At 37.3% G+C, this 72,089-nt stretch overlaps 1 protein-coding gene and 1 non-coding gene across 2 annotated transcripts; both read right to left on the minus strand.

The window, feature by feature from the left end:
- Nucleotides 1-611: 611 nt before the first annotated feature.
- Nucleotides 612-41,482, minus strand: Hr83 (nuclear hormone receptor 83). The gene is made up of 6 exons (XM_081767313.1): nt 41,282-41,482; nt 37,296-37,436; nt 34,861-34,956; nt 5,837-6,229; nt 3,172-3,540; nt 612-870 (listed from the first exon to the last, which is right to left on the minus strand). The coding sequence occupies exons 1-6, from the start codon at nt 41,283-41,285 to the stop codon at nt 638-640; spliced, it is 1,236 nt and encodes a 411-aa protein (XP_081623439.1). The 5' UTR covers nt 41,286-41,482; the 3' UTR covers nt 612-637.
- Nucleotides 22,644-22,715, minus strand: TRNAQ-CUG (transfer RNA glutamine (anticodon CUG)). Its single transcript has one exon. It is a non-coding gene; the product is annotated as a tRNA-Gln (tRNA).
- Nucleotides 41,483-72,089: the final 30,607 nt, after the last annotated feature.

Here is a 72,089-nt window from a genome sequence, read left to right on the forward strand (position 1 = left end):
ATGAAATAAAATCTTTGAGTTTGAAGTCCCAAGATTATGCCTGTGACGTTAATTGGTTAATGGAGATGAATGATTAAAGCAAGTGAATGATAGAATAATCGGTAGAATAAGAATGTGGAAGGATACATGAGTACCTCCCCCCGAGAAAATCCAGGGACACGATGTTGTGCACCTCAGAGTTACTTGGTCGGCGATCGAACCGGGGACTCTTGCATCAGAAATAAGCGCTCTGCCACTGAGCCACCGTGCCCCCCACAGTAAGTCAAGATGGATGATTAGTTACACTAGGTCACTTAAGGTGCTCCACTTTCAAGGGCGCCGATTTCCCCGTAATTTAGGGGGGGGGGCTCATTCAGATGTAGAAGGTATATATATATGAGGATTTTAAGACAAATTGCATTCAAATTATGCCAAATATTGTATATTCATAAATACAATAGGGTTCCCACACAAACTTTGGGGGGCCCGAGCTCCCCAGGATTGGCGCCCCTGTCCACTCTCAAAACTTAAGCAACCTGATTCATGATTACAGTAAATAATGAAAAGAAAAGTGTAGAGTCTTAATTTTATGCTAAATTTACTTTCAAACAAGACATAATTTACTATACTGTACACGTGAATTTCTACAATGTGAATACTAAATAGTTGCAATGACATGTTCCATCAGAATATCTCCAATGATAGGACGGAAAAGTAGTTCTTGCAGAGACTGTGGAGATGGAGTACAAAGAATTGGCAATGTCAACAGCAGGCGTCCGAATCGTGTCGGCTGTTGAGGCGATGATTGAGCCACATAATGAGCCAATGTCACCTGGATTCGATCTTGTAACTGTTCCAAGCGCTTTCCTTCCTCTGGAGTCACTAACCTGGCTGGAAAAAAAAGAAGAAATGTTAGCTTTACATGGGCATAGATATGGACAGGCAAAAACCACAGAATTTCTTCTCTAAAGTCTATTAGAGATGATATTTTCCACCATATAAGGAGTTTATTTTCAAAAGGGAACATTTGTAGTGGACAAACACCTTGTGCGTGGGTTTTCTCGGGACTTTCCAGTTTCCTCTCACTTTCTTCATTCCATCATTTCATTCATATCTCATCATCATCATCTCTTTTAGCCTGCACGGTGTAACTGAAAAATTTCATTTCATTTTCAAAAGAAGATAAATATTTCCATAATTACAAATTCTACAGCTGAAGTAAAAACAAAAAAAGTATTTAACTGAAAGTGCTTCTGAGTTGAGTGCAGTTGATTTTGAGTTTAACGTCCCTTTCAGCAGCTAGGCTATATGAGACGGGACCTACTGATGAACATTTAATACGAACCACACAAGCTCCCACCGAGAATCAAACCTTGCTCTCAAACGCCAAAGGCACGTACACTAACCACTTAACCACGAATGAGCTCGAAACTGTTTCTGAAAATGTGCAGTTTTGGAGAAAAAGAAGTCCCTTAACTAAAATACAATCGGTTTGTTATGCTCCATTTTGAATGAAAAAATGAAATGAAATCTTTAAGTTGTACGTACGTCCCACGGTTATGCCGGCTAGGCTAAAGGAGAAAGTAATGATGAGAAATGAATGAAATGGTTGATGGAAGAAAATGGGAGAAAACGAGACAACCCCGAGAGAAAACACACACGATGTTTATCTACCACAAAGCTCACTTAGCGCGAACTGTGTTCGAATCAAGGACCCTATGCACCATAGGAGAACGCTCTAACACTGAGCCACCGCGGCCAATTGAATGAAAAAGTACTGAAGGGAATGAATGAGGTGGTATGGAATGAAAAGACTAACTTTTACATTGTAATATCTACAAAAAACGTTCCAATTTACATATATACTCTGTTGCATAGTTCGACACACTTCAACCCACTCTCCAAACCATCCAAAAGTAAATTTCGAAAAATAAATAAATAAATGAAATGGAAATGGAAATGTTCTCTTTTGAAGATAAACTCCTCATATAGTATCAAATATTCTATCAAACTAAATACGAATGGTGCACGGTGCTGAGTTGTATGGAATTTAATATTAACATGCAACATTTGATACAATGTACTATTCTCATCCAACATTACTTCAAAGAAAACAAGTGAAAACCAATGTGTGTTAGCACTTAATACCACATGATTAGTTTCTACCAATGTTTCCAACCTACTGATCTTTAGTAGATCTCCTAAATTTTCAATTTGTCTACTATTTTACTAATGGATTATTTTTTTAAAGTAATCCGGCGTGATAATACTGAAGTAATCCGGCGTTCCCTTCTTCTCATGCCTCAGACCTACATGCCTGATAGTGAATTCCCTTCTTCACACGCCTCCTACCTATCTATGTAGTAGTAACTTCCCCTTCTTTACATATTTCCGATCAATCTACATGATAGTGAATTCCCTTCTTCACATGCTACAGATCTACCTACATGATAGCAACTTCCCCTTCTTCACATATTTCCGATCTACCTACGCCATAGTCAATTCTCTTCTTCTCATGTTTCAGATCTACATACGTGGTAGTGACTTCCCTTTTTCACATGATTATGTGGTAGTAAATTCCCTTCATATACTTCTTACCTATCTACGTGATAGTGAATTCCCTTCTCATGCTTCAGACCTACATACGTGGTAGTAAATTTCTTCTTCGCATACTTCCTACCTATCTGCACGGTAGTGAATTCCCTTCTTCACACGCTTCCGACCTATCTACGTGATAGTGACCTCTTCTTATTCGCATACTTCCGATCTACTTACGTGGTAATGAATTCCCCTTCTTCATATACTTCCGATCTAGTTATATGGTAGTGAATTCCCTTGTTTTCACGCTCAAAACCTACGTACATAGTAGTGAGCTCCCCCTCTTCACATACTTTCGATGTTATTACTGTTGGTTCTTAAATAATATATTTTAGAGTACAGAAAAATGCCTTTGTACCTTATTATCTCAAGCCGTTGGAAATAGTAAATGCAGTCGTGCATTTTACATACACTCTGATAATCAGAATGGAAAAGGAATCACTCATGTGTGCGAACGCACATATAAACGTCGGAAGTTTGTAGCAAGGGGATTCGACTATTTTCAGATACTCAGATGGGTAACCCAGGGATAGATGTGAACATAGGCTGAACGGTGTAACAGTGTAATTTTAAACTAAATTCTCCCATGCTTACCACGTCTACAAAGAATCAATGTTTCCATCATCGAAAACTCTACAGCGTCTATTTGGAGTCGTTGGCATAACTCGATAACTCGACGAAGATTCTCCTCAGTGCTTCGCTCACAAACATCTTCATATGTTCTGTGACTGGCTGGAAATCCTACTTCTTTTAACTGTTCGATCTTCGGAGTCCTTGCTCTTTTCAAGATGGCAGACACATCGATTGGCCAATGGGAGGCTCGTAGGAGAAACAGCTCACTCCAGCAGTCCTTCAATATGGCGTCTTGATCCAATTTGGACATGGATGCAATGTTCTCATTCAGCCGTGCCTGGCGGATGCTAACTAACAATATTTGTGCTGCTATCTCATGGTGAAAGTCACCTAAAATATGATAAATAAACACAATTTAAGTTCATTTTTATTACACAAAATGTACGAGAGCTGAATAAAACGTATTGGCAAGAATGTTACAATTCTAACCTGTCTTTAGGCATAGAAGAACATTTGTTACATTCCTTCAATGCAATTGACTCCCATCTCTATCACGTACTGCCACATGTGTAGAAGGAGTTGTATACCATCGGCGCTAATTTTTGGATCAAAAGATGCAATATATTTTAGAAAAAATTTTCTTGTACGCCTTATATCTGGAGAACCATATACAGTGTAGCCAAACCCAAACTATTTATATCACTTAACTCAGTATGATGTGCTTTTGTAAAATATACGAAAACTCGATTTAGAGGCAGTTCAAAAATGTTGTGGCTCCTGATCCAAAAATGCATCAAAAGATCCAAAATACTTCAATCAAAAATTTTCTTGCACGCCTTATATCCGGAGAACAACATTCAATGTAGCCAAACCCAAACTATCACTTAACTCAGTATGATGTGCTTATTCCGTAGAAAATACGAAAACTAGATTTAGGGGTCGTTCGAAAATTTTGTGGCCCCTGATCCAAAACTAATTATTGGGCAAGATCGAAATCTTTTGATCCATTTTCTTGTCAATGTCCCAACCAGTTTCTCTTCGTCTTTTCAATAATATCTAAAATTATTCTTTCATTTCTCAGTATTTCTATCACCCTCTCATTCGTTTTAGGCTCGACCCAGGTAACACCCTCTCTCCATTCTTCTCCACTCCTACATTTCGAAAACTTGCAGTTGTTTTTCATCATTTTTGCATAATGTTGATGATTCTGACCCATACAGTACACCACTTCCACACGAAGTATTTTATAAGTCTTTTCATTATATTCTTTATTCAAGGTCCCTCACAATAGTGGTTTCTTCCTTCTAAAGGCTTCTTTCGCCATTCCTATCCTTATTTTTATTTCACGTTCACATTTCATGTCATTACTAATAACACTACCCAGGTATCGAAAATTAGTCACCTGTTCTATTTTCTTCCCTCCTACTTCTACGGGCAAAGTTAGGGGTTTAATGTCCCGTCAGCATGTCAAAGAATGGTGTCGAAAGTTTGCGGCTGGTAGAGAAATCGTCAACGACGATGAGCGCAGTAGGCGGCCCAAAATGGCGTTAAAAGATTTGAACATAGCTTGCGTGGAGGAGATGATTCAGCAGGAGGATAACGCTACGACATCCAATGTCAAAATTGAAATGTCGTTCGGAAGCGTTATTCACATTGTGCACGATATTCTACAGTACCGGAACGTGACAAAGCTGCTGATCGCAAGGACACGCTTTTTTACCAACGATGCGATAAGTGCCTCAATCGGTATGGAGACTATGTCAAAAATTGTCTAAAGTATGTACTATCTGTTGGCTCTATTTATACGTCTCACGTATAAATACGTTTCACGTATAAATACGTCTCACGTATAAATACGTTTCACGTATAAATACGTTAAATACCTTTCACGTATAAATACGTCTCACGTATAAATACGTTTCACTGCAGACTTTGTAACCTTACTTTCTGATCAACCCTTTTTTTTAAATTTGTTATGAGTCTTCGATCTTTTCATTCCAAGCCAAACCAACTTAGAACTTCCAACAACAGTTCCCAATTCACACAGTCCAAAGCCCTTTCTAGATCAAATAATACAAATACACCTCTTTCTTTCTTTCAATAAATCTTTCACTGATTACCTTTAATACTCCAATCGCATCTGTTCCCAATAATATGAAGTTGAGGGAAATTTTCCCTCATCGCTCCACGATTTCGTATCATTGTGTTTTAGTATGCAATTTCCTAAGAGAAAGTACGTCGTTGAGTCAGGAACGAAATATTTTAGCACCATAAAAGTTCGCTTTTGTCGATTTTTTTAAAAAAGGCATGTATGAGAATTTATCCTTATCATGGGCACCGAGGAAAATTTTCTTGTGGAGGAGGGGAGGAAACTCCCTGGTTCCTATATTACGTTTGGTATTTTTTACTTGTATTAAAAAAAAATCTTAAGAAATTTAAACATTTTCGTGAACCAGAGGGGATCCGGACCCAGGTCCTTCGGGCGCCCATGATCTTTATCTATGCTATTTCGTTCAACTCCATGTGTTTTATTGAGCATTGTGTGTCTTAAATGTGGACCTTTCTTTCTCCACTTACACGTTAATACAATATTGTAGTAGACTTTATAGAGTTGATTTTACCTAACATGAATTTATATTTATTGCATTCATTAAGGTCCTCGCAAATTAATCAACTTTGTACTTACTACCACTTGCAAATCCTCTTGTAGAAAACGGCAAACACAAAGTAAAAGGTAGGGAAGGCAATAGCGCAGGGGCGAAACCATTCGGTGTCGATGGACAGACGTTAGGAAGTACTTTACTGAAAGGACTAGTTTCTGCGTGATGTAAATGTGGGTGAATTGTTCCATAAGCACGCTGCCATGTCGCTGACAACATCATTGGTGAATGGCCACTCATAATGGCACTGTTGGATGCATTCGAGAAGGTTCCAGCAGAGATTGACAATCCAGATGACGACTGTGATTGTTGACTATTTGACTTAGAATGAGTCGATGATGAGGCAGATGATGAATTGATGGTTTCCCAATTTTTGGATTTGCTGCTGTTCTTTCTGGGACCCCTCTCTTCTTGAACAGCTGTAATAAACAAACAAAGACATGATAATAATAAAATATATTTTATATATTCAATCATTTTAAAGCAGAATATAGTTAACTAATCTTTTCTGTTTACCTAGTCGCTTTCCTCACCAATTTCAAATGTTATTATTTGTAATCAGGATATTGTCATAGTAAAAGGATTCCCACAATAGACACCTGATTTATTATTATTATTATTATTATTATTATTATTATTATTATTATTATTATTATTATTATTATTATTATTATTATTATTATTATTATTATTAAATTAGAATTTGGTTCACTAATTTGGAACAGCATTTCTAAAATTTTTGAAAAAGAAGATATAATCTGTGCAAAAAATGTTACTCGACTGTCATGTTTTAAGGTGAAAATGAGCTACTATTTGCATACTCGTAGCTATGAATATTGGAATGATGGGGTTTGGAGAGTCTTATGAACAGAAGAAAAATAATTCGACAGAGTAGGTTCTATGCATGTAAAAAATACTAGATAATGTTTATATCAGTGAATACTGTTTACGAAATATAGTTTTAAAGTACCCAATCATAGCATAAGCAATAGTACGATTTTAGTTCCTCTGAATTGGAAATGTCAAATTTTAAAAAGACTGACAGATTATTTAAGCACATAAATTTCGAGTTATTGTATTAAGCAAGTGAATGTTTTATGAGGTCTGGCTGATAGTTTTTAAGCAATTACGTTTAGAAACATTAAGCTAAAATGTAATTTTAACGCTGCTGTTGTTAATTTTTCGTTGTTTTAGATAGATAGGGAACTCGACAATTTTTACAGGAATCGCACTGAGGGGAAAAAAATCGTATGTGGCATGCGTAAAATCGTATGTTACATTTTTAAATCCTGTAGTTTTTGGACTTAACGTACAGCAAACGTATAACTGAAAACGCATGTTTTATAATACTTTCTGTATAAGTTCTATCTGTACGTACTTTCCGCATGAAACAATACAGGCAGTCAGGATGTCACATACAAATGGACGTATATAACACATAGCTGACGAAGGTAATGTAACACCTAAGCATAATGTAAGCATAATGTAACATCTAAGGACAGTGCCTATGTAGCATACGGATAACGTATGCTTCGTACTGATTTTTGTAGTAAGCAAGAGGATTCCGTATATTTGTACAATATACCGCTGTCCGGATAATGGATTTTTCTCAGTGTATTTCTGCGTAACTGGCTTGTATTTGCATTGTGTTTTATAGTATTAGTAGTTCTCTTTTTACTGTTTTGTTATTTATTATTATTATTACTATTATTACCATTAGTATTATTGTTCATCTCAATGTAGTAGTTTGATACTCCGTGCTGTAATTTTGCCAGAAAGCTGTTCGCCGAACTGAAATAAAGATTATTATTATTATTATTATTATTATTATTATTATTATTATTATTATTATTATTATTATTATTATTATTATTATTATTATTATTTCCCTTGAGTACAATCTGATATGTCATAAGTCTATTTTCACCCCTTCCTATTCATTATTTAAGATCACAATTCAAGATGGCTGCTTTCTAAATGGTGGCCATGACGATTATACTAATCAGCGACTAAGCTTTTATCTTGTATTAATCAGTATTAACTCTCTTACTTTCCCATGAACTATTATCAAACGAAAAGGTTTTTTTTTTTTTTTTTTGTCTCTTGATATACGGCATAGTTATTGTTGTCTACGTTTCATCACCAGTTGACAGGAGATCAGGTCACTTATGTCGAACATGAACTTCTTTTCAGGGAAACGCAATTCGACTTAAGCGACCTGGTCTCTTCTTCTTGACTCCCTAGTCAGCATATAACAAGACACAAAATTGAACAATTAGATTGGGAATGGCTGCTCCACTGTCTATACAACCTTAATTTAGCGCCGAATTACTTGCACCTTTTTCCGGTTTTAAAGTCTGCATTGCAAGGTGAACGTTTCGAAACAGATAAAGAAGTAAAATGGAATGTGAAGAGGGAGACTTGATTTTTTTGCGAAGGGCTTTCACAAATTGGTGCAACGCTCAGACAAATGCCTGAATCTCAATAGGGATTATGTGGAGAGGTAAGGAAAGACCCACCTACACATGTATGTATGGTTTACGAATGCATCTTAAAATATAAATATTTTACAGATTAAATACTGTATATTGAACGAGCCACCCATATATATACAGTAGGAAGTCGAAAATCCGTACTAATTGGGACCACAGGTAGTTCGGATTTTCGAAAATGACCAAGAAAATGCTATTTAGGCTTAAATATACTGTACGGTATGCTCTTTTGTTGATACAGTGGTTGTACACAGGGGCGTCATTTAGGGGGGGCAGGAGGGGGCAATTGCCCCCCCCCAAGAGTTTGAAGAATAAATATACTTTAATAGATTGCCTACTAATATACTAGTACAAAACATGAAAGTCTTATGTCGGTGGTGCTCTTGCCCCCCCCCCCAAGCAAAGTCTGAAATGACGCCCCTGGTTGTACAGTACATACACTAATTACAATACCGTACGTAAGGCTACTTACATTTAATGTTTCTGAAGAACCTGCTCGTACACTAAATTACACTGTTTTTGTAACTTACATTTAAAACTTAATTTGTATAGGCCTAACTGAAAATAAAAAATAAAAATATGGCAAACAATTACATATGAATGAGCTTTTGTAAAGACACTGACTTCACGCAACGCCGACGGACAACCCTATTGTTTCTCACTACCGCTAAAACAAAATGTAAAAAAAAAAAAAAAAAAAAGGCTTCTAGGGACCGCGTTCGGATTATCGATGTCCTACTGTATTTATATATTAGATGAGACAAGATGTTTCACGAGCCGTGCCTAATTAGAATAATCGCGAACGGTGGCGAGGAAAACAATGTTCCTTTAATGATATGATTTTAGTTTGACCGATGAAAGTTCAGTTTCCCTGTTGAAATACATAGTAATTAGCTCTTGCTGTACTAGTAGGTAATATTGCATGCTCATTGTGATCAAAATATACAATGAACAGAAAAAGATAAAAAAGTGTTCTCTATTTTCAACCCGTGCAACACTGTAGTGTGAAAAGGGCATTCTCATAATAAATAAAACATTTGACAATCTGAGTCAGCATAATTTTGAGAACCTGCAGGTGATAAGGGAAAAAAAGGGGGAAGTTTTTCTGGTGTTAATTTGTGCACATTTGCTCCCTCTTTTTGTGTTGCAGGAGGACATTATCAAGTCAAGTGGCGCTACATAACAAAGACTCAACGAAGCGTAACACATCCACCCTTACATTTAGTTCCCTCTATCAACGTCCGTGTAGAAAGAACAATTGATGATTGTTCACGTGACCTGTGTTTGTGGAAAATGTCATAAGCAACAGTTAATTAATTGAGCTTTTGTAATTCTTAACTGTATACAACACATAAGGGAGGTAAGAATTGGTGTTAAACAAGTGTCACAGTACTTATAAAGCATGCTTAAATGTTTAAAGAGATTTTTCCGACATCCTCCCATTTTCTGTTTCCCTTGCGGGGGGAGCAGATACTGAAAAAGCTGTCAAATTTTATTTATTTCTATTCTTCTGAAATGTATTGTGGCAAAATGAAAGGAACTAAGAAAACCAAGATCGACAGGTTAACGTTGAAGACTAAAAATTGAAGAAATCGTAAACAGAGCTGAGTTGGTTTTCTAAAGCCACAAGTTGAGTTGAAGTGAATAAAATATCTTGAAATGATTTCCTTGTAGTGAGGATTCCATCCCATCTTGCCTAATCCCATCTCGCCTAACGATTTATTAGCCGCTGATATCTCCAAGATAAGAATGCCCACCATTTTAGGCAAGATGGGAGTTCCCATCTTGCCTACTCCCATCTTGCCTAAGATGTAAGAAGGGAATTTCTGCACTAAAGAAGGAATTTCTGTAGAGGGAATTTCTCCATTAAAGAAGGAATCATTTTAACCAGATGTTTCAATCAATATTCGCCGTTCAAATAATTATGTCTGCAGTACAGATACATGGAACAATTATTACATTTTCTGAAACCATCACAAATCTCGGGATAACAATTGATTCATATTTTGAGTGGAAACCCCGTTCAACGTTGTGCGTCAGAAAGCGTTCTGGTCTTTTCATTCACTCACCAGACTAAAGAAAATTCTAACCATTGACACAAAATCACTCCTTGTAAAATCTCTATTTCCTCACCTCGAATATTATGATGTAGCTCTATCAGACTTAAATGAAGAACTGTTTATAACGTATCCAAAACGCCTGTATACGGTTTGCTTATAATCTTAAACGATCAAACAGCTGGGACTAATGAAACTTTCCGATAGACGTTATCTGCATCGACTCACACTTCTCTAAGATTTTGCGCTTTTAACAACCCTCTTACTTATTTCAACGATTGCAACCATTAAATGCTCATCACGATCACGATACAAGATCAGGTGTAAATAAACTATTTTCACTTCTCCTACACTCCTCTAAATATTCCTAGAAATCATTCTTTGCATCCACTGTCCGTGCATGGAATTTTCTTCCACCCAACATACGACAATCTCAGTCAATCAATCTTTTCAAGAAGTAGGTTGAGTAGACCATCCATGGGTCTCTCTAGGCCAGAGTTTATCAACCTAGGGATTGCAAGAAGCTTTCATGGAGGTCGCGAAGATAATTGGAAGAGATAAATATAATTAGAATCTAATACAGAAAAGTATTTTTAAATATTATTTTGAATTTTGTTTTGATAGGCATATTTTTTTTATACATACTGTTAAGAACAACAAAAAATGGTGTCTTCCCACTTGAGTACGTTCCCATTTCCGTACATGTCAAAATCCTTCCCAGTTGCGTACAAGTGCCAGATGCAATGAAATGTCATGATTTAAAAGCGAGATAAGAATTCCCACTTCCGTACAGGTTCAAATAGCTGGTACTATTTCTGTGAATTTTTGTTTGTTTTTGAGCAGAGCTGGATGTGGAATCTAAAGGTTTCGTTTCGAGTAGCAGCCACAACGAATAAGAGCCCCTGAATAGTTTCATTGTGCACGCCAGCACGACCTTCTTTATTGGCAGACATTTAAGAGCTACAACAAACTTTCTTCCCAATTTTTTGTAGTTCATGCAGATATTGAAAGTTCAATAGAGGAAACTAATGTGATTCCAGTGGTTTTTGGGCTTCTCCCGAACAAGAGAAAGTATATATATGAAAGGTTAAAGTCCTGAATTGGAATCTTGAAGTTGTAATGGTAGACTTCAAGGAAGCAGTAATAAATTCTTTTAGCACAATTTTCCCTTCAGCTTCCATAAGAGGGGGAAATTTTCACTTTAACCAGAGTCTTTGGTTTAAGATACAGGATTTGTTCTTGGTTACAGACCACAAAAACAATGACTTCAGGTTCGAATGTTTGCGTCATTAGCTTTTCTTCCGTTAGAAATGGTCGACAGTGGTTGACTGTCTATTCAAGAAGACATCTCCTAAGCTTGAGCAGTTCTATGGTTATTTCATTGACCAGTGGCTAGAAAATTCTACAGTCCTAATTAGCATGTGGTACTGTCATAAAAAAACGCCATAGAACAAATAATCCCGCAGAGGATTGGGATAATAGATTAACTACTCTGCTAAATAAGCAAAATCCTCATGTCATCGAATTAGTCCATTTTCTCAAGTTAGAAGCCAGGAGAAGTGACCATGCTTACGACGTAAAGTATCTCAGCTTGCAAGGTAAGAAAAGGATATATGCAGCTTGAAAAAAAAAAAAAAGGGTTTTTTTGGGTAGTTTCGATGTTTCAAAAGATGTTAGATGATATTTGGTTGCACTTTCATATATTCATAAGTTGTCATAAACTGTAAATCGTATAGCTATATATACTGATAAGCATTACTTATAGATGGTGATAACGGTAAACGGCCTACTGCAAAATAGTGTGCAATTGCCACTGCTCCAGGCTTACTGATCTGACGAAAATGCTGATTTTTTTAAAATTCTTCTAACCCTTTATTTTTCTCTTCTTCCCTAAATATATCTGAAAATACTTTGTATTATATGTTTATTTGTAATAATCTATGTGTGAATGTGACATATATATATATATATATATATATATATATGTGTGTGTGTGTGTGTGTGTGATTGTGAATGTAATTTTTGTTGTGATTTCAATGTTCGTCATTTCAATTATTATTTTATAAATACTTCGTATTGTCATATTAATTCTGATGATTGCATGGTCAAGTGGTAGACAAGGCATGATTAGCCTTAGTTTCACCATGTAAAATAAGACTAAATAAATTAATAAAATATTGGGAATCTCTGTCAACTAGAATATAAATATATAATAAACACTACACAACAAGAAAGCACAAGGGGGGAAGGCGATTTAGTGAATTTAGTTCACTTTTAGCTTGTTTTGGGAATACTGGAAGATGATTGGCTGACAGGAGCCAATCAGAAACAGGATAAAAATATATACTTTTAATGAATTGTGCTGCTGATATATATAAAAGTAGCAGCAGATACACTTTATGAGATTGTTGTAATTAAACATGGCTGTGACTTACTTGGAGAGTATACGCGGTGGGAAGTTAATATGTTATGAAGAGTACATATATCGTATTAATAGAGTCTGTGATAATAAAACCTATTGGAAGTGCAGTGAAGGTTGTAAGGCTACTATTGTTCTACAGAATTTATTTTCGTTTTATTCTGTATAATCCGTCGCCAAACTGCACTCATATTACCAAAATTCTGAGTTCGTTTATGAAGGCTTGTAATTATTTCTAGATTACAAGAAACCGTTACATACTAGCAAATCATTTTATATATAATCAGAAACAAGCATTTGTGTATTAGATATTTGAAATTATTGTGCAGGGGTGACTTTTTTAAAATGTGAATCTACCTTTTTTAAACACGCTTTTGTTTTCTTTCCAGGTTTTTGGTACAAGTGAAAACTTGCAAATATTATGTAAGAATGAGAACGTGTTGATGGATGGCACTTTTAAGTCTGCACCGCGTGTTTTCACCCAATTATACACTTTTCACGGCAAGTACTTAGGGCAGATGTTTCAACCCTTGTTTTGTCTTCTTCAAAATAAAAACCAGGAAACATACCTGCGTTTGCTAACTTTGATAAAAGCAAAGGCATCAGAAAATGGTATGAATTTAGAACTGAAATGTGTCACGACAGACTTTGAAACGGCTGCGATAAATGCACTTACGTTGTCTTTTCCCAACGTTAGCGTGAGAGGGTGTTTCTTTCATTTCACTCAGTGTGTATGGAGGAAGGTGCAAGATCTGGGATTAGTTTGTAACTATAAAGAAAATGAAGAGGTTAGGAAATGGGTTCGGCGTGCAGCAGCGCTTCCCCTCGTCCCATTAGATAATGTTAGTGATGCATTCCTATACATTCAGGAAAATGCACCCGACGTTCGTAATAAAGAAGCCTTTCACGACTATCTGGTGGACACGTGGTTGGACGAATGTGGAGCATTATTTCCACTGTAAGTATTCAAGGCTTGTTTTTCATTTGATCTAATTATGATATGTACATCAGGTTCGTTAAAGCAAGCTACTGATCATATTGATCATACAGAGATACAATAAAGAACTGCTTAAATTATAAGAATATTATTTGATAGTACCATATATTAATATTCATAGTTAAGTTTGTATATGACAAGAAAAATTCTATCAGTCGTGACAAAGTAGACAGAGCATCTAATAGTATAAACTAGTATTGTGCACCTAAAATCCTTTATTAACTGTAATTAATCTTATGCTGTGATTTGAGTTTTTTTCTGTTTATATCAAATGTGTTGTTTACGTAGGTGGTAGTATATAGCTAGTATAATTTTACTTATTTCTTATAATGCTACCAAAGGGACTAGTTCCTCTAAAGGTTGTGTCCTTTATTTAGGTATATACTTATGTCTGTCTGTATTCAAGATTATATCATCTTTTTATTCATTACAGCAAGATGTGGAATCATTTCAAAACTGATAGTGGAAGGACGAACAATCCGGCGGAAGGATGGAATGCGAAATGAAACAGAAAATTTCCAGGACACCATCCCAACACATTTTCATGTATCCAAGCCTTACAAGAAGAGCAAGCTTCGAATGAATTAGCTATAAGAATGTTGGAGCTGAGCAATACCCCTACAAAACAAAAGAAGAAGTGGAGAATAATTGATGAAAGGCTAAAAAACTTAAAACAAAGACTAGTGAGCGGAAATATTGATTTGTTCACTTACCTTAACGCAGTATCCCATAACGTTCACATAGGGTAGCTTCTCTCTTTCTCTGTGTGTATATACTATTTCATGGAGCAAATCATTGTGACATGAGCATTAATGTGCTTTCTTGTTGTATAGTGCTTATTATATATTCATATTGTAGTTAACAGATATTGCAAATATTCATTGAAACATACTGAAATTAGATTATTGATTTTCTTATGTAGAAAGATTAATACATAGATTATTTCTTTTCTGAAATGTGCGTATGATTTCACAATTTCTTAGTGTTGGTGGTTAATACTAGTACAGGAATTCCCTCTTTAGAGCAGAAATTCCCTTCTTACATCTTAGGCAAGATGGGAGTAGGCAAGATGGGAACTCCCATCTCGCCTAGAATGGCGGAGATTCTTATCTTGGAGATATCAGCGGCTGATAAATCGTTAGGCGAGATGGGATTAGGCAAGATGGGAGGACACCGTAGTGAGAAACGCCAGCAGGATTTTTTCCAAGGCGGATAGCGAAAAACAAGGGAAGTCGCAATTATATAAATCTTAATGCACATCACACAGAACTATATGCAGTAACGTAACTAAAGATTAGGGGGCACCCCTGCAAATAGCGGAAATGAGCCCTCGTCTCCATGTTTCTATTGTAAAGACAATGCGTAGCACTGCCTGATTATTCCAACTTTCAAGAAGGACTTACTGATGCTAAAAAGTGTGTTCCCTTATCTGCATATTAAAATGCTAGGTGTATATGTTTTTCTCTAAAGAAAAGTTTATGTTTGTCTCCTTTACTTTCAACAATGAGATATCGAAAACCACAAATGCTAGAAACGTGCCGTTTTCGCTGGTCGATTCCAAATTTTGTGTAGATTGTCCACTTCTAATTGAATATTTGAAAAACATTGTTGTTATTTCTTTATTACATTTTTTATGAGTACACTGGAAGTATAGAAATTTTAAAAAAGGAAAGCATCATATCCTACGAGTTATACATTCCAACTCCACATGATTGTATACGAGAGAAGTATATCTCTTAGGCGTTTGTTTCATGGCCAAATGATAATGAAAAACAAAGGAGAACCATTTTTCCAGTCTAAGATGAATCATTATTGTTTGGGGGTGTTTTGCCCAATGAACACCATATATCACTGACATTATAATTAATTGTGTATGTGATGTATTTGCTTATTATAGGAAAGGGGGGCAAGAGTACGCAAATTTCAATTAAACTTATATATTTTGGTAAAAAAATAGTTACAACGGAAAACTTTTACATGGAACACAAAACTTGAACTCTCCTTTACGAAATGTGAACTCAACTTTTATATACCTCTGTCCTTGGAGAAACTATAATGCATAAAATGAAAACATTCAAATTCGTACTCTTGCCCCTATATGTGGGGCAAGAGTACGAAATCAAAGAGGCAAGAGTACGCACCCAAAAAAGTATTAACAATTATCACAAATGAAGGTGCCTACTCCTTCATACAATGTGCATTATTCATGCCACCATTCATGGCATCTTGCGCAATTGATCCAGTCTCCTATTGGTGGATCACTGTAGGTGATATTGCATAATGAACACTCGTACACTACTTCCTCACTGACCTGAGGAGCTACCTTCGGTTGTAGCTTTCTTGGTGCAAGTTGATATTTGCCTTTGCTCTTTGGAGGGCGCCGTTTCAGAAGTAAGTTCTGCTTGAAAGGAGAGGATGTCAGAATCTCTGATTGACCTCGAGAAGTTCAAGATTTTTGGTTGTGGGCTTGGTGGCAGTCGGAGGAGGACTGACAACCACCAAAGGAGTGCATGATGTGGACGGTCTACATGGGCCACTGCTTACCTCCAGTGAAAATCCAGTTTTACTGGTTGGAGGTTTGGTAACAGATGAACGAGCAGCCGGCAGAGGAGTGTTTGATGTGGACAACCTGCATGAGCTCCTCCTTGCTTCTAGTGAGAATCCAGCGTTACTGGTTGAAGGTTTGGTAACAGATGAATGAGAACGAACAACCGGCTGAAGAGTGTTCGAAGTGGACAGCCCCTATGAGCTCTTGCTTGTTTCTAGTGAGGATCTAGCGTTACTGGTTGAAGATTTGGTAACAGATGAATGAGAACGAGCAACCGGCAAAGGAGTGCTTGATCTGGATGCGCCGCATGGGCCCCTTTTTACTTCCAGTGAAACATCCGATGAACGATTTTGGGCTCTATTCAGGTCTGATGCTTCATTTGTTGCTTCAGGAATGCTTCCATCTTCAGAGCTGGCTTCTACATTTAAGTCTACCACATCCACAATGGAGGGAAGAAAATCTTCTTCAGTAAACACATCTGGATTCAGTGGGACAACTCCAGATTCTTGAAGGCTGGATACCAATGGTTGCAGCTTTGTAGTAAGCCTCAGTAAACAAACTCGAAACTTGGAATTAGGCGGGATGGATGATTCCTCATCCATTTATCACACACTGTTGAATACCAGGAGTTCAGCGGTCAAAAACAGGAGCTATCTAATGGTTTCAAATTATGGCAGGTATGGGGTGGTAAACTCAACATCACTATCCCATTTTGCCTGCAGAAATCAATCGCCTCGATTGAAATGTGAGAGGTCTGATTGCCAACAAGTAACAATACCATTTTCGTAACCGAATTTGATCGCACATATTGGTGTAAATAATATAACCATTCTACGAAAAGTTGTGAGTTGATGAACCAGAATCAGATATCATTCCCACAGAACTCGGCGGCGAGCCATCGAATAATTCTTGTTTCATTCGTTTTCTGGGAAATATCTGGGGAATAAAGGAACCAAATGCACTCACCAGGAAACAGCTGTTATGTTAACTCCAAAATCACTAGATAGTTTTATTCACAACTGATTTTTAGTCGACTTTTGGAACGTTATGAAGAACCGTATTTATGCCAGTTTCGTACATGTTGTAGATATCCCGTAGAGAAAAGCCGTTTTCTCTTACAAGATCTTTTAGATAGTGAAAAAAGCGTTCAACTTGTGGCTTGCTAAAACCACGAGCTCCCCAGACCAGTCTTTGAAGGCTGTCGCAAAACAATAGTCATATGTCTACGACGGAAAGACTGTCCAATCTCTTCCTCCCATTCGATTCGCATGGCTAAAAGATATGGGGCAACTAGTTACGTTAAGCAAAATTGTATGCCATTCTTCTTAGATCTTTTAAAGTTGTCATAGAAGAATTGATCCAGTAATGTAATATATTCCACTAATTCGTTCTCCATTTCTTCGGTAAATAGGCCTACTGGCTTTATTGTGCCTAAAGACGTTGCAGATTCTCATTTAAATAAAGAAAAGAAAAATCCTTAATTCTCCTTATATCAGTAATGGGAATGTATAGGATACAAACAAATCAGATATTATTTAGACCCTTTATAAAAATATATTTCCAAATTTGGCTTATTCCATCAGTTACAGAATGCTTGTCACCTACGAGGGTAACTTGAAAATTTCTCGACCTATCTTTGATGAAGCTACATATTGTCAAATGTTAGGTTAGGTTAGCTTCTTATATCTTTGAAGGATCCCATACCAATCATTGGACTGACACCGCAGTCATTTTAACGTATGATTACTAAAGGACTGACTACTACAGGAAACATATGGTAGGCGAACTTTTTAGTATGGCACTAATCACGCGTCAGAACGACTCTGCATAAGGCCCATTGAAATTTATTACTGAAAACTACTGAAATTTAAGATAAAAGAGGACAAAGCGTAGCATTTCTAAAACCTGAATAAAATAAGCAAGCGTAATGTTATTCAATAACTGCAGATTTAACTATCTCACACGTTTATCTGTTTCGAAAACTCAAACACCACCTTAGATATTTTACGTAATTAGTGGTATTTAGAATAACAATTTATCCCTCGTACATAAGAAAATATCAGGATTCTTCAGAATTCTTAACGTTATAGGCTACATATGGGAACCAGTATTCGTAAAGTTTGCCGTCACTCTCTATTACAACGGAATCTACATTCTTTTTTGTTTGTTAGATCTAAATCAAATTGGAGTCTTTTTTCATAGAACAGAAGGGGCAAGAGTACGCACGCGTACCCTTGCCCCCTCAGTACACAATTGACTTTCCCGTGATGTTGTACAGCCAACTGTTGGAAGAAAGTCAATTTACTCCATCCTGTCAAACAATGGATATGTTAGAAACTAACGCTTTATAGTACTTTGAAATCGTTAAAAAATTGTGTAAGTTATTCATTAACTACTTATGTCCCAATATTATATCAAACTATTAGAAAAACATAAATAATTACCTAAATAACTTATAGTTTGCCGCAGCACACTCAAACTTGTTTAGGTTCTAGATGCCATTAACATCAAACTCCACGTGACGCATTATTGCCATACGCGAATATATTCACCTGATTTTAGGGAATCGTATCCTTACCCCCCACGTACTCTTGCCCCCCTCTACTCTACATACTGCATGCAAGAAGAAAGAAAACGCTGATCATACATGAATTAGAAACTCCAACCGAAAGTGGGTTCAAATCTTGCAAACGATGCGAGATATTGTAAAAATAATCGAAAAAAAGTCTTCCCTTTATGGTACCTCTTGCCGAGTTTTATCAAGACGTCTTTCATTTGTGTCTGTAAAGGGACATGTACAGATTCTGTGAGGAATGACAAGGAAAGTCATGCTCACATGTGAATGATGTGCTGTGTAAAGAGCGCAGGTGCAGCTACTCTATGTTTATATGTTTGTGTGCACCTACTCTATGTTTAGGTGCATAAAGTTCTATGTTTATATGTTTGTGGCCAATTATTTCCACAGAGATCTCAAAAACCAGAAATGCTAGAAGCGTGCTATTTTCGCTGGTCGATTCCAAATTTTGTGTAGATTTGCCAGTTCTCATTCAAATTTTCAAAAAACTTGTTTTTATTTTTCTATTCCACATTTTAGGCATTGTTTTGGTCCTATTAGTTCAATATTACAACTAGGTTGATACCCTTGTGAAAGGCAACCAGTAGGAAAGATACGTATAGCGGGTTGATGGACCTTTCAGGCGCTTTGCTTTAATCTGAATGACAACGTATTGCAAGCTGGCTACTTCGAAAGGTTGTTGGACCCACAATGAGGCGTACTCGGTTATGGAATTATAATTTTTAAAAAAATATATTTGCATTTGGTATCATCTATTACTTATCCAAGTTAGTCACAAACTCACCGGAACATACATTTATATGTTTGTCTACTCCATCCGGGTAACATAAAAATTACAATAATCCTGCATGCTTACACCTCCAGATAGCGAAATACAAATATTTGAACAAACTTCTAGGCTTATTGATAGCAAATAATATATCTTCTTCTAAATATTCGCACCATACTTTACATTCACACTGTCGGCTACTTGATTACACTTTCATTATAGGCTACAATAAGAAAAAGCATTTCACCGTTGAAGTTTCGTCAGAAGTTAAATCAAGTTCTAATTGTTACTATAGAAATAAACAAATAAATAGATTGTTAAAGAGAATAATATAAAAGCACCAATACAAAAACGAACAATTAATAGTATTAACACCCAGAATTTGATAAAAATTAAAAATATAAATAAATAAAAATAGAGGCAAACTGAGACTTTATTGTACTCACTGAATTTTCGGAGATAAAATCCAGGACCAGCGGCTAAAAGTGGGATAAAGTTCGTATTACTTAAAAACCGACGAGAATTTTCGAATCCAAAAAGAAGGAACAAAAAGGTGAATTACAGAGGATAAATAACACAGAATTCCAAAGATATCCGAGTCACCAACCATATTGTAAAAGTGAAGTCCAATCATCTAAGATGGGGAGGATATGTCGCTTGCATAAGAAACACGTGTGATATGTAAATAAATTATGAAAAGCCCCTCGCGAATGGAATAGGCAAAAAAAAATGGGGATGTCTTAGTACAGTAATATCGAAAATGGATTCTGCTTACGTTTAGTATGTTCTGTTTATGGATTCGTATATTATGACGGTTTTTAAATACCTATATATTAAAATGCTAGGTTTATAGAAAAATATGTTCGTCCGCAATCCTTTTGACAATGAGATCTCGAAAACTACAAGTGCTAGAAACTGTGCCGTTTTCACTGGTCGATTCCAAATTTTGTGTAGATTGTCTAGTTCTCATTCAAATTTTCAAAACCCGTGTCGTTATTGTTCTATTCAACATTTTAGGGGCCGTTTTGAGCTCATAAGATTTACATTTTTTGCAGGCCGAAAATACGGTGTTAGGCAACCAGTAGAGAAGTTACGTATGGCGGGTTGACGGGCATTGCAGGCGCTTTGCTTAAATCTGAATGGCCAAACCTATTGCATGCTGGCAACTTGAAAGGCCTCAAGAGAGGCAATGAGGCGTATTCTGACAGATATGAGTTTATTAGAAAAAAAAAATTTCCACTTGATATCGTGTTACTTCTATAACTTTGCAACAAGCTCACTCCAACATCTATACATAGCAATTCATTTCCATTGTGTCTTCTATCCTTTACTTGTGTGAGTAAGGAGACATGCACAATGGGAAGGAGATTCATAGTCAAGGGCGCCCATGTTGTGGTTTCCAAGGGGGGAAAAATATAAGCGAGGATTCAAATATAGTTTCAAATTTCGCTATAACTAATGTAAAAATTCGATTGAAATTTTGTTACTCCCAAGTACGATTTCCTCTTGGGGGTGGCGAGCGCCCCACCTTGCCCCCCCCTGATGGGCGCCCTTGTTCATAGTCATAACAGGACGATGCGCTGAGTAGATATCGCAGGTTCAGCAAGTCTATATATTAAAATGCTAGAAAAGTTTATATATTAGTGCCCAGTGCTTTCGACAATGAGACCTCGAAAACCACAAATGCTAGAAATGTGCAGTTATCGCTGTCAATTTCAAATTTTGTGTAGATTTGCCAGTTCTCGTTAAAATTTTCAAAAAAAAAATCTTGTTTTTATTTTTCTTTTCCACATTTTAGGTATTGATTTGGACCTATTAGTTGAATATTGAAACTAGGTTGATACCCTTGTCAAAGGCAAGCAGTAGAGAAGCTACGTATGGCCGATTGATGGACATTTCAGGCACTTGGCTTTAATTTTCCACAAACTTACCCCCAACATTTTATATATTAAAATACCAGATTTATATGTTCATCTATAGCAATTCACTCCCTTTGAGAGTCTTCCTGTGCTTTATTTGTGTTCGTAAAGGGACTTGCACAGATATTGTGAGAAGTGGGAAGGAGATTCAGGCTTATATTAGAATTGTGCGCTGTGTAAATAGCACAGGTTGAGATAGTTTCTATATCAGTGGCGGATCTAGGGGAGGCGATCGCCCCCCCACCAGAAGAGGAAACTTTCTTATTTTATATATACAAATAAAAACCATCCCAGAGTTTGAAGCTCTTAAAAGTAGCTTAAAGTAGCAGTATGACAGCCCCCCCCCCCCCCCAGAAGTCGGTCCTGGATCCGCTCCTGTTCTATGTAAGAGTTTATAAATGAAATTTCACATTTGCAGCTTGAATGAATCCCCACATTCGGTACCTCGTGAATAAATAAAGGGGAAATTTCAATATTAAAGACATTGTCCTTCTTCCATTAGAAGCGATATTTTTGAAATATGCTAAAAACGTGTATATCCTTATTTCTATTCAAGAGTTGATGTATCGGATTTTACACCTCCAACGTAAACGAATCCTCACATACGATACTTTGTGAACAAATGAAGGGAAGTTTCAATATTATTAAAATTGGCCTCTTTTCCCTCTTAGGCGCAAAATTGTCATAAACGTTTATTTTTAACCAAGAGTTAATATTTCGAGTTTCATCCCTCCAGCTTCAGAGATTCATGAATCACACTACTCTTGGGCGAAATTTTGAACTCCCTTTATCCCGCTTAGGATCACTATTTCCAAACCAAAATCTTTCTTATCCCTTATCTTCGTGACAAACGTAGTATTCTCTCCAGATTTCACGTTAATACCCATAGTACTATGGACTGGGTGATGATGAGTCACTCTTATGCATTTTGCCGGCTAGGCTAAAGGAGGCGGTGATGCTGAGAAATGAATGAAATGGTGTAATGAAAAAAGTGCAAGGAAACGTAAGAACCCCGATAAATTCACGCACACGGTGTTTGTGCACCACGAAGTTCACTTGGCGTGAGCTGGGATCGAACCAGGGACTCCCTGCTCCAGAGGCGAGCGCTCTACCACTGAGCCACCACGGCTCTTTCTTAGAGTAGAAATTATATTAAGAGCAATCTGAAAGATAGGGCTTATTTTCTGGTTAAGTCTTATTTTTATCGATTGAACTTCCATGATTCATCATAAGTAAAACATGTAGATTGTCTTTTCTGAGATTCTACTTTGTTTATACTCTATTAAAGATATATTTGTAGTTATCTTTTAGTGCAATGCTTTGACACTCAAGGACGCACATAAGAACTAAGAAAAAATCGTAGATTTGCCTTACACATACTCCGCGTGTGTGTGACAATGTTTCGTCATCTCCGAATCTTCTGAGTCACAGGTCCGTCCGGGTCACCGGGTCTGCTGAGTTATGATTCATCTAACTGCTTCCGAGTCAAGAGTCAGCCAGTTCGTGACACATTCCATTACACTGCTAGGGACACAGTGGCTCAGTGGTAAAGCGCTTACCCCTCGTGTATGGGGTCCTTGGTTCTGTACTCGGCCAAGTAAGTTTGTGGTGGACAACATCGTGTCCGTGGGTTTTCTCGGGGTTTTCCCGTTTCCTCTCACCATCTCACTCCACCAATTTTTTCCATCATCTTTCGCTTGCCTTAATCATCCGTCTCTCTTAGCCTTAAGTGCGTAATCGTGAGACGTTAAACCAAAAGATTTCCTTTCATTTCATTGCATTACACTGCTACTCAAATTCAAAACCATGTCCGTAATTAGGGTCTATGGCTGATACTAAACAACATGTCATTTCGTTCTATATAAAGATGGTAAGATTATTAATTAAGACAAATTTGTACATATATAAACACACATGAAATTAGAACGTAATACCTCAAAATTGTTTTAAAGAGAATAATTGAAAACATGTAAGATTTGAATATTGTGAAACTTGTTTTCATTTTAAAAAATCGAAGACTTCTTTGACATACCATATATTTCACTGTCAACCTATTACAAGTCGTTTGCCGTTCATTTTTTTAAATTTTTATTTGCTTTCTTTATAAAACCTACTGCTTCCTCCATATATTTCTTCTTCTTCTTCTTCTTCTTCTTCTTTTTAAAATTTGTATAATGGCAGTAAAATGGGCGTTCTGAGCGTTACGTTAAGGCTTGCTTTTATCTTCTGTGAAGCAACAAAATGCCTGTGGCAGCGCGCAAGTCAATCATTCATAATAAAATATTCACTACGATCGACTGTTTTTTGTAGCTGTTCAACCAACGAACGAATCGGAGAGCAAATGTTCATTCTGTATGTAGTCAAAGTCCTTCCCTCTTCCCAATGACATCAAACAACAAAATGGTGGCACTGTTTCTCAGGTGGGCGGGAAGGGTATTTCTGTTCGTTTTTTGATGTGTTTCCTGAGCTGTTGGGTCTGTTCACAAGACAGCAACATCAATAAATAGATTACCGCGTACACACACACACACACACACACACATACGACAAAATGAAAGTGAAGTATACAGAAGTTACAGTTAACGTAACTTGAAAAAAAAAATCATTTTAGAAATATACATTTCATATACTGTGAAATGAGGTGAATATAGGATGACAATAATTTCAACAGCTAAAAGTAGGACACTTAAAAATGAAAATATTGCAGGAAAACTTATTTTGGAATACAGTAAAGTCTCGATTATGCACACGGAATCGCAGACAATGCGTAAAGTGGCCGAAAAGGATAGAAATCAACACGTATCGTATTTTTATTTACGATAGGGGCCTACATATACAATTATGACTGCTTACAAATTCCTTATAAGCAAAGATAGCAATGGCGAAAAAAGCCTTTAGGAGGAAGAAAAGGCTATTTTGTGGGACCTTGAATTAAGAGTTGAGAAAGAAAAAGACTCATAAAATGCTTCGTGTGGAATATTGCACTATATGGAACAGAAACATAGACATTAGGCAAAAATAATGAAAAACGAACGACTTTAAGCTTTCGAAATGTGGGTGTGTTGAATTAGCTAGGTTGAGCGGAAAAAGAATCAGAGGTTGTTAGAAATGGTGGGAGGAAAAGAATAATTTCAAATATTACTAGCTGGAAATAACCATTCTTTGCATGTGGGCTGTATTTGGAAGTAAAACGCCTGTAGGGTGTCTCCATTCATTTCAGCGACCGCGAAAACTATGGATTTGACACTAATACCGCTCATTTTGGATTATTTTTACATGTCTTGATAACTCCCACAGGTGACCCCAGGTCCGCATACAATAGGAGTAGTATCTGAATTTGAAAGTCATCGCTAATGTGAGTATCACGATTGACCTCAGCGACCGCGAAAACTAGGGATTTGACACTAATATCGGTCATTTTGGATTATTTTTACGTGTCTCGGTAACCCCCCCTTCCCGGTGAACCCCTGCCTGCATACAATGTTGGCTGAAGTTGAAAGTCATGGCTAATGGAAGTTTCACCATTGATCTCAACGACCGCGAAAACTATGGATTCGATACTAATATCGATCATTTTCTACTACTTTTACATGTCCCGATAAATGGCCCCCCTGAGAACCCCTCGTTCGAATTTTGAAAAACCGCTTCGTCTTGGTCTGGGGCCTGGACCAAGGTACCCGTGACCAAAGTTTGGTAGCTCTCAGTACAGTCGTCTGGTTCCTAGGCCACACACAGACACACACACACACAAAGTCTTTATTTTATTTATGTTAGATTAGATTAAGAAGAGAAAGAGAAACTGATTGGAATATTGGCTAAGAAGGAATTGTATCATGAGGGACGTGCTAGAGAGTATGGTGGCAGGAAAGAGAGGAAGGGCACGAAGGAGACTACAATTAATGGTCGATAGCAAAACAGAAAAATCATTCGTGAAGACGAAGAGGTTAGAGGAAGACCGTGGAGCATGGAAGCTTCCCAGTTGCAGCAAGTGACCTGCCAATAATGGCAGAATACCTTTAATGATGATGATGACAAGTTTCTTGGTATCCTACTTCACAAAAAATGATCAACTGTTTTTTAACAGGGCTATTCGTTTAAAACACCTCTTCTTTCTTTGTAATTGCTTTTTAAAACAATATTATACAAAAAAAGGAGGAAATAAGACTGCGGGTAATTGATAATTTACTGTAAATAAATAATATTAGAGTAAAATAATACAAAAACGTTAAACCAAACAGTTTTTATTGTATAGTTGGAAACATAATAAACTACGTTTCCATAACGAACATATAATTATGTTAAAATTACACTCCTACCATCAAGCTTGAAATTATTATTTATTCCTGATCCTCTTAGGCTAAGAGCGAAGTAAATAAGACAGTAGTGTAAGGGAAAAAACACAAATTTATCCTTGTAAACTTGTTCAGGATATTCATGATTACATACCTTAGAATTCAAGTATAAGATTATAATAAGAAAAACGCATTTATGCATTTTAAAATTCATTTTTATTTCAAAAGAAAGAAAGAACAAACACTAAAGAATAAAAATAAAATCAAAAATACTTTACAAACATGTTTTGATTTAAAAAAAAATAAATTAACAAATCATAATAGAAAGTAAAAATTAATACTTTTCAAGAAAACTACTTTTAAAAAAATTCCCATTTATGCTTGACTGGAAAGAAAAGCATGGGGAGGGCTCTGAAATACAATCAGTGTGTAAGTTCGTTTATGAGGACGCTCCCCATGCTTTTCTTTTCAGTCTAATATAAATAGAAGTTTTTTTAAAAGTAGTTTTCTTGAAATTAAATTTGCTATAGTATTAAAATAAATAGTAGTGCAGAAAGAAAGCATGTTTTTAACAAATCATTTTAATTTTATTTGTTTTTAATTCTTTTAGTCCTAATTAATTTGAACAATATTTTATTCTATTTCTTAGACTTATTATTTGGATTTTATTTCTCGTAGGATCATCACGGTACGTTCCTACTACAAATTACTCAGTTTAAAATATATCGAAATATATGAAAGTAACAACGGAATGGGAAATTATTTTTTACTCCTGATTCGTGTGGTGAAATTATTTTTTACCCATTGATTCATAAGGAAAATCATTTTTACGCACTAATTCATATGGAAAATTATATTTTACACTCTGATTCATTTGGGAAATCATTTTTTACTCTCTGATTCATGTGGGAAATTATTTTTTACCCATTGATTCATATGGCAAATTATTTTTGCCCACTGATTCATGTGGGAAATTATTTTCTACCCACTGATTCATATTCAGTTCATCTTTGGTGCATGGAGTCCTTGGTTCGATCCCAGCTTACGCCAAGTGAACTTTGTGGTGGAAAAACTCCATGCACGTGGGTTTTCTCGGGATTCTTCAGTTTTCTCCCACTTTTTATTCCACCATTTTCGTCCATTATCATAATTACTGTCTCACTTAACCTAGCTGGTATAACCGTGAAACGTAAAACTTAAAGAATTTTTTTTTATTTCCACTAATTAATTTGGAAAATAACCTTTTTACCCACTGATTCATATGGAAAATTATATTTAACTCACTGATCCATATCGGAAGTTCCTTTTACTCACTGATTCGTACGGAAAATTATTTTTTACTCGCTGATTCGTAGGGAAATTATTTTCTTCCCATTGATTAATATGGGAAATTATTTTTACCCAACGATTCACATGGGAATTTTTTTACACACTGATCCATATGGGAAATTATTTTTTAACTTCTGATTCAAAAGGAAAATTACTTTTACTTACTGATTCATATGGGGAATTGTTTTAGCCACCGGTTCACATGGGAAATTACTTTTACACATTGATTCATATGTGAAATTATTTTCTAATCACTGATTCATATGCGAAAATATTTTTTTACCCGCAGATTCAGATGGAAAACTATTTTTTCCACACTGATTCATGTCGGAAATTATTTTTCATACAATGATTCAAATGGAAAATTATTTTTATCTACTGATTCATATGAGAAAGTTTTTACCCAAAGGTTCACATGGGAAATTATTCTTTCACGTTGATATATATGAGAAATTATTTTTATCCACTGGTTCCCATAGTAAATTATTTTTACCTACTGATTCATATGGGAAATAATTTTTACCCATTGATTCATTTGGAAATTACTGTACTTTTATCTACTGATTTATATCGGAAATTATTTTTTACCTACTGATTCAAATGAATTTTTTTTTCACATTGATCTATATGAGAAATTATTTTAACTTACTGGTTCCCATGGTAAATTATTTTTACCCACTGATTCACGTGGGAAATTATTTTTATATACTGATCCATGTCGGAAATTATTTTTTATCCACCAATTCAGTGGGAAATTATTTTTTACTCACTGATCCGTATTGGAAATTCATTTTACTCACGGATTCGTACGGGAAATTAATTTCTATCCACTGATTCATATGGGAAATTATCTTTTAACCACTGATTCATATGGGAAATTATTTTTACCCATTGGTTCATATGAGGCATTATTTTTATCCATCGATTCACATGAAAAATTATTTTCGATCCACTGATTTATATGGAAAATTATTTTTTACCCATAGATTCATATGTGAAATTATTTTCTACCTATTGACTCATATGGGAAAGAAATTTTTTACCCACTGATTCAAATGGGAAATTAATTTTTACACACTGATCCACATCGGAAATTATTTTTACCCACTGATTCATATGAAAAATTACTTTTTACCCACCGATTCACATGGAAAATTATTTTTATACACTGATCCATATCGAAAATTATTTTTAACCCAATGATATTTCATATGGGAAATTAGTTTTTACCGAACTGTTCACATTGAAAATTATTTCTTACACAATGATTTATATGGGAAGTTATTTTTATGCATTAATTCATATGGGAATTTATTTTTATCTACTAATTCATATGGGAAATATTTTTTTACACAATGATTCATACGGGAAATTGTTTTTATCCATTGATTCATATGGAAAATTATTTTTTAACTGCTGATTCATATGAGAAATTATTTTTCGTTCAAATCAACTGGAACTTTAATATGGTTTTGCTAATTTCTTCTTTTAAGTCTAATTTAGTATTCCTTGATAGTTCGAAATGAATTTTTGTTAAATATAAAGTTAGTATTTCTTAAATAAAAGTTCATTAATTAAATATTAAAATTATATGCCACGAAGTTTTCACTAAATAAAGAACATTTGAATGTATTGGAGGAAAATCAGTTAAAATTAAATAATTAAAAATCCAGATAATTTTAAAGGAAAGAAAAATATATCACACAAATCAATGGATTAAAGTAAAGATGATGGAGGTATTCAGCAACTTTAAGCAAAAGTAAATAGGTCTATAATTCAAAATTAAATTATAACTGCTACCAGGTTATAGAAGGATTTTTTGTGGATACTCTGTATATTTCGTAAAGACAGTGATTATTATTTTCGATTTGTACTTTATTCTGCGACGCATATAAGTTCTTTCTTTGGTCGGAATTGCTTCTTTCCCACATAATTGGACAAAGAATTCTTTCATCGCTCTTTCATATATATATTTAAAACATTGCTTTTGGTCCAAACATTTCAGTTAGTGACGAACCATTTCAGTGTTTCTCCCTGACTTATTATATGCACAGTATATATTCTATAGTTATTGGGAAATGAATTAAGTGTTTTCTTAATCGCTTATGAAACATTGCAATAGATTAGAGAAATACGGGCTGACCAGATGTTCCAGTGACCAAAGTGGCACCAATTGCGTTGTTTTGCAGCTCGTTATCTGTACTTTCTCACCCCAGGGTATCGCCGTGTCTAGTGCATTTGCCGTGTCTAGTGTATTGCCGTGTCAAGGACAGTTGACTAAAATTAACACACATTATTTTTCGTATTCTGCTTGCATGTTCATATAGGTGCTTTAACTGAGTGATTCTTGAAATGAACTGCCAACCCTCTTTAATTGACCACTGCAGCCCGTACCTTGAGCTTTGGTGCTCAGGGAGTTTGACTCCGGTGTTGTACGCAGCCACCACGCACGTTACGTCGGGAACCAAGTACGATTGTGTGTTAAGGGGCACAAGCTATTAGCCGGCGAAGGACGTTTTCTTACGGCTAGCCCCCAACTAGTGAAGTCCCAGGTCCGCAGACCTTGTGCGTTTAAAATGTTATACACGCGCCCTCCAACATCAGCATTCTACTTTGGAGAATTTCTTGTTTAATTTGCTGAAGATTCATCTTTACGCTTCAGGATTGTTTGGCGCAGCAACTGGATCCCTCGTGGAATTGTCCTAACAACTTTTCCCCAGTGCTAATCCCCCAAGTGCGTCAATGGTGTGAGAGAAGCATTTGCAGTGAGATCTGAATTGTAATCATATATATATATATATAAAGGGCTACATTGCATAAAAAGGCAAAGTGTGATTTCAGTGATGAAAATTATTACACATATTCTGTGTCGTGTTGTGTTAATTTCTTTTCGTTATTTTTTTTTTATATAATAGTGTTTAATAAATAAGTATAGTGTTATTTAATCCAGTGTGTTTTCGTTGTTTGTATGAGTGATGTTTGTGTGCGTTATGGACTGGATGACCGTCTGATCGTCCGGGTGGTTTTCGAGACGAGACACCCGAACCTCTCGGCGCCTAATGCTCATCTCATCATTGAGACCGACGAGCGATTTGGGAACAATTTGTAACTCTTCTTAGAGAGGTCCTTCGTCCTGTCCAGATAAGTTCCAGTCTCAGGAGAATACTTATTGGTAGGACCACGAACCACGAACAGCGACCAGATTACACGGAGTGGTTACAAATAAATGTTCACCCAAACAGAGACCTCAAATTGAAAAGGTTACAAAATCTTATTAAATCCCCATACTGGGGAAGTTTATTCAAATATGAACTCACTTGTTGTGTTACTTGTAGTTTATTTCATTTCTAGTTTTTTTGGGGGGTGGGGGGCGCTTATTGATTTACTCAAATCCTGAAAGAAATACGAAGCAGGGTAAAACTATTCCAAATATATGTTGCATGAAAGAGGGATTTGTGGTTTCCTTTCTGGTTCTTCATCAGATTGTCACATTTGTTTTGTTCCATTTATTCATAGTTAAATCACAGATATCCTTAATATGTTTCTTTGTCATTTATTTTTAATGCGTTTTAAAATAAAAAAAAATTTCATTAATGAAGTTGGTCATCGAATAACAATCAAAACTGGTGACCCCCGAGCTACTGCATTCCTTTTCCAATGTATCAGCATCGCCACCCAGAACGGGAATGTGTCATCGATCTTAGGCACATTACCTCCTGGTGAAGAACTGGACGAGATTTTTCTTTTATAACACACAATAAGACGGAAGTAGAGACATCCTAGGAGGCTGACAACCACTTTGACTATGTTCATGAAAAATGTTTTGAATCCAGTTTGGATAAATATAAATTCTTGGAAGTCATGGCTAATACCGGTAAATTTGGGAGTGGTAGCAACATTATCTACAGATTTTACTATGTTGCTAAAGATTGTTAAAGACCCGAAAGATATTGTTGTCAAGCTGTTCGATGTTTATTTTGGAACAAATATGATGACTACAGATAATCTATGTATTCTTAGATGTGCTTATAAGGAAGAAATAATGTCCGTATTTTTATTGTAATATTCTTATTAACGGGAAATTGTATGTTTAAACCTATAATGCATATACAAAAGTTATAGTATGGATCACTATAAGAATTCCTAGTATGTCTAGTTCACATTGTAAATCAGGCCTATGGATTAAAATTACAGTATTTTAACAATGTAAACTGTACTACAATAGGTCCATTTGTGCCGTGTATTGCAACAAGTTTAATGAAAATAAAGTTAAAGTTTTAAAACCACTGTTTATATTAGACTTCTTCTTCTTCTTCTTCTTCTTCTTCTTCTTCTTCTTATTATTATTATTATTATTATTATTATTATTATTATTATTATTATTATTATTATTATAATTAAAGTTTCAACCACTTTAGTCCTACGAAACCTCTCTTGTAAATTAAACTAAATCTATAGTTTACGTCACATGTTTATGTTATTTAGGCTCAGGAAGACGGATAAGTAATGAAAGTGAACCCCCAATTATAAAATATTTGGTAGAGTGAGAATGTGGAAGGAAACGGGAGAATCTCGAGAAAACACACACACACACACACACCACATATATATATATATATATATATATATATATATATATATATATATATATATATATATATATATACAATTGACCAGCAGAAACTTGCGTGGCCGAGGATCGAACAGTGCTCTACCACTAAGCCATGGATTTTTCGAAATGTGAGTCATCCTAAAACATGTTCTTGAAGATAGTAGTCCAGACTGATGCTAGCCCTAAGCAAAAGTAAACATATTTTAAACAAAACTCAGGAATTCTCAAAGTAAACAAGCCATCTTTCATAAATGGTGAGTAATTTTAAGAAAAGCTATCATTAACGATGATTTTATGATGGAGTCAATTCATAGTCTTGCTCTTATGTAATTTCAAAGCCAATCAATAATAAAGGCTTAGGTTTGAAACCAAATCTGGATTGTATCATAAAAATCGAACATCTCTTAATAGTGTGTAAATTTACCCTTATTCCTGGTTGATTTCAGACGCACCATATAGACTATTGTAAATCCATACAGAAATTATATGCTATATTTAATAAAAATCAAATATTTTTTTTAAAGAACTGGTTAAATTATTTTTTTTATCACGTTAGATATATTCCATATGTGGGAACTTCAATGTTGGAGTGAACTTATCCCTTTTTCCTTATTTTTGACCAAAATTAACTTTTATCAATAAATAATAATGATAAATGCTACAAAATATATTTCCTCAAAATCCAATACGCTCTGCGAACGTTATAAATAGAGAATTGTTCTGTTGCCTTATGGATATATTCAACTTGACTCCTTTCAGTTTTTTTAATCATTTATTTTTGATAGATATCAATCTTAATCAATGAGTTTATCTCCAAAGAAAAAAGCACAAATAGTTTAATGAAATCGTACTAATTTTACGAAAATTACAACGGAACAGGCACTGACTGAGATGTATATGCTTAATTGAATGAACGAAGCCTGTTTCATTTAGTGAAGCAAGGTTAACCAGCACTAAGGGAACTTCTATATACTCGTGGTAGAAGTAAATGGAAAAGAAGTGTGAATCCGATAAAGTAAGATCTTTCCGTAATTTCAACATGTTTGTATTTATTTCTGGACAATAGATATCTATTTTCGGAAACTCCCATCAAAGCTCCTCGTGGCTGAGCGGTTAGCGTACGCGCATCTGGGGTGAAACACTTGTTTTCGATTCCCGGCTGGAGTTCTTACGGCTTGAATCCCGCGTTAAGCTATAGGTCCACGTCTCATATAGCCTCGCTCGTGAAATGGACGCTAAACTGGAACTCTAATCCAATCCAATGGGAATTTTCATTATTAGAAATCGGAGTAAATACAACTTTATTAACAGAATAAATACACTCAAATTGTTGTATAAAGTCAACTAAATTAAGCTAAATCTTTCACTAACATAAGAGCATTAAGATTTATGAGTTCTTAGCAGAGCATGATCTAAGGAAAACGGAAGTAAAACATTGAACCTACCGTACAATATCGTTAAAATCTATGAAAAAATAATTCAGCCACAACAATTTACCTAGCATAAATAGGTTATATTCAATTTCACTTTAGAACCGAAAAATATTTTATTTTACTTTTTATTTATATATTATCTAGTTTGAGCGTTAAAACTGCTAGAAGGCAACACCTTTATTTAGGAAAGAAATGTTATGGGAAATTGTCAAGAGATTTTAATAGGAACCATTAGATGAGTTTTGTCTGGACCCAGGATTGCGCATAGTTGCGCTGTTTCTTCAGTACAGCAAACTATATAACAAGAAGTGCTTAAGAATTACTTCCAATTCTGATATTCAAATACTTTTTTTTTTTTTGTATAAAGGAAGTCTCGCAAAGGAGAGGAAATAATTAATAAAAATGATAAAGTTAGATTCTAATTTAAGGAGTATATATATATATATATATATATATATATATATATATATATAGTGCACTACTTTTGAACTGAATTACACTGAGAAAAAAATTGCCTGTGGCGTACGTAAAATCATATGTTACATCTGTAAATCCTGTAGTTTTTGGACTTAAACGTACAGCAAACGTATAAACTGGAAACGCATGTCTTATAATACTTTCTGTATAAGTGTTTCATCTTTACGTAATTTCCGTATGAAACAAAATAGGCCAGCGTTTCCCAACCGGTGTGCCGCGGGGAATCGAAACAAAATTATTAGTTTTATAACAATCAAATTGCAAAACGTAGGGAAAAATCTATATTTGTATTTCACATTACTATGAATCTACAATTTTAAGTTTCATACCAAGTTACTGTTCTGTACATTTTTAGTGTTGAAAAATGTATCTGTTATCATTGTTATTGTTGCATTATTGCTTCTTTATTGTTACAGATTATTTCGTAACTTAAAAATTAAAAATATCATTCAATTCTTTCGACAAATTACCTACATTTGTGTTTTAAAAGTAAAAGAGATTTATTTTTGTTCTTTCGTTATTTAGTGATCTTCCTTCTTAGTAAAAGGTTGGATACAGTTTTTTAAAAAGAAAGCGTATTTTAAAAAACCTGAGTCCAATATTCCATTGCAATTGTTTCTATTTTAAAATTATAATGAAAATAAGCATAATGATTTACCACGGGGGAAAACCAGTGATAGAGCTTTCTTCTCTGTGAGAAGATCAATAATCACAGAAAAAATACCACTGTGCTTAATATTTACAAATAATAATATCTATAAGTGTGCCGCGAGAATCCAAGTAACACCCGTAGTGTACCGTAAGTTGAAAAAGGTTGGGAAACGCTGATATATGCGGTCAGGATGTCACATACAAATGAACGTATATAACATATAGCTGACGAAGGTAACATACATATCTATATGTATGTAATATAAGGAAGACTGTGAGATATCAGATATCCTGCAACGGCATGATGTAACATCTAAGGACAGTGCCTGTGTAGCATACGGATAACGTATGTTTCGTACTGATTTCTGTAGTAAGCAAGAGGATTCCATATATTTGTATATACAATATACCACTGTCCGGAGAACGGATTTTCCTCAGTGTACGTCGTATTTAATGCGAAAAATAATTTCATACACTTACCGGTTCTGTTCATATTCACTGCAAAGCACTTCTGAAGTCTGCAGTAGGGACACCAGTTGCGTCGTGCTTTATCAATGACACAGTTTCCTTTACCAGCTATGAATGAAGGAACACAAAGATATAATATTGAATATCATTGTTAACTTTTATTACTTTCATGACTTAAGAAACCCGTAGGTTCATCCCTGTACAAACAAAAATCTACCACTACATCTTACCTGTATTAATACAACTTAATTTGAGATGTTGTACCCAAAATTTCTACTTTACTATTACCTTATATTTCTGGACTAGCGAAAGAACCTTCCAGTATAGGCTTACCAAGTACAAATATATACATAGTTCGAATTATCTGTTAATCTTACGGTAACGCGCTGCCACGTACATTTCATAGAGTTGTACGTTATGAAATTGCCTCCATTCATGCATCTGTTCTTTTCCTTTTTACCTCGAATATTTTCCCCAAAACTTTGTTCTCAATAACCCACATGGCGTGGTTCATCTCTGCGAGTTATTATTCGCTTTCCATAAACATACAGTAGGACAGGAATAAATCTTTGTTAATATATATATATATATATATATATATATATATATATATATATATATATATATATATATATATATATATATATATATATATATATATATATAAATTTTAACAGATCAGATACTTTTAACTCTTAGCCCCATAAAGAGTAATTTACGATAATCCCTATTTGACTATACCACTTGAAAAATATCCTGGCAGGGTCGTCATTTTAAAATATAAGATCAAGATGTCATTTTATAATGTAAACACTATATTTATAATTTGATGAATCCAAAATCTACAGACATAGATACGTCTAAAGTGGCAAATGAAATAAGACTTCTTGGGATATATGGACAATCATATTTATTTGAATAATAAACAATTCCTATTAGCCTAGGAAATTAAGTATTTGAAGAAGTGTAAACAGACTTAACAACCTTATATGCTAATAATAATACCTTTTTTTTAATATCTGAAAAGCTTTCAAATCAATCACATCAGTTAGTTTAAGAATAAATTAATACGATTCCACTCTTGTATTCTTTCACAGATTCAACCATATATTTCGTGATTTTGGTGTTAATAACTGTAAAACCATTCAAAATATTCCGTAAGGTTTTCTGTAACATGAAATAAAAAAAGCCTTGCTAGTGTAATACGATAATAATTAAATATATGAGTTTTAGGTGCTACAGATTACTATCAATACATAAAAAAATCAAAACTTTTGTTATTATAATGTTAGGATAGCCCAACCTTCGTTCCAATCTCCATGGCTTTAGTCTTTCTAACATTTATTTTCATCCTGTATTCTTCACACTCTTCCTCAAGTTTTCTAACATATTATTGATTTCCTCTTCAGATTCCGCAACAAGCGCCGAACAAACCGTATACACCTAATCATTTTACCTCTTCTTGAAATACAGTCTTCATTTTGTAGGCTCTTTTCACTATCTCTTCTAAAATAATGTGGGCGAGAGACAGAATCCTGTCGAACTCCCCTTCTAATTGAACTCTCCTGTAACATTTCCTCTCCAGTTCTAACACTTACAAGAGAAGCTTTTATTTGCAGAAATTTGATTTTGAATTCCAATGTGTCTGACACGAAAATCTTGAATATCACCTAATATTGACTACGCAGGAGGTAGGTTCGAGATCTCTACTTTTTCTGTAAATTTAGTTTAATTTTAGGGGTAATTTCAGAAATTATAATGTAAATTATCCTGATATTGAATTTGAACCCCCCCTCAAAAGCTTTGGACCCCTTCTGAAATAAAATCTTGCGAATGTGCCTGTCTCCTAGAATTTAGCAATGAATCAACCTCTTTATGGTAGTGTAAATGGAGAGAATAAATTCTCATTCTTGAAGTACTGCTTTGTTATTAAGTATTTGTATAACAGTGTGTATTTGCGTAAATTTAACCCATCTTTCAAAGTTACTTACAGTCAGAAAGTAATCAATTTATGATATTGAAATGAAATGAAATGTTTAAGTTTTACGTCCCACGGTTATGCCTGTTAGGCTAAAAGAGACGGTGATGATGTGAAATGAATGAAATGGTGGAAAGAAGAAAGTGGAAGGAAACGGGAGAATCCCGAGAAAACCCACAAGCACGGTGTTCGTCCACCACAAAGTCCACATGGCGCGAGCTCGGATCGAACCAGGGACCCGAAGCACCGGCGGTGAACGCTCTACCACTGAGCCACCGCTAAGTCTTATGACATTGATAAACGACGTTTGATTTCATTTTGTTCACATGAAAGAAACTGGTATGTATCAAATATTAATAAATAGAAAATAAAGTGCTTAGCATAATATTTGTGTTCCATTATTTATGTTAAAAGCAAATTTGCATTATATGGTTGTGCTTTACTGACTTTGATTTTATATTGTACTCACATATGCATGTGTAAAGCATCTTTCTTCTGATGCTTCTTTTGAAGAAGCATGAGCAGCCATCGCAACAGAAAACGCCATAATGTTTTCCATAAGACTTATCTCCACAAACACGGCAAGGTACAGGAACTGGCAGAGTTCGACCTGATAAGACAAGAAAAAAAATTAAACGAAATTTAAAATATGCTTTCTTTTTTATATATAAAAAATGTAACAAACAAAATTAAAAGAAATCTTATTAAAAAGTAAAGAAGATTTGTTTGAAAGCAAATTACCTGCTTAAAACAAATCTATTTGTGCATGACAAAGAAGGAAAAGCATGGGAAGCACACTCATAAATTCTTCAATTCTCAAGTAATTTAAGTAAATGTACATGAAATCGCACACCTAAAGGATGACCACAAAGTGCCGTTACCCTGAAAATAAGTAACATAAACCACTAAACGCAGGGGTAAAAGTGGATTTAGAAAAGTACGGAGATGCATGATGTAACGCCGTCCCCCTTGCCTATCTTTACCAATTGTAAGTTTTTTTTAAAAAAAAGTGGGGGAACGCTACAGATATTTTCTGGAAGTGGGAGTACGTCGTTCCTCCGCACTTTTACCCCTGACTGAATGTAAATACGTAATCACACGAAAAGAACTTAATGACATGAACAACGATGCGTTCGAGAAGTTTTGTTGAGATAGAAAACATTAAGTGTCTAAAGGGTCAGTCTGTCGACCGTCATTCTCATGACAAAGGATAATACGCCGCCAAGTTCTGTGCGACATTTTTCGGAGCATTGCAGAAGTAACTTGAGTGAAAGCCTGTTTCACAGCTTCTGTCAGTTCGGTAGTGGTATCGTAACGGTTTTGTGCTACGATGCCCTTTATGAACCCCTATAGCGCATTATCAATGGTGGTGAGGTCTGGACTTCATGGTGGCCACACAAGTGGTGCGGGCAGATTGTACTACCAGGACCAATCCAACGCACAGGAAAGACTTCCGCAAGATATTTGTGTACGGCGAGGGCAAAATAAGCAGATGCCCCATCATGCTGAAATCAACATATCTCTTTGATTCCGTATTCTTTCAAGAGAAGAACAAACCAATTGTGCAACATGTCCAGGCATCGCTGGTGATTCACAACACTGTCAAAAAAGAAAGACCCAAACATGCTTTTGCTGCTCACGCCTACCGATATTATCAAGGGGCTTCTGTTCCAACTTTCATAAAAGTCTGGATTGTCCATGGACCGAAAGAATGCACTACGTGCGCGAGAACTCAGATAAATTGGACATTCATCGGTAATGATCACTTTGCCGCGTTTTGGTATTGTGTCGGATGTCTGAAGAAGTGTCGCACATGCCTCCATTCTCCAATCCACGTCTGCATCCGATAATTCTTGCACGGGGGTAGGTCGTGTAGGCCTAAGTCTTGTTTCATGTGCATTTATAAAGGAGTAACGGGAAAACTTACATTAGCATTAACCAAGAGGTAAGGGGACTTTGTGGCCACCCTGTATTATTTTAATCATACTTAAATATAAAAAAATATTAAAATTAATTTTCTTAAAAACAGAATTTTTTTATGTTTTAGTACGATTTATTTTATTTCGTATTTTAACCTTTTTTAAAACAAAGCATTTTTTAAAAAAATATATATATTTTATTTTTACTTTTCGGTACGATTTGTTTTATATTTGTTTGTTACTTTCTTCAAGAAAATAAAGTATATTTTTTTTAAATTTCTTTTTTGAAATCACTTATGAAAAATCGTGAAAATTTGAAATGTTGTTCCAACTTGTGTACTAGATAATTCTGCTTTACTCAAGAGTAAAGCTTGTTGCATACAAATAGGCTGATATTGATCTTTAAAATCAAACAAAAGATCTAACTTTTAAAACCTATATAAATACTAGCCTTTGGCTAGCCCCCCAGTCCCCCGTGTTAGCTTGACCTATGGCCTCACATCTCTTATGTCTAAGCCTTTGCATCAAGAATGAATTTAGTGTATTTCCTCTCTAATTGCATTTCCATAATTTGGCCCAGTTGGGGGCTCCGTTCCCTGACCCCCTACGGCCTCGCACTTTTTAAATCCACAATTCTACCAAATTTCAAGTTTCTTTTCCTGTCTCAACTATCTAAAAAGTAAGATTTTGTATCCCAAGAAAACGCCCATTTTAAATGACATGGTAATTTCTTCATTCCTCCTTCAGACCCCTTAAAGAAATAAAATTCTCACATTTGGCAATTTTCCTGTGGGTTAGCCCAGGAAAGGGGCTAACAATCATGCCAAATTTTATCATTCTAATCCTGCCGGAAGTGCATAATATAAACATTTTGGGATGTAGATGTCCTATATAAGTAACATGGGAAAGATTTTTCAGTTGTCCATAAAACTATTCTACATTTGGAAATTTTTGTTTTTGATGACTTACGTAGGTGACGCTAACGAAAACGTCCAAGCATACCGAATTTCAAGCTTTTATTCCAATTCCAAGTACCTAACATATGAGATTATAGGTCAAAAAAGGTCCATTTAAAAATAACATGGGGAATTTCTTCATCTCCCCTGTAGACTCACTAACAATTTTAAATATTCACTTTTGGTATTTTTCCTGTAGGTTAATCCTAAAAAGCTACAATCATGCTAAAATTTAAACGTAGCACTACAGCAAGTGCCCATTAATTTTGGGGACAATTCTATTAGATGAAAACATTAGAATAAAATAATTAAAGAACAGGGCACTCAGAAACGCGGGAGGCCCCGGTGATTGACGGGTTCGCCGTTACACTAAAGCGGCCCTTGGCAGAGTACGCTCATCTCTGGTCAGAGAAGGAGTTTTCCTGGCTCGATTCTAGATCCTGTGATTAGGATTAGGATTAGAAATTATCGGCCTTATGCAGAGACATTCTGACGCTTGATTAGTGCAATACTAAAGAGTTCGTCCAACATGTTTGCTGCAGTAGTCACGCCTTTAGTATGAAGCTAATCATACGTCTAAACGACTCTGCATAAGGCCCTATATTTGTGGGGATTATCGACATCTATATTCTTTTGAGCCCATCAGGTATGACAAATGACAGCCTTTCGCGATCATATTACCCGCGGAAGTTGGAAAGCAAGAGGCTTGGAACCTTTATGTTAGGTACCCATCCCATATTTGCCAGGTGTGAATGAGGAAAGCCTTACTCATGATGACTGGCTTTTTAAAAAAGCAATGGTATTATTTAGTTTCTTTCCGAAATCACTTACTAGTAATTCTGCCTCACTTGGTAGTGATTACGGTTCGTTACTCGTAACTGTGATGACTCTAACTTAGATACAGTTTGGACATATGTCATAAAAACTACAGTGCACAAAACACGAACCAAATTGTGCTAGGTGGCCACTGAAAAAGCACGAATGCTATCTAACCTAGTCAGGGAAGGAGTGCAGCAGGGAAGGGGGCGAGCAGTAGCAAGGAGGTGAGACCGTAGGGGCAGGCGCGTCAGCGATGGTGAGTATACGCATAAACGAGGTCACTATGTCACACTACAGGTTCCGGAGCTGCCGATGGATTTCGGGGTGATATTAAAAACCATCCAAAAACGTTATCCAGTGTACCCACAGGAAATCGAATCCAGAATCGCTCGCACCAAATTCGGGAGTATTAGCAAGTCCGACTACGCTACCTGGGGCAATATTCCTAGGCCATGCGAGTTTGTGGTGAACAACACTGTATCCACGTGTTTTTCCCGGGGTTCTCCCACTTCCATCCACATCATTTCTGCATTTCTTTTGTGCTCATTTAGTTTCAAGAATCATCATTTGACCTCAAAGACAAAATCGTACATTTAAAGTAAAACTTACGTCTAATATTTTCAAAGCAATAAGAAATTATTATAAAGTAAATGATGTAAAGATTTTAACAAGAATACAATAAAATAACAAAGGTGCTCCATAAACTTTATATTGTGCGTATAGGAAAAAAATAATGTTGCTTATGCGAATAAATAACTCACCCATAGCTATTGATAGATATTTGTATAATGACTCCCACCGAACTTGATTAGAAATAACGCCTAATCTCTGGATACCAGCGCATATAAGTCTTCATTTCTGTAGAGCAAGTGTTAGGATTAAATAGAAGGTACAACAAGGCAAAATGTTGTTTATGGTCAGAAAGATAAATAAATATTGATAGAGGGCGCCTGTCACTTCGATTTGACGGCTTTCTTTAGAAATAGCCATCAGTTCACGCTCTTTCTGACTTTATTACTATTTTTTCTTACTTTTTTTTTCTTAAAAAAGAAGGTGAATTCATATTTAATATCTTTTCTGATATGAATTGCCCCTCCCTTTCGTTCAAAGCCTGATGTGGCTGTCATGTATTGTTCACGTATTGAGCTTCTGATGGGGTGAGAAGTTTGTGCACCTGTGACAAAGGACTCTTTTTTTTAAGCACCGCCCCTTTCGACCTGTAGAGCAAAAATATCAGTGTTGCAGTCTACTGCTTATACACACTAAAGAGTCAAACGTTATTTTCAATTCGCTTTTAAAACTGTCTAATAAATATATGAAGTACTAACGTGATAATGTTTGAATTTGTTTGTGGAACTTATTCTCTCCATTTCACGTTTTTGATATGAAGAAAATATCTCTGCCGGATCAGTGGCGGCGTTGGACGTTAAAAGTGGGGGGGAAGGCAAGACATGATCTGAATATTTGTATATTAATGTTAGTTTTCCTGGTTGTTTCTAACACTTTTTTTGACGAAAAGTTGTAAAACCAGTGGCGTATTTAGGGGGGTGGCTTCCGGGCTTAAGCCCTCCCCGAAATCTTACTTAGTATAGTAAAGTAAATGAAATATCTTGCAGAATTTTCACATTTCCAGGCAAAGCCCCCCCCCCGAAAGTTAGCAAAGCCCCTCCCAAAATAAAATCGTAAATACGCCACTGTGTATAACTAATAGGATACTATCTTTTTTTAGTTAAAATACGATATATCGTATTTCATATTTTATTAAGTAAATTGACAAGAGCAACTCAAGTAGGTACTAGCCCCTTGTACTCTTAAACAACGAAAGTGTAAGAAGGGGTTTGATTCCTTGCTCATAAACATCTTAAAATTCTTTCTGGAAAATTGTGTGATCAGATTATTTAATAACAAATTTGCCAAATACATAAACAGAAAGGATAATATTAATTATAATAATGAACAAGGTCGAATTAAGGGGGGGCTTAGGGGGGTTTAGACCCGGACCTCCAGGCCCTCCACTCTGATCGAAATCTCAGCTGACTGTCTAAAAAGAATGATACGAGATACAATAATCATCATAAGGTAAAATGTGACCAAAAATATGAAACTATTCCCTTACCCTTAACTTTCCTACTGTACTTCTACAGAAATGAGCTGAGTTGATTTTGAGTTTAACGTCCCATTCAGCAGCGAGGCTATATGAGACGTGGACCTACTGATTAACGTGGAATCCGAACCACATGAGCTCCCGCCGGGAATTGAACCCGGGTCTCCCGCGTCAAAGCCGCTTAGCCACGGATGAGCTCACTTCCACCGAAATGTATTACGTGAAGTCAGCAGGAGCCACATATTCTTTCTAGCCCAGGTCCTCCAGATCGGTTAATCCAGCCCTCGTAACGAATAATGAAGCTTGTTTTGTAAAAGTTATATTGAAACTGGGGATTAATGAACAACTTATATTTTTAATTCCGCACATGCCACACATGAATGTCATTACTCTTATAGAAAATGAAATACAGTAAATACTACAAGCATATGCTATAAGGTAATAGGCCAAAATTTCGTCCCCCAGTTGCATTTTGCCTTCTGGAGGAGTTTTGTGAAGTAGCATGGATGGCAAAAAAAAATTACACACAATCTGTCGTTATTCTAGTACATGTTGATAATACTGTAATTATATCTATGCAGAGCAAACGGTTAGAGAGAGAAAAAATAAATTCTAACAACAAAGTGAATAGTAGTTACATCTAAAGTGGTTCCTAATTTCGTCCCCTGGGTGTTAGTAAATGAAAAGAGAAAAACACATTGTAGTTACACAAACTTATGTTACTATATTGATATGAAATGATTGGTGTACAATACATACAATGTAATGATGATGAACACAGATTAAAAAAAAAAAATAGAAAAACTCAGATTTAGCAATGACAGCTCAACTTCACCCAACTTCAATTGAATTTAGCAACAAAAGAAAGAAAAGAAAAGAAAAAAGAAAAGAAAAGAAAAAAGAAAGAAAGAAAGAGAAAAAACAGCTTTAACAATGAAAGCACATTTTCACCCATCATAGCAAAAGTCACAAATGAACTTTTCGGGAGTAGGTGAGGTGCAGCAAAGTTCATGGAACCAGTGGAAACACATTGAACAGCGAATCCATTTCTCAGCACGATTGTCATCCGAGTACAACTTACCACAAATAGGGCACACTGCATCACCATCATTAGTTTCTCCGTTGTCTGTGGACAAGTCGACATGATCATCACGGTCATCACTTTCACTTGACGCGTCAACATATTTGTCTTTCTGCTTTGTTTTGTGGATGGGGGGTTCTTTGGCGATTTTCTTTTGTGAAGACTTAAGTTTACTATTCTTTCTGACAATGGAATCTTGAACTTTTGCTTTATGTGGAGAGCTGGTCATCAAAACAGCAGAGCCTCTGCGAGCTGACTCTGATGCCTTCACTGTAGGAACTTCTCTGATTTGATATGGACTGACAGTAATTCCTGACGTGCTAGGTGCGATCTCATCCTGTGGTGCAAATGGTTGATTTTCGTTGTTACTCTGATCCCGTCTGTGTGCAACGAAGTCTGCCTCTGTAAAAATATCGGGGTTGAGTGGCATGATGCCTGTTCTGCGAAAACCTTTCACTGCAGTTTGCACAGTAGCTGCACGTATGTAGGCTTCGTTAAATAATCTTGCCAGCTGCAGATTTGTAACTACCCGTCCAAGATGGCTGCTTAGCCACTTCTCTATTGCCTTTGCGTAGAACGTCTTGAAGGGGAACATGAAGGCTACATCTAGTGGTTGCAATTTTGAAGTAGAATGGTGTGGCAGACATACGATGGACACTCCATTGTCTCTTGCTGTGTCAATCACATTGAGATTGCGGGTATGGGAATAGTGTCCATCTAAGATAAACATCACGGGATCTTGTTTAGTAGGTTTTACAATAGATATGAAGATCTGAAACCATTTTTCGAACAAGACAGCAGTTATCCAACCTGACTGGTGAATAGCACCTATGGTTCCAGGGGGTGCACCGTCGATTAGTTCCGCCTTCATTAATTTCCTTGGAAATATCATCATGGGTGGCACATAGTGGCACCAGCAGACATGCACATGACGAGAGTAACCAAAGCTCCTCTCTCTGCAGAGTACACTCTCTGCACCGCTTTTTTACCTTTTAGGGCAACGATTTTGAGTGACTTATGCTGTACAACCGATATTCCTGTCTCATCGACATTGTACAGTCGCGTGGGGTTATGATTTATTTTGTCTAGTTCCTGTCTTGAAATTGAGAAAAAAAATTCAACATTTTGAGGGTAAAATCCTGCAATTCTAGCAAGAGAAAGGGGCTGTGATTTTCTTAACGATAACTGGGGATGTCACTTAAAGAACAACCGCATCCATTTGCGGCCTGCAGCACCTTCAACTTTCGAAAACGGATTTGCAATGTTGTTTCGTATGGCAAGCTGATATGCCATTCGGCGGAGATCCTTCATAGTTAGACCGTAAAAACTTTCCCCCATTGTGGGGCAATATGAGACTAAATCCTCTTCTATTCTTGCACTTAATACTGGTTTAGCCCTATTTTGGTATCCACTAGCTCATCTGTACTTAAATGTCCTCCTTTCTTGCAATAATCTTTTAACGTAGCACGGGGAACGTTGAAGGCTTTACTGGCAGCTTTATAACCCATATCCCTCTTGCGCACTGCATTAATTGCCCTCTTCATTGATTCCTTGTCCCATTGTTTTCTTGGCGCCATCTGAAACGACAAGAAACAGAAGCACAAAATAAGTGCTCAATTTCGTCCCCGGGACGGAATAGGGAACATGGCAGGGGACGAAATTAGGAACATTGCTACATGCAACATGGTAGTACGTTTCCACGAACAGATGGAATCACAACACCAGCACAACGATACGTGCCTTACAACTTCGTTACACCACAGCTATGATACAACACAGTACACTCACACATTGTTTATAGATTCAGTTTTATAGTTTTATAAACTTGACACTGCAAGAACTTACCTCAACAGAAACAATAGAAATTCCAATTCCTCGCAAACTGCCACACCCCAACGACAGCCACTCTCACAAACAACTGATATCAGATGGCGCTGCATGCGTCTTGCTCACCGGCGTTGCCAGATCTAATATATATGGTTAGAACGCGTGGGGGACGGATTTAGGAACGGGGACGAAATATGGGCCTATTACCTTATTGAGAAAATCGAGTTCTAATTCCTTAATAGCCTACTGTTTAAACGGATCACAAAATATGTAATACCGTTTACTGTGGTCATTCATTAATTGGAGGAGGCGACCGGATGGCACTATGTCACACTTTCGCTCTTGTAAATACTATTGTAAAAAAGAAAAGGAAGAAAAAAGTTACCAGGAACTGAAATTTTCGTACATTGCCAGATTTTCATGAGATTCCATTTTCTGTCGCAAATGAATTTATAAGAAAAAAACTGGAGGAGAAAAGTACTAGATTTGCTAATGAACGTACTAGATCTAATATTGAAGTACTACCAGTGGACCTACTGGTTTGAATTTGAAGTACAACGCGAGCACGCAGACTCACGCTTTTAAAAATAAGCAATATTGATGAGAAAATTTTTAAACTAAGAAGACAAACACTGCACCTGTTTTTTTTTTTTTTTTTTTTTTTGTCCGTCGTCCCGCTAAAGGGTTTTGCCCTTTCTTCGGGTAAGTGCTTTAAATAAAATGTAGTTTCCAGTTTAATGTGGTCGGTCTAAGAGATGCACAAGTATATAATATTTATTTATTTATTAAATACATATACACAGAGAGGGGATGGAAGGGTGACAATAACATCTAATGAAGTACAAGCATACTATAAGGATGAGACAGCAATATTGTAGAAAATAATACGTTTATTACCATGTAGTGCGGAGTTAAGACGAGTGCAAAACTGGAATGGATATGGTACAGGAGGCAATATAGAGAGAAGTAGATGAAGATGAAATGAAGTGCTCTGAACGCCACATCACAAGGTATTTGTTAGTACAGACGAATGCAAGTTATCTTCTGTTCCTGGGGCGATTCAGGAACTGCTGGAGACAGAGGAAGCCCATGTTAATAGGTAGTTACGGTGCGTATGATGGATATATGAATGATGAAAGCTCACGTGGTTCGTAGATGTGAAAGATTTCGGGATCCACTACAGCATCATCGAGTTGCAAATGATAAAGAGTCATGAAGTGCTGTAGGGGAGTATCAACGTAAGCTGAGGGTGCGTCATGATCCCGATCGTACCGTAGGATATCAAGTAACATGGGATGCTGCTGGTCAATTCGCTTGCAAACGTACCGAGTACGAAGCTGTTCGAGATGGTGCAATGAAGGTGGAAAGTCAATCAGCTCGTAAAGTAACCGTGTCGGATGCGGTAAGCTGATGCGATGTGCTAGGCGTAGAGCATGGCGCTCTAGGATAGCCAACTTCTGATAGAATTTTGGCGGTGCAGATGTCCAGGCAGTGTGACCGTATGTTAATGTACTGCGCATAAATGCTTTATATGTATGAAGTACTGTTAACGGTTTTAAACCCCAGGTTGTACCAACTAGGCGCTTGAGGAGGTTGAGCCTATTTTGCGCTTGGCGTATGATCTTGGTGAGGTGTGGGGTCCAAGTAAGTTTAGAGTCAAATATGACACCAAGATAAGTAAGAGTATTTGACGGCACGACAGGTGTATGGTCTACTTGGAGGTTTAAGCGACCTGGATTTCTGTAGATACGTGAACGGCGTCTACGTGGCAGGAAAACAATAGCCTGAGTTTTGGTAGAATTAATACTTAATCGCCATACATTACACCAGTCAACGAATGCATCAATTGCCGTTGGCATAGTTTTACTGATGGATTGTACTGTGCGGGCTGTCGTAAAAAAGGCGGTGTCGTCAGCAAACTGAAATATGTTGATGCTGTTTAGAACCACAAGGTCGGCAACATACAGTAGGTATAATAAAGGAGACAGTGACGAGCCTTGAGGAACGCCAGATTGGATGAAGATCGGATGAGAAAGTGTTCCGTTAATAGAGATATATGCTAGTCGCCCTAGTAAGAAAGAATGGATGAATCTGATACAAGAGGATGGTAGAAAATAGTTATGGAGTTTGTACAGTAAACCAGGGTGCCAAACTTTGTCTAAAGCTTTTTCTAGATCAAAGGCTACCAGACAAGAAGGAAAACCTGTGTTTTATTGATCATAAACAGCCGTAGATAGTCGTAATAACTGATCCATTGTACTAAAATGAGGTCGAAAACCGGCTTGATGAATAGGAAGTAGATTATGAGTTGCAAGATGAGCGTGCAAGCGGCGGACTAGAATGCGTTCTAATATTTTGCAAAGGCAACTGGTGAGATGACTGCACCTTTTTTTTAAAAACAAGAGTTTCATTCCCATCCAATGGATGGGCGGGCCGTAGAAGGCAACACCTTCTCTGTGGCCAGAGATATTTTCAACTTTTTTGTATTTGATGACATGGAGAATGATTTCAGGCTATAGAGTGATGTGGATTGAAGTAAGGAACTAATAGCAAATCAAGTTGACGAGGATGTGAAAGAGGTGGCTATTGTGTTAAAATGTTTCTTGGGTACATGTGCGGAGGTTATGAGCAATATATATGTGGATTTCGGTGGTAGATACGGCGGTCAGGATTATACTGATCTATGGCTTCGGTGCATTCGTATATTGCTAACAGATGATCCAGTGGTGGGTAGGCATAGCGTGGGACAGCAGGAACTTGGTCTAACAGCTCATGGACAATGGGATGTGCCAATTGGATTCGTGTCGCTATGTAGCGTTGGCGTAGATGGTAGAGGTGTGGCAAAATAGTTGGAAATTGCGCACGACGATATATTTCAGCAGTGGGAGTATCGAAAACGAGAGAGTAGGCCAGACGTAAGGCATGTCTTTCGAGAACTTTCAGACGTTCATAGTAAGTTGGTGCTGCTGATAACCAGGCAAGATGTCCATACGTGAGTGCTGGGCGTACGAAGACTTTATATGTTGGCAGTAGAAGTTTTGTATTAAGACCCCACGTGGTGCCTTTAAGGTTTCGTAAAAGGTTCAAACGGCGCCGGATATTAGCTTCCAATTGTTTTAGATGAGGCTTCCAAGTAAGATGTTTGTCGAATATTACTCCCAGATTTGAGACTGTTTTGAATTGGGATTGGAGAGTCAAAAAGGGTTAAATGTAGACGTTCCGGATTGCGACTGTTACAGTATTTATTGCGTTTGAGCCCAAAGAGAGTCATTTGAGTCTTAGTTGAATTCAGCTTGAGCTTCCATTTCAGGCACCATGTAACTAGTTTGTCCAAAGCTGGTTGTAGGAGTTGATTAATGCGATCCACAGAAGATCCCAATGCGATATAAGCGGTATCATCAGCAAATTGTAAGGCATATAGTGGGGGCTGAGGTTGAGGCATGTCGGCTACATAAAGAATATATAATAGAGGAGATAAAACAGATCCTTGGGGCACACCGGCGCGGAGTTGAAAGATGCGTGACTTTGCCCTGTTGATCTGAACGAAAGCCTGGCGCTGATGTAGAAAATTGGCTATTAATCGGACATAGCTGTGAGGAAGTAGACGTTTGAGTTTGTAAATTAACCCCTCATGCCAAACAGTATCAAACGCTCTTTCAATATCAAAGGAGATCAAAACAGATGGTAAACGCTTATTAAAATGGTTGACAAGTAGTGTAGAAAGTTTGAGTAATTGATCAGCAGTGCTATAGAGTGGACGGAATCCAGCTTGAATAATTGGTAGTTTGTTCGTGATTTGTAGATAGTGATGTAGCCGTTTTACCAGAAGACGTTCTAGTGTCTTGCTAAACACGTTAGTAAGGCTAATGGGTCTGTAGGATGACACAGCAGTTGATCTTTGCGAGGTTTTAGAAAGACCACAATTTTAGCAAGTTTCCATGTAGTTGGAAAATAGCCTGTAGATAAAATAGTTGTATACAAAGAAGCAAGTAAGACTAGAAACACCACAGGTGCCTTAAGCAGTTGACGATACGTAATTGAGTCTGCCCCCGGAGCTGTGTTGCGACGGCATTTAAGAACAGCTGTAATATCATCTGATGTTATTGGAGCAGTGAGCTGATTTGTGGGATCAAGGTGGTAGTTGAAATCAGGTTGAAATGATGGCTGCACTAGAGAACCGGCATGTGAGATATGGGTATCTGTAGGACAAGTGAACAAAGGTGTAGTGTGTGGAGTGAAGACTCCCTCAAGATATGTAGCGAAAGCAGTTGCCTTTTCTTCATCCGTCGTTGGTACTTGGTCAGCACATATGATAGGGTATTGTGGGCCCTGTTTCTGAAATGTTAGACGTTTAAAGGTATTCCAGAATTTAGTAGGATTTGTTTCTGGCGCAAAGCACTACAGGAGGCACGCCAGTCTAGTCGTTTGCGGGCTACTATGTAGTTCTGAACCGTTCGTTGGAATTGACGATGGAGAAGAAGAAATCGGCGGTCATGTGTGCGACGAAACTCTGTTAAATACTCGTGTGAGCGCCGGAGAAGATCGAGGGCGCGTGCTGGTAAACGAGGTCTAGATGATTTGGTGGTACATTTAGGAACTGCGTAATCCGTAGCGTGAGACACTATGTCAGTCAGAGTATGTGAGAGTGTTTCAATAGATGCAACTGTTTTGAGAGTAGGTGCAGTAGCCGGCAGATTTTCGGTAATATAAGTGCTGTACTGATCCCACCGAGCTTTGCTAAAGTTATATCTGGGTGTGCGTGGTGATGCAGATGCAGTGGATGTCAGACGTGGAGTTATAGAGAGAAGTATTGGGAGATGATCACTACCTATGGAACCAAGGACATCTATAGTAGTAAGTGGTAACAGATTATTGGAAATGATTGCCACGTCGGGACTAGTGTCGCTTTCCGGACGAGTAGGATGCGGCAGCTGCAGTAAAGAACTATGAGTAGTTTGGAGGAAATCATGAAAGCGTTGTTTCTGAGCTGCTGTACGAGAATGGTAGTTGATGTCTGCTAAGAAGATGTATGTTTTAAAGTTGAGATCTAAGTATGTCAGAAAACGATACGGAAGTGGCTGTGTAGATCGAACATAGGTGGTGGCGATGGTAATAGTAGTAGCTGGAAAATAGAGCGTCTGTATGACATGTTCGGGATATTGCCCGGGAGAAGGTGGTATGATATGGCGTCGTGGAATAGAATGCTTAACGGCTATTGCTGCACCACCACGTGCGATGTTTTGTGGCAGATCAGAGCGTATGAGATGATAACGTGGAAGATAGAAGCGGTCAGATCGTTTTAGAAAGGTTTCATTAAGAAGAATGCTATCTGCATTGTGCTGAGTTGCTAAAGTTTCTAGGAGAACTCGGTTGGTAGGTAACGAACGAATATTGCAGAATAGCAATGTAATAGTTGTCCTTCTCTGACCTGTACTATTCATTATGGGTGTCTGTATGAAAATGGAAGTAGGTTGAGAGTCCGGAATATGTAGCTGTCATGTGGAGCTGGAATATATCGAAGGCGGCTTTGGTTGCATGATTTAGTATAGCCTCACGCTGGAAAGGAAAGGCATTTTGAAGAACGATAGTGATGAACTTCAAAATACTTTCTACAGTAGGTGGTGGTAAGTAAGATGTTTGTGTGGTCGCTGTGGTACTAGTCGGACGTGATGAGACATGAACGCATAAAGGTACAACAGTCTCGGGCTTATCTGGAAGTGGTTTAGGTTTGCCCTTACACTTGTAGGAGTAAGTTGGATGTTCCCCGTCACAAGTGTTGCATCTGGAGGGTTCGTTGAGCTTAGGACACTCCTTTATTTTATGATCTCCTTTGCAGTGGGAGCAAACGGAAGGATTTGTGCACTTGTTCGTTGGATGTGCATTATAAGTTAGGCAATTTTCACACCGTAGTGAGAGAGGCGGGGGTGTGCGTGAAGGCTCGACCCGATGGTGGCAACGGTAGATGTAGACACCGTTATTTAGAAGATCGTCTACCAGTGCTGGATCATCTGTTAGTAGTCTGACCATATATGTAGGGCCATTTGCATTTTTAATACGGAGAGCTCTAGTAGGTTGAATCCCATCTTGCTTTAGTTCCTCCAGTATATCTTGTTCGGTATAGGTAGGATCAACTCCACGGATAACGACAGAGAGTAATGGAGTACGCCGAGGCGGAGGTGGTGTTTTGATATGAGGAGTTTTAAGGAGTTGAATTTTCGTGTTAACGCCAAACATTGCTGGTCCCACTTTATAGATGAGATGCTTATAAAGATCAGGGTTCTTTGTTTTTAGGATGATTCCGTTAGATGTCTTATTTAATTGATGGAGGTCCAGTCTAGAACAGTAGCGTATTAGTTTTTGGTAAAACTTTTTGATGTCCATGAGCTCAGCAGGAAGATTAGTAAATAGAATTGTAAAAATGAGAGTAGGAACAATGTCCATAGTAGCTTCTGAAGTAGATTGAAGTTGGATGTTGGCTGTACTGGTTCTAGGAGGACTGCGCAAAGCATCAGTGTATCTAAGCTTTTTAGGTGAGCGTGAACGGTCTCTGTTTGGTTCGCGAGTTGGTGAGAGGCTAGAGGTAGATGAGTGAGATGCTGAACGTGCACGCGCCCGTGGGCGGTCTATTGGTGGACCCATAACAGTTGGCGGTAGTTTATGCCTTTCAACTCGACGTTCCGGCGGATCAGAACCCGGCATTAGTGAAACTACTTAAATACTGCCTAGTCAAAAATTGAGTAAGAAGTTGCAGATAAAGCGATAAACAGCACACAGTTGATTCCCAGTAGCTCCGCCTCCGAAGAGGAGAGAATAAATCGAAAAGCCAAAAAAATAGCCAAGGTCGTCAACTTAGAATCAATTTCGTTTGTTTACCTCCGTGGAGGCTTATAGTCAATTCGACGGTTGTTTCCTTACCCTGAAAAAGGCAAGTAATCCAACCGTATATGAGAAGATCGCGACTAAAATAAACCAATAGGGATGGAATACCTAAGGGACTTGGTTATTTTTCTCCGCCAGCTACGGATACCCTATTTTACCTGGTTAGAGATTCCAGGTGGCCAGTTCCAGTTGACTGCACCTGGCATTTCCGAAGAATATAGTCATTATATATTTGATTCATATGCACGATGGGACATACATGTAGCATTTTCAGATAAACAAAGTAATATGAAATAAGAACTTTAAGTAAGCTGCAAAACAAATATTTACAGAATACAATAGTCTCCAAAAATTGTTTAAATGTTGCCAAGTAATTCTGATTTTTATATCAAATCACAGCGTTATTTATGCTGCCATCTATTGCACTCTTTTAAAATTCTGCAACTAATCAAAGTTACTGTAGTCAGGCTTGTATTAAGTTACAATTTGCAACATAAATTACTTATGCTTTCAACTTTTGCATATTATTTCCACTGACAGTTGTAACAAGGAATGAATATTCGAAAAAAATAATATAGATTAGTGCCGATACCTAGCAGAAGCACACAATTTTGGCTTCAATATGAGTGAATGTGATTTTTCTTTCTTTTTTTTAAATACCAATATACACTGTGGACCTCATTCTGTACCGGTTTCCATTCTGCTTTAAAGAAATAATAATTCAATTGAGACATAGTACTTTAAATCCAAGGAGTGCTCCTAACATATGTCCCGAACCTCTACTTTCACGCACTCTTCACAGTGACGTCACCAGCGAAGAACAGCTTGTCTGCTTGGCGCGCGAAGATTTGCTAGTAAGACCACAAGTAATTCTTTATTTGTTTTGGGTTTTTGTTGTGTTGGATTGTGTTGCTTTCTTTTCTAGTGGCATCTTTCTATTGTATATTTTTGAGTACGTGGACGAATATTATTTAATAGAGAAAAGGTCTATAGGCTATCTCGGAAGATTTCTTTACGTGGGCTTGGCTGTACTACAGACATGCAATATAGCAAGATAATGTGGTGAACCTGAGTACGTGTGTACATATGTATTTTTACGTGTATTTGTCTTTCATCTCCCAAGTGTTTCACATGATAGAATTTGAGATGTACCGATATATCGACATCGGTGTCGGTAATATCAGCCACTTTTGGGAGTATCGGTATCGGCATCGGCAAATGAACACCGATATTTACCGATACATTTTTCGAACTATTTTCAATTTGTTTAATATTAACAGTGACACTTATATTTCATCGGTTTCTTTAGAGTAAAAAGTTGTTCTAAATTATTATCAATTGTACAATCAATCGATTTCTTTATGTATGTATACGCCTTTGATTTACACTATTCATACTTAACTGATAGTTTTAGTCCCCCTGTGCCAAAATAGTGAAGAAAAGACAAAGGTCCTCAGTCAGGATCATAGGCACCCGAAGAAAATTTTCTAGGGGGAGCCCATTTCCCGATTTCAAAGTAAAGTGAAGTGAGTTTATTTTCCTTATTCATTTTCATAAATTTCTACGTATGCATGAAGTTCATAATTTAAAATGTTATTTTTCGATATTTTTGCTGCTTATTGGTCCTCTAGATGTTTATTTGAGTTAGAAATCAGAGTAAAACTCCAGGACGTCATGTGGGTAGAACAGGTGGGGCTGTTGCCCTACGCCTTGCACCACAGAATGGAAGAGTTAGATAGACCGTTGAGGAAAAGTAGTAGGTTAACTACTTCTAATTCATTGTTGTGATTAGTGTTGTCCACGAGACGAGACCTAGGTGAGAAATGTCTCGTCTCGTCTGCAAATCAAGTCTGCAATATAATTATTTCCTTCCCGAATTACAAATACTTTTCAGTGGAAAATAGGATGAAAATTTGAAAGTCTCAAACCAAGGTAAAATAGGCCAACGTAAAAAAAAAAAAAAAAAAAAAAAAAAAAAAAAAAAAAACTGTAAACTTCGACTGTGTCTTGAACTCCAAGTAATAAGTCCGATTGTTTTTATTACAATCATAAATATCAGTATTCAAAAGTGGCTGATTTTTTTTTTTCACTTAGATATAGCCTACTCATTTCAGGTAAGAAAATAGGGACAATTGAAAAAGGGAAAAAATGGAGGCCTTGAAAGTAAAACGTAGACAAATTCACCAGGTTGAGAAGATGCTATTTACAATGCACTGAGCACAGTGAGTCGGTGGGTCACAATGGGTGGTAAGTCGCAGTGGATCACGTCCTGTTGATCCACGATCCACTCTATCTCTGTTCGTGGGACGTAAAACTGAAAGGAAAAGTATACTTCACTTCGTTAAGTATAACCTACTCATGGAGATAAGGAAGATGTACAGTCAGGGCCGGATCCAGGGGGTGCGATCAAGACGATCGATCCCCCCCCCCCAAGAAGAGGAAACTTTCTTATTTTATATATAAATAAAACCCATCCCAGAGTTTGGAGCTCAAAAAAGTAGCTCTAAATAGCAGTATTACAACCCACTGCCCCTTCCTTCCCCAGAAGTCCGTCCTGGATCCGCCCCTGTGTACAGAGGATTTAGGTACTTCAAATTTCCTACTTTTAAACACTAACTTGAAACCCTCATTGAAGGGACCATAGGCGGAGCCATGGGGGCATAGGGGGCATCCCCCCAACTTTTTAACAAAAAATAAAAATGACACTTATAAGATCTTCCAGTTCTCATTTGTATTTACCGTGCCCCCAGCAGATAAAAGGTCTGCCCCCAGGAGACAACTCCTAACTCCGGCCATGAGGGACGCCCTATATTACTAGTGTGAGTAGTTCCTAGTTTCATCGCAAGTGATATGAGTTTGTAATAGAATATACAGCTCAATGTCTATGCATTTCCTTTCACTTTTTCATTCCACCAATTCTTTCAGTAGACTATCATTCACTTTCAATTAATCATTCGTGTCCATTAGCCTAAAGAACCTAACCAGTCAATGTTAAACTAAAGACTTAATTGTAATGTATTTTCGTTGTAAAAGTACTAATTCCAATCAGATCATAATTGACAGAGTGCGGTAACTAAATATTATCAATGCACGTTATACATCACCCTTTGATGGATTAATGTCTCTATAAAAACACAAAAGCAGCAGTTTTATTTAACACCTGTGGACACAGAAATTTTTCTCATCACACACCTGTGCGCATATCAAACTCTAATGTAATTAATGACATCTGAAGGTGCAGTACAGAGGGGAATGAATTGTCTTACAAACTACGAGGTCACTTTCTATCTACGGAATTCACTCTTTCTTTCTATATGCAGAGTGGCACTCACAGGGTCCACTGGGTCTGAACTCTCCCCAAAATCTCGTAACTCCACTAAGCTTTGTAGATTTTCTTAACAGAGCTATCCTTGTTTAACAGAGAAATGATTGATGTAGGCTAAAGATTCGATTTTACGCCCTCATCTGTACTCTTTCTTTTCTTACAAAAATAATCTAGTTCTAGACATATTGGACCTTTCCCTCCCAAATATACTTTGGACCCCTCCCAGTAAACATTTCTGGGTGAGCGCCTGTTTCTATGGAATTTATTGGATATCACTTTATACATAACATGAATCCCTTAAAGAAGTTACAACAATATTGTAAGACTTTGTCCCATATAGGTATAGGTAGAGCGTTAATAAAAAGATTGTCCGGAATCGACTCCCACTACCGGTTTTTATTATAAAAGTTTTCACTATAAAAGTATTTTTACAAAATACTGTACAAATAATCTCTCTAGTATACAAGGTTAGTTATAGGTAGTCTTTGACCGTAAGGTCGCAGATAGGATTTCTACAGAGCCCCGTAGCAGGCTAAGCAGAGGGGAATTAAGGATCCAATGCTCCGTACCAAGCAGAGGAGGGTTATATAAGTGGCCAACAGAGACCCGTAGCAGGGTAAGCCAGGAAATAGGATAGGCATAGTCCCGTAGCAGACTATAGGCCTGGGATTAGGTTACTCCTAATGTTCCGTGGCAAACAGTAGGAGGGGCACCAGAAAACTGGTACAGAATTACGGAAATACGGAAATAAATTAGAGAATAAAGAGGGCCCCTTAGCAAGAAAGCTCGCCCCCTTGAGTGATGCACCAACCTATATCTACGTGCACCTCCTACATGCAGTTAGAGATCTAAAGCAGCATGTCGTCTGTGGTGTCGCGCCGCGGTTTTTATCCTAAGACATTTACCGGGCAGTGTGTGTTAGAGAAAGAAAGAAGAGTAAAATAGAAGATAGGAAAGCGCGTGAAGATTTTTCACCTCACCATTGGCTTGGGTAGTAGGAGGGAAAAACCTGGGAAACACATGGAGTCCAGGAAAACCCCCTTTATCGGTCATGCACATGCTCAAGTTATTTACATGGTAAACCACACTAAGAAGGGGTGGGAAAAACCCATGTAAAATTATTATTTTACTGTCTGTATTTAATCTAATTAAAAGCTGGGTGTGAGTTAATCTAATTTGTTAATTGTCTGTAGTTTGGTGGGCAAGTTTGGTTAGTGGGTCTTTGTGTTATTTTTAAGCATGCAACTTGGTCCTTGGCCTCGCCTGGTCGTCATCGGTTTTCGGTGGTCGCAACTTATCAATGTCTCTCTCTTCCCTCTGTCGGTTTGGACTTGGCGCTGCTTCCCCCGTTCTGTCTGCTTCTAGTGGCTATCTGAGGTTTGGTAACATACAGTTCGCCGGTTGTTGTTGAAATGGTGTTTATTGTCAAGTGCAAGATCTTTTTTGTTGCTGTAGCTATTGCATCGGTGATTCTGGGTCTGTTCGCTGGTGGTGTCGTCATCGTTAATATTGAAGTAACCCACGTTACTATTTGTTGCGTCGCTCTATTAATAGCTTCGTCTAGTGCTTCAGATGTTATGTAGTTGTGTGTTTCGTCTTGTTTTTGTAGGACATCCTTCTCTACTTGATTTGTGGTTTTCGTCTGTCCCTGATAAGGGCCTGTTTTCTTAGTTTTCTTCTGTAATGAGTTTTGGCTTCGTGATTTGAGTTGATTGATTGAGTTGATTTTTTAGTTTAGCGTCCCGTTCAGCAGCGATGCTATATGAGACGTGGACCTACTGATTAACGTGGAATCCGAACCACATGAGCTCCCGCCGGGAATTGAACCCGGGTCTCCCGCGCCAAAGGCGCGTACGCTAACCGCTTAGCCACGAAGGAGCTCGCTTCGTGATTTGAGTTGAAGCCTTCGGTCTCATGGGACATTCGCTACTTCCTGTTCTGTGGCCAGTTATTTTGCATGTGGCACAGAAGTTCCTGTTTACTGCCATGTTACATGGGTCTTTGTGCGCTTGTCCACACCTGTGGCACACTCTGTCGCTGGTGCATTGAAACTTCCGGTGCCCATATGCATAACAATTCCAACAGGGTGATGGTCGAGGTTGGCTTCTTGATTGTTCTACTTTGTAAGTCTTTGATTCTGTCTGTAGGCCTTGTGTAATGAGCTTGTTGACGTCTTCTGGGTTTGTTGTGAACATTCTCACTAGTGGAGTTGGGCCATCTTTTGATTGAATCCTGTTTAGGCTGTTAAACTGTATGTTTTGCTTCTGGAGTTCTTCTTGCAGGCTTTTCAGATCCTTGGTTGTGGGAAAGACTTTAATTACACACGTGAACATGTGTGTTTTCTTCTTCCTCTGGTTAGATTTTGGTATTTGGTTCTTCCCTCTATCTTGGCTGGCTTCTGGTAGGCTGCTAGTTTTGGGCTGCTGATTTGTATTTAAAGTTTTGTTCTGGTCCTGAGAAGGGGCTGATATTTTGGTTTGTCCTTGTGTCACGTTTCCCACCTTGGTTGGTTTGGTTTTCACCTGTATGTCACTGGTTTCCACCTGTGTGTGTTTGGTTTTCTCTTCTGAGACTTTGGTTCCTTTCTGTGTGAGATTTTTTTGCCACGGCTTCTGTTGTCTTCTCTTCTGGATTTTTCTTCTTTCTTCCTCTGCTTTGAACTACCTGGAACTGGTGATCTTCTTTATCAGATTTCTCACATGAGATTTCTGGTTGGAAAGGTGCTTGGTTGTCTATGTTAAGTCCATCTTGGGATAGCTCTGGAGCTGTGGGATGATGGTCCTCATAAGGCCCGGAACCCTCTTTGCTGCGGTGCTGGTTTGGTGTGATAGGCGTCAGCGACACCCCGTCATCTTGGCATCTGTTTCCTCTCTCATAGAAAATTGCACGGGAACCGAATTCAGCTGCCCAGAAGATCTTGAGAAAGATTTCTCTCGCTGCTGCTGACTTGAAGTATACTCCAAAGTAGTCCTTCTCGTCAACTGCACTGAATTCCCTGGGATCCATCCTCTCTTCTATAATGGCACACACGTCTTGTTCGGAAAATCTGCTGTTAACATTTTGGATGAACACCGGTGGCACTGACAGCGCCAGCAGTGCATCGGCGTCTGGCATTGTGCTCACGTTCTGCTCCTGCAACTCCTTCGCTTCACCTCTGCTGTCTTCTTCTTCGGCATAGGCTTTCCTTCTTGTTCCGTGTTGCTTTCTCTGGTTGTGCTTGTCAGCTGCTCCCACCTCATCTGCAACCTTCCTGGCAGGCGTCTTCTGTGCCCGTGGCATGGCTCTAAACAGGGCCGGAAATTGAGCTTGCAAATGTGGTAGCTGGGAATGGTCCTGACAAGGGCCAGATGTACAAAGGATAGGTAACTTCAACTGCGTGTGTATGCTTCGCTAATGCTATCCCAAAGAGATAGTATTGCGTTCCCGTCAGCCGACTGTCGCCAAGGGCTGTACAACCTATATGGCCAGTGCGAATCTTGGTCCACAATAGGGGGTCAAGCCGACGGAAAACAATGCCTAGAATTGCCGTCTTCCAGCCATTTTATAGGGTTCCTTGGGTGGGGGGTGGCGCTGCTGCTCCATGGGAGGGGCCAGAAGCCCGTCGATTGCAGGTGATTGTAGATCCATCTGGTGTAAAATCCTCTTGCCAAACCACGTGGTGGTGTTTGTAAACACTGACATGTGGAATTGTTTAGACACTACATCATGTGAGACATCACAACATTGTCTCGAAAGAATGTAGAAGTCGATTAGGCAGAGTCCTGTTCTAATGTGACATTTCCCAATTGTTATTATAGTTTTTTTTTACTGAAGTAATCAAATACGAAATTAATATGTGCTACACAAATCGTATGCAAATGTTACTATTTAGTATCTAAATAACCTAAGACCGCTTAGACAAAATTATGTTTCCTATCGTACGTGTACTGAATACAAGATTCCCTTAAACTGAAGATAGAACGAATTGGATGGTGAGCTGCAGATAATGCAATTTTGGGGTTCCTTACAGCATTTTATGTAATGTTGCATTTTCATCCAATTAGGGATGCGCACGATTTGAGATATGTCTCGAATCTCGACTCAACTCAACTCGAATTCGAGTCGAAATTCGAGCCGAGACACACTTTGTAAAATTCAAGACGAGTCAAAACAAACGTATTTCTCGATTCGAATTTTCGAGTCGAGTCGAGACTGCACATAAAAATCTCCACTCGACTCGAATGTCTCGAAAATATTTTTGATCTATAATTTTTAATATTGTTTTGAGCCGTAGGCTCAGCAGACTGGTAAAACAGGACAGGCAATGAACTATGGCGGAGCTAACATCAGACTTTAATGCTGGGCAAAGTACAACTGTTCCTGAACACACAGTAAACCGAACACTCCTAACGAAGGGCCTCCGCAGCCTACGATCCATCCATGTGCGAATGTCAACACCACGACATCGTCAACTACGACTGAAATGAACACGTAACCATCGCAACTGGACTTTGGCGCAGTGTCCAGTGGCACCTGTACTGCAGGACGGAGATAAACTGGCGGCGGTTTAATTATGCTTTGGGGAGCATTCACGTGAGCATCCATGTGTCTTGTGGAGCTCGAGTAAGGCACCAAGACGACCCAGGGTATTGCACACTGCTTGCAGACTATGCACACCCCTTCATGACGACCATGTTTCCCAACGGTAGTGCCAATTTTTGACAAGATAATGCACCATGTCAGAAGGCTAGGAGTGTGATGGAGTGGTTCGAGTAACACAGGGGCGAGTTCCAAGTGAGGTGATGGGCCCCCAACTCGCCGGATCTGAACCCAATCGAACACATCTGGGATGTGATTGAACGTGACGTCAGTGCGCATCGACCTCCTCCCGGAATTTACGGGAATTAGGTGACCTGTGTGTGCACATGTGGTGTCAACTCTCTCCAGCGGCCTACCAAGGATCATTGCGTCCATGCCAAGACGCGTCGCCATTGTTATCCGTTCCAAAGGTGGACATACTGAAAATTAGGTAGGTAGTCATAAAATGTTCTGGCTGATGTGTGCTTATATTTTAACTCGTATATTTTGTCTCGACTCGAATTTCGAGACATCTCGTCTCGAATTCGAGTCGAGTCAAGACACAAGTTGAGACAGAAACATATTTTCCAGTCGAGACAGGCTTAAATCTCGACTCGACTCGACTCGTGTGCATTCCTACAACCAACAATACATACTTAAAAGAAAATAAGTAAAAACATTGCTTAGTACCACTAACATCTTTAACATCAATTTTGAATTAAAATGTCAATTCTCATCATGTTCAACTCTCCTGATATAGAATTAACTGAGTGATGGTTGCCACATAAATATAACTTACATTAGTAACTCTATTGCCTTTGGAACCAAGACGTTCAATGCCGCATTCACAAAAGTTCTCCATCGACTTCTGTCCTTAACAAACGGGATCCAGTTTCTACTTTGTATTCCATTTCTGCGAGACCCATCTTAATATTGTTCTATCATTTGCCCCTTGGTCTTCCTAATGATCGTTTTCCGATTTGACTTGCATTTAAAACTTTGAAATTCATCCATTCTGACTACATGATCTGCCGACCTGAGCCTCGGAGACTTGATGAATCTAACAATGATTTTATAAACCGTATAAATTATGTAGTTCCTCGTTATGAAGTTTTTGCCGTACCTCTTGGATCCGAGAATTCGTCTCAGGATTTTGAAAAAAATGAAATGAAATCTTTCAGTTTTACGTCGCACGATTATGCCGGTTAGGCTAAAGGAGACGGTGATGATGAGAGATGAGTGAAATGGTGGAATGAAGAAGGTGGGAGAAAACGGGAAAACCCCGTGAAAACCCACGAACAAGGTGTTTGTCCGCCATAAAGTTCACTTGACGGGGGCTGGGATCGAACCCGGGACCCCAAGCACCAGAGGTGACCGCTCTCCCACTTAAAAAAAAAAACTTCCTGACTATTTTTTTCTACTTTAACCACTTCTCAGGACTACTAGAGACGACAGTGACACGAACACAGAAACATCGAGGACAGTTAAAATTCCACCCTTGCTCTTCAGGAGGACTCTGCCTTCAAAGTAAGCGATCATGTTTTGCAACCATACAGCACAAATGTAATAAAATAAAATTAAAAAAAAAAGATTACGAAGAGTTTTTATTAACATTTTATCTTTATGAAAATATTTTTGGCTCTTTGACACAGATGGCACTCATTTCAAAAGACTAAAATTGTGACATGCACAATACTATACGTAATTGTAAGCAATGTTGCCAAAATATCGCTATTGATTGAGGAGATGATAGTTTAATCCACGAGATGAGAAATTCTTGTTTCTCGAAAAAATTTCTTCCGTTTCGTCTCCAAAATTTTCTCGCCTCATTTTGTAATTTTATGTTCAAAATTTACTCCCTGATTTTTCTCTTAATTTCGTCTAGAACTTAGGGAATGATGTGGCATTTAAATTATATATTATTGGAGTATATCGTTTAATGACTTGCTTAGCTTTAAACGTTGGTAAATTCTCTGCACTGTGTTCGCACAATCACTTTATATAAAATGGGGGGCGCGGTGGCTCAGTGTTAGAGCGTTCACCTCTGGTGCTTGGGGTCCCGGGTTCGATCCCAGCCCCCGTCAAGTGAACTTTGAGGTGGACAAACACCGTGCTCGTGGGTTTTCTTGGGTATCTCCCATTTCCTCCCACTTTCTTCATTCCACCATTTCACTCATCATCACCGCCTCCTTTAGCCTAACCGGCATAAGCGTGGGACGTAAAACTCAGATTTCAATTCATTTCATTTATATGAACTATTAGCTTTTAGTTAATTAATCATGTAGGCCTAAATGCTAAAACATTGTCTGAAATCTAAAACTTGGGTGAACTGTTGTAGCCCACGAGATTCGAAAAATTGCTCGTATTGTCTAGATTTCCCTCTCCTTTTCGAGAAGAGAATTGTAATGTTTCTCGTTCCGTCTCGATTTTCCTCTCCTTTTCGAGACGGGAAATGTCATGCTTCTCGTTCCGTCTCGATTTTCCTCTCCTTTTCGAGATCGGAAATATCATGCTTCTCGTCTCGCTTCGTATTTAAAAAGGTACTTCTCGCCTGGACTATTGTTTCGTCTTCAAGCCCAAACAGAAACTTTTTCCTTTTAGGACAACACCAAGGACTAATAATCGCAATGTCAAAGAAGCACAACGGACGTAATATCGGAAATTAGAAAAAAAAAAAAAAAAACATTGCTGGTAAACGGAATCCAATATCAATATCATAAGTCTACTAAGGGAATGGGAATGGGATGTTGAGCCAAGCCAGTCTTCCGGCGGGAGCTCCTGTGGTTCGGATTCCACGATAATCAGTAGGTCCACGTCTCGTATAGCCTCGCTGCTGAACGGGACTTTAAATTCAAACTCAGCTCAACCACGCGAGTCTTCCCTTGCGTATGCCCTTGCTAATCTTTACGCATGAAATTTTCCTTACTTCACTTTGACATATTGCAGAGATATACAATGGTTTCTTTATTTATATACAAAGTATATGGGGGCGCGGTGGCTCAGTGGTAGAGCGTTCACCTCCGGTGCTTCGGGTCCCTAATTCGATCCCTGCTCGCGCCGTGTGGACTTTGTGGTGGACAAGCACCGTGCTCGTGGGTTTTCTCGGGGTTTTCCCGTTTCCTCCACTTTCTTCATTCCACCATTTCATTCATTTCTCATCATCAACGTTACCTTTAGCCTAACCGGCATAACTGTGGGACGAAAACTAAAAAGAAAAGGATACAAAGTATATGGAATTATTTATCTAAATAGACAGTCGAATAAGGAAATGTTAAGAAGTGAGAAACAAAAAATATTTTCTAATACAGTGCTTGATCGTATAAGAGAACTACAGATAGTTTATCCAACCCTAGTAGCAAAAACAACTTGCGAACCACTTACTGTAATCTTGAATTGCAAGTCGGCCACACTTGCATCCAGCATGATTGGAAAACATGCAAGCATGCCGCAAGCTGGATTCCAGTAACGAAGTTACATGGAGGCAACCTTGCATTGTGTACCTTTGACTACCTTCAGCCCGATCAATTTACATGTTTGTTGGTATGTATCAGTGAATATAATTGAACTCAAGATAACCTTCTAACCTCCCCCCCCCCCAATGTTAGTGTCTCTACTATATTTTATAGTATTTCCTAAGCTGTGAAGTATTACATTCTACAAATTATAATACTGTCCTTAGCAGTGGCCCATTTGAGATTTAGCATGGAGGAGGAGGACAAGTTTCTTCACCGACATAAGAATATCACATTTTTGTTATTGATTAAAATGCATACAGTGGCCCCGCGTAGTGTAGTCGCTAATGCTCTCGCCTTCGGTCCAAGCGGTCACAGGTAGGGATGGCCAGATCCGGATATTTTTGGATCCGGATATCCGGATCCACTTGGGTCCGGATCGGAAAATCCGGATCCGAAATTTCGGATCTTGGATCCGGATCCGAAAAAAGAGGATCTTGGATCCGGATCCGAAAAAACGGATCTTGGATCCGGATCCGAAAAACGGATCTTGGATCCGGATTCGAGAAACCGAATATTGGATCCGGATCCGAAATTTCGGATTCGAAACTCCGTGTCAGAAAATTCGGGTGTTCCGAATCAGCAAAATTTTCGAAATTATTGACTAAGTGACTTTCATTTCTATGCTTAAAATAAGATTTTAAGACACTTTTGGTATCTGATCGTGTGACAGCCTTGCGTTCTCTTCATTCTGTTGATATTTGGTTTTCGTGCCTTAATATGTCACAATTACTCCAAATTTGATTGAGTAAAATTGTCGTCTTAGGTGAGAGCAATCTCATTGTCAGATTCGATTCTAGTGGAAGACCGAAAAGGTAGTAAATCTTTTTTAAAGCGGTCGTCCTGATGGAAATTTGTCCTTTGTTTTCTGTAACACTAGTCAAATGCTGGGATGAAACCTTAGTCTCAAGCCCAAGCTTCTTCATTAGACTCAGGCTGCTTACTTTTCTAATTCTTTCTGAGTTATTGTGGTCACTGAATGAGGCCATAGGCCATTGCTAATGGAACAGCCCATAAAATATAGATCAAATCAAATTAAGGAGCAACTTCCTTTTCTTGCTCTTGATGAACTTTTTTTCTTTCTTTAAAAATACGTTTCTAGTAGAGATGAAGTTCTAAATGGCAATTAATGTATCAAAATCAATGTATTAATGTACTGTATGTGTATACAAAATACCATATGGAGCCTCGAGCATTAACACGTATCTTTGTAATTAGTAATCCACTACTATTAACTCTGCATAGATTGTATAAGGAGCTATATCATTCATGTAAACACATAGCCGGATGCAGGGGGAGGGCGAAAAGTCGTTGGCCCCTACCCAGCGCCACCATTAACAGTGTACTTTAGTAGTAATTTGTGGCAATTTCAGATCATCTAAGTAATTTTTCACCGCTAGCATCCCCAACCGCCCCCTAAGAATCCATCCGCCCGCTCCAGGAGTCCGTTCTGGATTCGCCCCTGCGCAAACATAATATACAACTCATTCAAGAGTACATTTTGGTAGCTTTTTAAAATTTGTATCTTAATGGATTGTCATTTCTCGTGGCTACTTATGCAATTTTGTATACAGGCATACATGCAATTTCCAGTCATTACGCAAATACATTTATATACTTAATAGACCTCGGTTAGTTGGGGGCTTCGCCACTAGACCCCCGTTACTAGGGCCTCGCACCACAAACGCCTCTAATCATAATCAATTTAAAAAGAAATGTCTGGGGATTTGCCCTTAGACCCTCTGATATCTCATTTGATCGGCCTATGACCTCGTACCTCGTAAACCTACAACCATACCGAATCTCAGTTCAAATATCGAATTGTATGTAATAACATTCCGGTATCCCGAGACATACCGAATTTCAGTGCGAGTACATGGGGGCTTTCCCCCCAGCCCACACATTTGCTCGGTCTACCGCCTCGCACATCATACGCCTGCAGGTAGAGCGTTCACCTCCGAATGATGGGGTGTGCTCTACTAAAGACTAAATGATGGGGTGTGCTCAACAATGGTCTAACCCCGAAAAATGTGAAAATGAGATTTTGATGTAATCTTTTGTCATTTAAATTGAATTGTCTTCCCACTGAGTTAGATAAAATTCACCTAGTAAATTTTACACATATGGATATTTTAGTTCTGGGTCTCAATCTAAGGCCTAAAATATTCAAATCAGGAGTCCGAATCTGAACTTCGAAATTTCGGGTGTGGATAGAGGAACCGAATATCCGGATCCAATATTCGAAACTTCGGATCCGGATCCAAGATCCAAAATTCCGGATCCGGATTCAAGATACAAAACTTCGGATCCGGATCCAAGATCCGAAATTTCAGATCCGGATCTTATAGGATCCGGATATCCGAGATCCGGATCCGTCTGGCCATCCCTAGTCACGGGTTCGATTTCTGGTGGGAGCACTTGGTCAAAAAAGTGTAAAAAGCTTTTTCATTCCAGCTATCCTGAATGAGGTTTTCCTGGGTTTTCCTTATTCATACCGTTGCGTGTTACTTGCCACGGTGTTACTTGCCCCTATTGGAATTTCGAGTTACTTGCCACGGTTACCTTATCACATATTTATCTATCTATGACAGCGTGCCTGTTGCCACGCATCTGTATCTAGATTTGACCTTGAGGGGGTGGGAGTAATTTCCCTGTGTTGTTTTATCTTGGCTGGAAAGCTCATTCTAGTTTCTTATAACAGCGAAACACACTTTCTTCCACAATTTCTTCTTTATATATATTTCTTCTTTAATGAGGTGTTTCTCTATTCCCTCAATTAATTTCTCATAGGCTTTATCACTAATTAAAGATATGCTAGTCACTAATCAAAGAATGTATTAGTTTCCATTGCGAACAATTCTTTTCACGCGCTACACACAGAACGAACTGTTACGTGAAAAAACTTGTAGAAAACTTTTTTTTTTTTTTTTTTTTTACCTTTCTACTTGGAGATATCTCGGCAACTTTTCTGTTGCCGTCGCCTCAGTGAGCGGACTCCCATACGATTCAATGCATTTTTAGATGTTGCGCAACTGTTCCGTCGCCGAGCTGTTGCCCTGCTGTGGGTGACATCCAGAAGTCCTAAACGGCAGAAGTCCTAAAAATATAGGCACTAGACCTAAATTTTAGGACTTCTGCAGTTTAGGACTTCTGCCGTTTAGGACTTGTGCCGCGGTATGATTTTTAGGACTTGTGCCGTTTAGTACTTCTGCCGTTTAGGACTTAAGTCGCGATATGATTTTTAGACTTCTGGCGTTTAGGACTTCTATCTTTTAGAACTTGTGCCGTTTAGGACTTGTGCCTTTTTCACTTATTTTAGTTCTGAAATTCGCCACCACCACGCGAAATTGCGACGATGCAGCAACTAGTTGGCAATAATGTTTCGAACGTAGCTAATTCCAACAGTAACAGCTATATTTGTACTACTAAGATTATTATTATCACTATCTGTTCTGCACTTATACACGAATTACATAATACAACCTATTTCATTCTAAGAATTAATTACATAATTAGTTAAGAAATTCGTTTCTTTCGAATGGAGATACGAGAATCCCAAGACAAATTCCTAAAACAAAAATAAATAAATAAATAAATAAATAAATAAAAAATAAAAAAGTTTAAAAAGCATTTTTTACCAGACTTCTGAAACCAAGCAAATATTCAGAATTGCAATATATACTGTGCGGAGCGTATTTTATTAAGAGTAGGAAAAATCCATCAAAGTTTACTTAATTAGGACAAAAGCTCACTAGACATTTCACGAGTGAACATTAAATACAAACTGTATACATAAAGAATGCAGTAAATTTAAAATTGAACAAAGAACATTTATTATGCAATACATTGGGTGACATTCATAAGTCCTAAACGGCACAAGTCCTAAAAATATAGGCACTAGACTGAAATTTTAGGTCCTGTGCCATTTTTGCAGAAATTATTACATAGTCATTTAGGGATGTAGCCTGCAAATTTTTCTAGGGGAGCAGGTTTTTTATACATTAAAAGCAAATCAAAAGTTTGTTTCCAGATTACGAAAGCTTCAATAAGACAATAAATTTATACATATTACACATGAACATAAATACATAATATTATTATATTTCCAGTTAGTTCCTTTTTAAAACCTCGACCTTGACAGAGCGTAAATTTAAAACCACAGCTTGTGGGAAATGTACGAATAAGTTAGTTATAAGAAATCGGAAACTGTTCATGGAAGACCATTTGTTTGACTGTATTTATCTTCTGTATTCTTATATAAAAGAGTAAAGATGAGTGATTTTTTGGGCATACTACTACAAGTAGAGTCGTTAAATTTTAATTATAAAATAAAATTTTCTTATGAAAGGAGGACATAAGAAAGACTTTTTGGAAATAAGTATAGTAAAAAGGGTGGGGCAAGATTTTTTAAAGGGTAGTGTATTTCGCAAGTTTCTGAAGCTAGTAAAATGAAACTTGGAATATAAACTTTCCTGTTAAAAAAAACAAAAAAAAACCTGAAAATTGAACATATAAAAGGGAAAGAGCAAAGGGAGCGCTTTTTTAATGTTCGAATTCCCCATTACTTACTCAGAAAATATGTAAATAAATTAAGGAAGGATTTGTTTAAGCTAAATGCGTGAAACTCAGTATTTGAACTTTTAACTAAAAGTAATAAAATACTATATGTTTCAGCGTCTTGAAAATTACACTTCTAAGGGGAAGGAGGATCAATTTCTATAATATTAAAATATCCCACTGCTTATGAGATTTGGGCAGAAAACTCTTTTCCTTTAGGCCTCGGTTCATCCAGTTAAGCAAACGAGAGTACAAAGTGGCTGATTAATTAGGTTCTTTTAATTATTTTAACATGTTGACGTAGTTTAATTCTTTTAAAACTGTATTCTTTCACATTCTGTTATAAACATCCTTCATTTGCTGTAATAATTAAACACGTTTAATAAACATAAAACACACTAACCCCCGGTCCCGGCCAAGAATGTGTTTTTGGTGTTAAGCCATCATTTGCCGTCCGTAACATAACCTAAGATATTAACTTCACGTTATAACGAGATACTTTGTATAAATTGATAATTACTTGTATTTTTGGGCAGAAAGTGCTTCTACATAAGCACTATACCAAATATAATGTTAATTTAAAAATAACAAAAGAAGAATGTTTTCAAAATATATAAAAAAACATACATTATAATATAGTTAGTTGCTATGTAGTTGTTGATAGATACCTAACAAACATGTACGATTGCAATTCAGTCTATGTGCATATTCGTTCAAAGAAAATCAACGAATAAAATTGTTTAATACGTATCATCGTTTTGTGATTTCAATATAAAAGGTGAGAATACTAGTAAATGTAAACACGGAAGATATTTTAATGTGTAAACAATTACTACCACTCGAAATCTACTTATATTATTAGCCGAACCAGGTTGATGACTACCTTTGGTGAGTCGTAAAAATTTTGGTTTAGCTCACCCGGGACTCTTGTAAATTCATATCCCGAAGTAAAGTAAGGGTGAATTTACTTCTGTAATAAGGTTAATGACTACAAACTTGACAAGACTTAGAAGTGGTAGAATAATCACGAGAAAAATGAACGGTGAGACAATGGAGAAAGGAACCAGTGATAGTGATAACGGTGAACGAAGTGCAGCACCAGGAATGACATTAGAAGACCGAATTTTATTAGTCTTACAGCGGCAAGAACAAAGCCGAAAAGACGATATGGAAGCCATGAAGCAGGAATTAAAACAGACGATAGAGCAGAAGTCCGAGGAATCCAACAGACAATATGAAGAATTAAAACAGACGATGGAGCAGAAGTCCGAGGAATCCAACAGACAATATGAAGAATTAAAGCAGACGATGGAGCAGAAGTCCGAGGAATCCAACAGACGATTGGAGCAGAAGTCAGAAGAGACGAAACAATTTATTATTCAGGCAATGAATGACATCACCTCGCAGTTTGATGAAAAGTTAAAAAGAATATCTGAGGATTGCCAGGATAATCAAAACCATCTAATCCAAGAAGTCAGTGGTGTAAAAAGGGATTTGGAAGTAATAGAATCTTCTGTACAGCAACAAAAGATTCAGGTCACGGATAACTCCAACCAGATACGTGTGAATACACAGTTGATAGCTACCTTACAAGAGAAAATCAGGACACTACAGATCAAGGACAACACATACCACAACAGCATGGATAATGATCGTGTAGAATTCCCTTGTTCACAAGAGATGACTTCGCCTTCACCCGTATCTGATGAGGACATTATTTTGGAAGAAATTCATCCGAGGAGTACAGATGAGCGGAAAAGAGATGGTGCAACTACACATCACGCCATAGGTAGGAATTGTCATTCAACAAGAACACGGAATGATAAAAGGAAGGTAAAGTTAAGCGTAAAGATGAGTGAAATACGTGCTATGAGTAAGTTCAGTGGTAAATGTAATGAGAATGCTACTTCTTTCCTAGAAAAATTTCAGGACGAGTGCAATATAATGTGTATAGATAGATCACAATATATGAAACTAATCCCTCATTTATTACTCCCACCATGTTCTTTATGGTTTAAAGCAGTACGAGATCACGTTAGTACGTATGAGGAATTCAAAGCAGCGCTAATCGCAAATTACGAAAATGACTTTTTGCTTGCAAATAGAGATGCCACGATTAGAAACCAACATTTCAATCCTCGTTTGCACAAATCTGTTGTCGAGTTTGTTGTAAATACATACAACGAATTAAAAGTTGTAAATCCATTGCAATCGGAATCTAGAATCATAGCCTCAATTCGAAATTTGCTACCGTTTAAACTACAACAGATCCTGTTTTCTACCCAGTGTATGAGTTTTAACCATTTATTAATGCTTGTTCAATGTTATGAAACTCAATACCATGCTCTGAATCAACAAGCAGGAGTAGGTAAAAGTAAAAATAATTCAGATCCTTTTGTACCTGTTCGGAATCTAGATATCCGTAATGTGAATGATACGGAAAACAACCTAAATCGAGTAAATCCAAGCAATCAGAACGAGCAAAATAGGCAAAGCTATGTTGGGAATCAACCTAACCTAACCAATCGTGACAATAATTATGTCAGATCACTCAACCGAAGTAGACATAAAAACAATCGAAATACATGGCGAAATTCTAGAAATGCTACAAATTCTATGTATAGACATAATCGTTGTTCAAGAGATGGCACTTCGTATCAAAATCAGAATCACGACGCCATACATGTACAAAATATTGCGGAACCTAATCATGATAGTGCAGTACAATGTACTTTATTAGAATCATATGCTAATACAAATTTAAACTGACTCTAGTTAATGAAGTAAGGGTTAAACCCATACCAGCTATAGATTCTTGTGAATATTTATTTTTAAGTCTATGTGTTAATATCAATACTGAAAACAATTCTTATGACTTCGATATACAAGCATTATACTTGATAGGATTAGTTAATGAACTCATAAATATTTTTTCACATTTGTTTCAACAAATGATAATTTTCAAATGATTTTAATTCTTTCTTGTTAATATGAAGAATTATAGTTCGATTCATTAAAAGCAAAGGTTATTTATAGTATATTTAATTTATGTTGAAACTTAATTGTCAAAGATTATGTTAAGTATATGATTCATTCTATTAAGCTAATTATTCAACGACTGTCTTCATGCACAATCTTATATGTTACTTGAATAAGATTCTTCTATATTCTGACGCCTAATTGATACAATGCATACTGTAGAATATCAGCTAAAATAACTAATATATAATGCGCCCTTGATCATAGTGACTCATGTTTTAAAATGTAATTGCTTCTTACTATTTTGAATTCGTACCCTTCGTTAATTATATAAATAAGCGACGACGTTTTAATAATAAAATATATATTAATATAATAAAAGATAAATGATAATGAAATGAAAGATTTATTATAAATATATTTATATGAATGAAAATAAATAATGTTATATATATGCGAGGGTCGATCAAAATGTATGGGACATAATTAATGGAATATTGTTCTTATAAACGGACCAGTGGTTCTTAAATATAAAAACCAAGCTCCCTTGTAACTTTTATATTCAGTCCCATCGTCGGGCGACATTTTATATAACGAGATACTTTGTATAAATTGATAATTACTTGTATTTTTGGGCAGAAAGTGCTTCGTACTATCAATATTCAAGTCTCAGAAATGTAGCATATATGAAATATACTACTACTACTACTACTACTACTACTACTACTACTACTACTTCTACTATAAC

This window comes from Thermobia domestica, chromosome 8 (genome assembly GCF_964235325.1).
Source record: "Thermobia domestica chromosome 8, izTheDome1.hap1.1, whole genome shotgun sequence".
Lineage (NCBI taxonomy): Eukaryota > Metazoa > Arthropoda > Insecta > Zygentoma > Lepismatidae > Thermobia > Thermobia domestica.

What these genes read in the sequence shown, in the direction of transcription:
- Hr83 (XM_081767313.1), bottom strand. An exon ending in GATGCTTTACACATGCATAT is followed by an intron (nt 34,957 to 37,295) that starts GTGAGTACAATA and finishes CTTCATTCATAG; the next exon opens with CTGGTAAAGGAAACTGTGTC. An exon ending in ATTGATTCTTTGTAGACGTG is followed by an intron (nt 871 to 3,171) that starts GTAAGCATGGGA and finishes TTTTTTTTCCAG; the next exon opens with CCAGGTTAGTGACTCCAGAG.